This window comes from Acipenser ruthenus, chromosome 1 (genome assembly GCF_902713425.1).
Source record: "Acipenser ruthenus chromosome 1, fAciRut3.2 maternal haplotype, whole genome shotgun sequence".
NCBI classification, from domain to species: domain Eukaryota; kingdom Metazoa; phylum Chordata; class Actinopteri; order Acipenseriformes; family Acipenseridae; genus Acipenser; species Acipenser ruthenus.
Window position 1 is genome coordinate 89996901 of NC_081189.1, and position 72089 is coordinate 90068989.

The 72089-nt window shown below is 37.7% G+C and overlaps 1 protein-coding gene across 2 annotated transcripts; it reads left to right on the forward strand.

Annotated features, from left to right (window-relative positions):
• The first annotated feature begins 19837 nt into the window (after window positions 1-19837).
• Window positions 19838-47313, forward strand: LOC117421460 (choline transporter-like protein 1). 2 transcript variants are annotated; one of them, XM_059031963.1, is made up of 17 exons: window positions 19838-20134; window positions 21638-21727; window positions 23228-23370; window positions 25211-25347; window positions 25748-25841; window positions 26423-26592; window positions 26966-27055; window positions 28885-29024; window positions 29537-29723; window positions 30089-30254; window positions 30488-30641; window positions 30928-31011; window positions 32930-33067; window positions 33669-33905; window positions 34097-34186; window positions 42906-42942; window positions 45393-47313. In XM_059031963.1, exons 1-16 carry the CDS (start codon window positions 20111-20113, stop codon window positions 42939-42941), a joined length of 1980 nt encoding a protein of 659 aa, XP_058887946.1. In that variant the 5' UTR covers window positions 19838-20110; the 3' UTR covers window position 42942; window positions 45393-47313. The 2 variants fall into 2 exon arrangements, with proteins under 2 accessions (XP_058887946.1, XP_058887950.1); XM_059031967.1 differs by lacking the exons at window positions 42906-42942; window positions 45393-47313 and adding an exon at window positions 39867-40095 and having other exon boundaries at window positions 19839-20134.
• The last annotated feature ends 24776 nt before the right edge of the window (window positions 47314-72089 follow it).

Below are 72089 nucleotides of genomic sequence, written 5' to 3' on the forward strand. Positions count from 1 at the left end.
ACCCACCCTCCTTTTCAAGTAAGACTATTTTCAAAGCAGAGGTTCAGCATTGGTTTGTGAACGTTATTCTTGTGACTTTTTCCAGGTTAGTAGTATTTGCTTTGTTCTTCAGTTACATGTGTAGTGCAATTTTCACTCAATTTCTAACGTTTAGTTCACATTTATTTATTTGCTTCACATGATTTTAGAAAACACTTCCTTCAGTTTCAGCGCCATCTAGTGATCAGCTACTTTGGATCAAGTTTACTTCTGTATTTCTGGCAGTACATAGATGTGCACAAAACCTGCCTCATGACTGTTTTAAAAGCCCATTTCTATTAATTAAACCAAGCTTTCAGTTCTTAGAGAAGGTTAAAAGCTACTCTCACTTTTCAATCTAATCCCATTTTGAAAACACTTCAAAAAATGTCTTGAACGTTTTCGGGACCATTAAAAACTGTGAATTAGTGAAGGGCCATTTCAAAGTATAGTACATGTACAATTTACTGTCAATTTGTGAACTATCAAATCATAATTATTGAGGTACTAGTGTATATTTGAACCGCTGCTAATGAAAATTGGTCATTCACTATTATAAACGTCCGTAATTGAAATACTCAACTGTGGAAAGCTCTGCAGGAGTGGTGTGGAAGTACAAACTGACACACAGTCCAAGGATGAATTAGAAAATAAAATATGTTGTTTATTTGTTGGACGTTAGCCCAGCACGTATTTACAAAATGTTCACTTGGTCACCAGTGAACCACACAAAATAATAGCCAAAAAAAAAACGTGTTTATAACACAAAAGAAAGAAAAGGGTGAGTGTCCCTTTAAAGCCAGGGTGGTCTTCCAACCAGCAGGCTAACAAGGAGTCCACTTGAACACAGCATCCAAGGATGCATTGAGACAGGGTTGAATCCTTGTACTGCAAGAATAACAAACCAGGTTATAGTCCGTGGTAAAATGATTCAAAACAACAGGGTACTTTGTACTCCAGCTGGCTCCTCTCTCCTTCCTTCCACAGGCTTAGCTAATCCTGTTACCTGCAAATTCCCATTGTATGCGCTGAGCTCCACCCCTAAAATCAGTGACACACCTATCACTAATTGTATCACTCTATGAGGGCAAGCTCAGAGCACACATGTGTAGTTTCCCACCACCAAGATGGTCGCTATAAGCTGACCATAGACTTAAGCTCTGTTCCATCTTGGTGAGGTCACAGCGTTAGTGAACACAGCGCCACCACCGGTTGGAAGGTCGGACTTCACCAGCAGGGATTACCTTACCCTGTCATATCAACCATAAACTAAAGAAACATCTAGAAGTGTCTTTTTAATGTCATATGTCCTCTCCTTCCTACCAAGTTTTTTTAGTTTAACTCAAAATTTTGTAAACAACTAAGAAATTAAAGGAGACAAAACACAGAAGCACAGTTTGAGAAAATATCAAGGAATACAGTACTACTTTACACTCTTACTATAGTTCTGAATGTGATCTTCTTAGTGTTCTTTTTAAATCCCCTTTTTATTGAACCCTCCGTGTCTATTAAAAAACACATTTGTTCATGGAGAGAATGCTCTAATGTTGGAACCATATGGTTCTATACAGCACTCCCAGTCTGGAAGCCTCGTTGTAGAAGTTACACTTCTACTAATGTTGCCTATTTTTTCCAGCTGTTTTACAGCACTCCCCTCCCCCATAGCACTTTAACCAACATTTAGGTAAGCTACTGTAGTCACAGGAAATGGTTTGTCACTGCTTCAAATCTCCTAGAACGAGAACAGTGCATTTAGTTTGCGCAACCTCTAGTGCCATCCAATGTAAGAAAACAATAAGCCGCTACTTAAAAAGAGGTTAAGATTTTATGTTTTCCAAAAGGTAAAAGAGCTGAAGCGTTTGAAGAACTCTTAATTGGCTTCTGTTTGTTTACAATGGGTCCTGCTTTTATATTTCACATTGTAAATGAGACAAAAGCTCTTGTTAGTTCAAAGTATGTTTTTTATAAACACAAAAATAAACCCCTTATCCTCCTAATCCTATGAACATCAAAACGTATTTTAATAATCATAACTAGGCAGCAGTGTGGAGTAGTGGTTAGGGCTCTGGACTCTTGACTGGAGGGTTGTGGGTTCAATCCCCAGTGGGGGACACTGCTGCTGTACCCTTGAGCAAGGTACTTTACCTAGATTGCTCATGTAAAAACCCAACTGTATAAATGGGTAATTGTATGTAAAAAAATAATAATGTAATTGTATCTAAAAATAATGTGATATCTTGTAACAATTGTAAGTCGCCCTGGATAAGGGCGTCTGCTAAGAAATAAATAATAATAATAGTAACTGTGCCTCCCTCTGTAAACAAATAAAAATGAGAAATTACCTTTAACCGTTTTAAATCTGTTAAACTACTTTGTAGACTTTATTTAATTAACTTTTAAAAACAAAATACGAAAACAAGGTAAAACTATTTAGTAGATACATCAAGTAGACACATTTTTTCTTCCAATATCTTTACAACGATTGCCACTGTTTAGATAATTAGGCTAATAGGGTCATTTTTGTACAATGGAAAAAAATTCCAGTCTGCAAATGTATGTAAGATGCCACAGAGTTTACTTTTTCAATGATTTAAAAAATAATGGCAATATATCCATCTCCATTTAGATCGGATGAATAGATCTAAACTAAACCATTTGTCTACCATTATCTTACCAGCATGTGTTGTAAAAATGTTTAACAGTTTTTCCATAACCTTTTTTGTAGCAGGTTGAATTTAAGCATATATAGCAAATACAACTTTTAACATTACATATTTTCTGCTTGATAAAACTGCAACAGTCTTTTCTTTGGAAATCCTGTATGGCTTAAAGGTAAAACAGCAAATGGTAGCTGAGGTAATGGATTAGATAAAATCCAGTGACAGTTGGTCAAATGTGGGTGAAAGGTCACTTTGTTTTGCTGAGAAGGGTGATTTACAATAAAACAGGAATCGTTCTGTTTTACAGGACTAGCTGCGGCCAGTCTATCTGCAGTGTCAGCAGGCACAAAAAAAAAAAAGCATGACAGGACTAACAGGTGGCGGAGTAACAAAGGTTTTAAAACAGAACTAATCTGCCTGCCACATGCCCCCAAAAGAGAAGAAACTGGACAATGCTAAGAAACTAAATGGGACTTTGTAATAAAAATAGAATAACACAGACCAAATATATATATATATATATATATATATATATGATTAATGTTTTCACAGATGAAATCACAAGGACTAATAAATTCCTGTACATATTTCTATTTAGCATAATTTTTTTTTTTTTTTTAAAGTGAATAAACATGAATATATTATTGTTGGTACAATATCGTACAAAATGTTTTGAAACCTATGAGAAAAAAAAAACCTTAAATGCACATGGCTCGTTCATTCTGCATCAAATGGACCAATGGTCCTCACCGCACCATCTCAGATTATTTTCATATCACATGTGGAAGTACCTGGAGTTGGGAAGAACCCCAAAATATTCGCTCTCAACTTCATTATTTTTGAAGTTATGGACCTGTAATGGAGGAGTGCCTGTGATGGATGAAAACAAGCAATAAAAAGGGGCCATGTTTGAGAGGTCAGGTCCTTCAAAGTATTCAAGATATCTTGCACATACAGGCTGTTCTTCTAGTTTAACAATGTGTAACATAATGTGTCAAAAATAACATTTTACCTATTGGTGACCATGGATTTTAATGTAATGGAGGCAAATGTAAAAAAAGGGCAAAGATGCCAATAAAACTGCCATATTGAACTCCTGAAACACTATAGTTATCACCTTCCCCGCAGATTCTCCAGGTTGTCTAACAACAACAAAGACTATATATGCAATGTCAGTGTCACAGGTAATTGGTAACTGAGTTACAGTATGAGCCCCGAAAGTGGATGTCAGGCCAGAAATGGCATCCCTTCAGCACCCCAGAACTAAAAAGGGATAGAAGAAACACACTTGAGCTTTTGATTCATAAAGTCTGGAAAAAAATGAGAATGACCAAATGTATGCTTCTTCTTAAAAATGGTACATCTACATACCTAGTAATTCAGCTATGTAGTTTATCTACATTTGGCAAATTTGTATTTCTATCCATCACTTGAGGAGACTGATCCCTATGGCAACAGAATGGTATTTCTAGGTCAGCTATTTTAGTTTATTAATATAATCATGTGCCAGCAATGTGAGCATCAAGCCCATGCTAAATATGTTGTGAACCGGTTAAGGTAAACTGCTTTCCATTTACGGTTGCCTGGGTGTTTCAACAGACAAATCAATTAAAGACTTAGATTGATTTCTGGTTGGAACCTATACAAGTAATATCAGTTAAGAGAAGATTTAGCAGGAGCCTGGATGCTCACATTGCTAGCACATGATTTTTTTATTATATTATTTCAATAGACTAAAATGACTGACTCTAACTGTCCTAGAAAGACCTTTCTGTACATACTGTACTAAATACTGTAGTATACTGTATAATACTATTCATATTTGAACTATTTTACATAGAAATCACAGTTTGCTTTTCCATCAGTTATCAATAGCATGTAAACCTTGTTACGCTAAGGACAAAGCATGTCATATTTAAGTAGAGTAATACATTTTTCAATTCTCAGAAACATAGTTGTATGACATATTAAAAGCACAAGTCTGGATCTGCTATCCCTTTTGAGTTCTGGGATGCTGAAGGGAAGACATTTCTGGCCTGATGTCCCCTTTGGGGGATCATAACTCAGTAACTATTTACCCTGTTATACTGCCCTGGGACACTATGATTTGTCAGCCCCATCTAACCCAATAGTGTTTGACTTTAAAAGGGCCCCTTTTGCCAATGACTAATAGTGTACTGATAGACTTCTCTGTTGACTAGCATATTCTTACATCCACCAGCCAGGCAGGGAAACTGGCCACAACCAAACTGTCCTGTGCATTGATGTAAAAAAACATCTTAAAGTAGATTCACAGTTTGTGTCGTGGATATGTATCAGTTACCTGTACTTGCCTGTTCTAACAAGGTTGAAAACCCCAGAACAGTTCATTTTTCAATTAGAGAGGGAACTTGAATAGCCTATTTACTCAGATTTCAAAGTTTTAAAAATACATGATATCTCCTTCAAATATGTACTGGTAATTTGATCGCATGCCCCCTACCTCCCTAAACCTTATTTTTCAATCTTATATTTAAAAAATACAGTTCCTACTTTTACTTTAGTATATCTGAGGTATACTAAAGGTTGTGAGGTATACATTATTTTCTGAGCAACAATTCTAAAAAGTATACACATAAATCTGACAGATACTTTATTGGGAAAACATTGCATTCCACTGTATACATTTTATTCTGCAAGTATGCACTGTGCAAACTCCTTTCTCTCTGCTAAGTGCTCCCTCTGTGCCTGCATGTTCTACCTCTCTTAACATGCTAACACAATGTGATAAATATGTTTAAGCCCCACCCACAGGCATGCCCGAAAGAGATTACAAAGCTTCAGATAGGAGAACCAAATACTTTCCAAGAATCCTTTATCTTTGGACAGGCGAGTCACCACTCACTAACCTGAAGAATATATTTACCAATATAGTTTGAGTTTAAACAATTACCTATGCATGTCCTTTCCCCTTACTCTCAAGATTGTATGTCCAGCGGTAGTTTATTATGCAGACATTGCTTCCTTTTCCATTTACCTCATCTCACATTGGGATTGTGATCGATTCAAATTGTGTATGGCCCAGAATTCATTATCCATTATGCTACAAAAATAGCTCCACACCAATTCCCATAATATAATAGCAAGTCAAAGGACATTTATTATTTGAGTGCTTAATGTATTTGCATGTTCAGGGCTTGGACAATGGAAATACCTGCCTTAACACTGTCAATGGGGTCTGCAAGCTGTTTAAATTGTTTTGGAGGGGACTATTCTTTAATGACTACAGCCTCCTTTATGGAAAGCATCAGTCATTTTGACAGTCCTGGCTACACAAGTACCTGCCAACCAAGCACCAGAGATAAGCCCTCTCTCAAAGCAACCGAGAGATGCAGCTCGTATAACACATGAGGCACAATACAACTGGGACCAGTAACAATGTTAATAAAGTTATCAGGCATTTGAAAGCATTGTTAAGCACTTCAAGCCAGTTAATACATTGACTCCAGTAAGCTGGTATAAGGTATATATGTACGGAGAAAGTATGGTAAACTGAACACAATTTCTGTTTTATTTTGCAGACACTATTTTCAGGTTAATTTTGTTAAATATTTCCGACTTGCAACAGGAGATGCAGCTTGTATTACACACATGAGGCACAGCCTATTTACGCACAAGTGTGTGCTACTGAAATGCATATTTTACAGTTGGTTATGTTCACAACTATCATTCTTTCTGATTTAAATACCCTGAAACAATTGTGTTTTTAATGCACTTGCAATTTGATGCTCCTAGGCAACCCTATATTAAGGCTCTTTATATCTGCCTTTCCCTAAATAAATGTACATTTATCCCTAATGTTGTTTATTTTTGTCCTCTGTGGCACGCTTCGACCAGTTGAGAAGAAAAGAAAATCAATCCAAGGTGAAGCTGAGCATTGCCAAAGTAAATGGATAAAATGTATTGTACCTGTCAGAGCACCAGGCCCGCCATCCAGGCAGACTACTCAGCACTATTAGTTTTCATATGCACCTCAGTTTGACTCCTTACAGACATATTTCCACCCTATGTAGCATGCCTTAAAATGAGTGCCAACCGAGGTTTTAAAATGTGTTATCTCTTATTAGCACAAGAAATACTATCACTTGCACCCCTTTCTTCTTTTGAAGACTATATTATACTTCAATTTTGAATACAGTGCTTCCTCACTAAGGCTCTCAATTATAACGTGCCTCAGATGTAACGCTCCTACAGCATGTCCCCCAATTCCATATACGAGTGATTCATGCAATATTTCTACAGTAAATACAGTACCGGTGTTGTTCAAACTGTAAATAACTTCTCAGTCTAACTTCCATTTCTGTCTCTCTCTTTTGATGCAGTATCTGAACTGAAGAAAAGCTGCGCTGGCACTTTATAACACAGACATCTTAGTCGGCATTTGTTTTATAACTAAATAAATATTAGGCCTATTACGTGGTTATCTTTCCTAATGTGTTTACTTTTTTGCTGCGAGAGGAGCTACAGCTTTCTTCGGGAGATGAGACGCTTCAGCTTCTCTTCAGCCCCGCTGCGGCACCTGAACCTGGGGCGAGCCCATTCCCTCTTCCCGACCCGCTCTCCTTCTCGCACTTGGTTTGCTTGTCTGTCACTTCGAACTGAACTCTCAACCGCCGTTTAGCCTAGCTAGTCGTAGTTTAAAAACTGGGGGTTTTTTTTTGTAAAAAAATATAACGTTGATTACGTGGTGCTTTATGCTTTGTTAATTCCCGGTAAGTTACATTTTGCTTCACTATATGTGCATTATAGAGGGAGTTATTTTATTTTATTATTTTAGTCAGATGTGTGTTGTTATGTACCCCCCACGACCTCCCCTGTTTATAACGCTCTTCGGTTACAACGCTCATATTGACACATTATGATCGAGGGAGCACTGTATCTAGATAAAAACAAAACCACAAGTGAAAAGTTGCTCCTACTTCCTTAATTACACAGATAGTCATAATAGTAATTACAGAGATAGTCATAGATACCAGGAAGGGAGCAGAAGTTTACCTGTAGCATTGTAAATATCCTTACGTAATGTAAAACAACTGCGACCAGTAATAATGTTAATAAAGCAAATAGACATTTAAAAGCATTGTGAAGCACTCCAAGAGAGTTAAGAAATGGACTCCAGTAAGCTGGTACTGTAAGTGTGAAGAAAGTACTTTTATTTCCCCCACACTATTTTTAGATGATATTTTGATGAATAGTTCTGAACATGTGTGAATTGTATGTGTGTGTGAAAGGGTAGCATCACTGGCAAGGCTGGTTACCAGCAGGAGGGAGGCAGACAGAAAGCTGCAGTTAAATCGCTGAAGCACTTATTTATTTAAAGAAAAAAATAACAAGAACAAAGAAACAAGGCACAGGGGCTAAAATAAACAGTTTAAACAAAAACACTACTGCTTAGGCTGGGCATTGGCCCGCCCTCCCTCCCTCCCTCCATCCATCCATCCATCCATCCACAAAAACTCCTTTCAACTCCCACTACCAAACAAAGTATTGCTCCCCTTTTTATACCATGTGGCTTGGTCTTAATTGATTATCAATTATTCAATTAAGACCCAGCCACATTCCACATGTGTATTCAGCAGTAAACATATGGAATATATGCATATATATTAAAGCAGTGGTACATATATTTGAAATATATAATTTCAATGCTAATATATTTTATGTATTTTTAAACAAAAATGTACCATATATAACACAATATATATGTGTATTATTTAATATAAAATATATGAAACAATGCATGTGATAGATTTTAAATCATAGTTACATTCTTTTGATATTGCTTATTTACATGTAAGATGCTAAATAATGTAATATTGTGTATGCTATATTGTATAATATTGGTTTAAAAAAGGAGACATTGTTAAGTTTGTGTTAAATTGAATGTGTGAAAATAATGTGTTAATTTTGGTGTAGATCAGTATTTTGCTTGTAGTATAAGAACTACTGTTTTACTGAAATTGGGGAGAACGGTGGTAGGCTCCCCCAGGGACAGTATGCTAATAAGGGAGCGAGGGAACACTGTTTTTGTGTGTTTTGTGAGGCTCAGGGTGTGGCAGAAGGGGGTCGGGAGATGGTGACTCACGAGTTATACAGGTCTCATATCGGATAGGGGCCTTGGCATCGGATGGCGGGTGTTCATTATTTTTGTGTTTAGTCCCCCCGAGAAATGGGGGAAATTCCCTGGGTGACTCCTTGTTGTGAGTAGCCTTGAATATATTTGTCATATTCTGGTGACATCAATAATATATATATATATATATATATATATATATATATATATATATATATATATATATATATATATATATATATATATAAGAACATAAGAAGAACATAAGAACATAAGAACGTTTACAAAGGAGAGGAGGCCATTCAGCCCATCTTGCTTGTTTGGTTGTTAGTAGCTTATTGATACCAGAATCTCATCAAGCAGCTTCTTGAAGGATCCCAGGGTGTCAGCTTCAACAACCAACAACAAATATATATATACAACCATATTTCTTATAAGAAAAAAGTTAATTTTGTGATTTAAAAAATGTATTTATATAGTTTACCATATATTTAAAACACAGATCATTTAATATATATATATATATATATATATATATATATATATATATATATATATATATATTGTAATATAGCGGGTTGTGAGAGACGGCAGGGAGGGGGTTAAAACCTCCCTGCAAAAGAAAAACATGTGAGAATGCACTGTTTTGTATTGCTTTATTGTTTTATTTAATTTTCTAATTGATTTGTTAATTGGTGTATTATTAATGATCATCCGCACCTGGGCTTTATTGAGGGATTTAAAAGGAGAGCAAGCAGTCTGCTCGAGGCTGCTGAGTAGAAGGAGGCAGAAGAGGTGCTCTGTCTCCGAGTAGCCAGAGAAAAAGTAAGTGCGGTGTCAAACCAGTGTGTTTAAGTTTTAGGTTTTTTGAAAAGTCGGGAAAACAGCTTAGCTGTCCCGTGTTAGGAAGGGTGTTCCTGTGTGTTAGTTAGTGCTTGTACAGAGCTAGGTGTTTATTTTGTGTATTTGTTTTATTTTTGTGTTTATTAAAAAACTAGCGCAACCGCGCAAGAAAATCCATTTCTGTGTGCTGGGTCGTATTTTTTAATGGGGCACGAACCCGTGTGAGTGGCAATCGTGTTACATATGGTGGCAGAGTGTGTGGGCGCCCCTACGACCCGAGAAATGGAGAGCATCGAGGAGTTATTTGCGCGAATCAATCGCAATACTGCTGCTCAAAGAGAGCAGACTGCGAGAATGGAGAGACAGATGAGAGAGTGGGGGTTGGCACCACTGAAGAAAAGGGAGCCAACAGAGTTGGAGCTGTTGCTCCAGAGATGGGAGCAGGCTAGCGCAGCTCCGCAATCTCCCGAGCCAGAGGGGGAGGAGCCGCCGCTTCCGAAGCCCAGAGGGGAGGAGCCGCCGCTTCCGAAGCCCAGAGGGGAGGAGCCGCCGCTTCCGGAGCCCAGAGGGGAGGAGCCGCCGCTTCCGGAGCCCAGAGGGGAGGAGCTGCCGCTTCCGGAGCCCAGAGGGGAGGAGCTGCCGCTGCCAGAGCCCAGAGGGGAGGAGCTGCCGCTGCCAGAGCCCAGAGGGGAGGAGCTGCCGCTGCCAGAGCCCAGAGGGGAGGAGCTGCCGCTGCCAGAGCCCAGAGGGGAGGAGCTGCCGCTGCCAGAGCCCAGAGGGGAGGAGCTGCCGCTTCCGGAGCCCAGAGGGGAGGAGCTGCCGCTTCCGGAGCCCAGAGGGGAGGAGCTGCCGCTGCCAGAGCCCAGAGGGGAGGAGCTGCCGCTGCCAGAGCCCAGAGGGGAGGAGCTGCCGCTGCCAGAGCCCAGAGGGGAGGAGCTGCCGCTTCCGGAGCCTAGGGAGGAGGTGACAAGCGTACATCCACCACAGCCCCGACCACCACCCCTACGGTCCAGTCCGCGTCGCTGCGTTCAGTCCCTCACCCCTTGCTCCTGGACACCCTGTCGGTTGGCCTGGACCTCCCTTCACTTGACCTGGAGCCCAGGAGTCGGCAGGATCGGGCACAGTTCTCCACCTGGTCCCCTGCTCCGCTCCTCCCGGACATTAAGACGTCTCTGTGCTGCTCCCAGATGTCGCATACGCTCCCCCTGGTCACTACTTCGCTCCCCCTTGCTGACCGGACGTCGCTGCACTGGGTCCCAGCTGCAGACCTCTGCCCGCTACTGCAGCCTCCAGTGCTCCGGTTGTCGTTCCGGTCGCCCCTGACAAACCGGTGGGGTCCCTCGTCGCCGGTGTGCGGTCCCTACCTGGCTGAGCCGGGATGTGGACCGATCCACCCTCGAGTTCGCCCGTGGAAGAGGGCGAAAATTGACTTTTGTGGACTCGAGGGTGGGTGGTTGTGTTTTAGGGGAGGAGGTGGCCGTCTCGTGGCCTGTGTCTTGTAAAGACAAGGGGGGGGGATATGTAATATAGCGGGTTGTGAGAGACGGCAGGGAGGGGGTTAAAACCTCCCTGCAAAAGAAAAACATGTGAGAATGCACTGTTTTGTATTGCTTTATTGTTTTATTTAATTTTCTAATTGATTTGTTAATTGGTGTATTATTAATGATCATCCGCACCTGGGCTTTATTGAGGGATTTAAAAGGAGAGCAAGCAGTCTGCTCGAGGCTGCTGAGTAGAAGGAGGCAGAAGAGGTGCTCTGTCTCCGAGTAGCCAGAGAAAAAGTAAGTGCGGTGTCAAACCAGTGTGTTTAAGTTTTAGGTTTTTTGAAAAGTCGGGAAAACAGCTTAGCTGTCCCGTGTTAGGAAGGGTGTTCCTGTGTGTTAGTTAGTGCTCGTACAGAGCTAGGTGTTTATTTTGTGTATTTGTTTTATTTTTGTGTTTATTAAAAAACTAGCGCAACCGCGCAAGAAAATCCATTTCTGTGTGCTGGGTCGTATTTTTTAAAGGGGCACGAACCCGTGTGAGTGGCAATCGTGTTACAATATATATATATATATATATATATATATATATATATATATATATATATATACACATACAGTATAATATGTGTTTTTTCATTTTTTTGAAATATACGGTTCTTCCTTATGGGGTAGTACAAATTGTTTTATTTTTCCAGTCATCAGTTACAGGGACAGGGAGCTGATTCACAGGTTTTGATGTTAGGTTGCACTACTTCTTTTTACCCCAAAACTATCCACAGCAGTTGGAAAAATAAGAAACACAACTGTATGCACTCAGCATTCATTTATTTTCTGAGCTGCTAAAAAATAAACACAGTAGTTTTGGGAAACAAGAAAACTATTTTGATGAAGGAGGCTGTGTGGTCCAGTGGTTAAAGAAACGGGCTTGTAACCAGAAGGTCCCCGGTTCAAATCCCACCTCAGCCACTGACTCATTGTGTGACCCTGAGCAAGTCACTTAACCTCCTAGCGCTCCGTCTTTCAGGTGAGACGTAATTGTAAGTGACTCTGCAGCTGATGCATAGTTCACACACCGTAGTCTCTGTAAGTCGCCTTGGATAAAGGCGTCTGCTAAATAAACAAATAATAATAATGAAATTGACAAGTGTCTTAGAAAATACTGGAAGTAGTAATGCAATCATCCATATTGTGCAACAGTTCTGCATCATACTAAAATATGTACTGGCAGAAATGGTGGGTGGTTTTCTGGAAATTCATGAATTTTATGTTGAAAGTTTGTAAATGATTTACCCACTAGCTGTTCAGTCTGTGAGCAAACTACAGAGCAACTAGCACTAGTATGAACCTCGTAACACATGTCACTTCATTTAAAGGACAATTATTAGTGGTAAACATCTACTTTTGCTACTTACACTTTAACAGTTTAATTACAGTGGCTCTTTATGCCAATTGCTGACAGAATTGTGGACGCTTCATGTTCAAACAGAGAAATCCTTCCACAAGAACCTTGGGTGTGTTCTAAAAATGAAGCCTGCAAAAGACTGCCCTCTATGGGAAAAGAGTCAAACATGTTAGCTAATGCCTCCGATTATTCCACAGTACTTTGTGGAAAGGAAAGAATGCTCGATTATGATGTTTGTTGTAATATTTCACAGAAGGTATCTCCTCCTGATCTACTTGTGTCATTGTCACCCAGATCCTACCTCAAACTGCTCTGGCTCACTTCTCCAGGTGCCTCTAGGTCTAATAACCATACAGTTGGTTATGTAATTCAGGGATGGCTTTCAAATGGGCTTTCTTAGGATAATACTGTAGAGAACTGTATATCCTCATTTTATACAGCACTTTGTGTTGTAATGCATTCTTTACGACATAAGAACATAAGAAATTCAAGAACGAGAAAAGGCCATTTGGCCCATCTATGCTCGCACGCTTTTGGTGCCAGCGTGATCCGTTAGCACTCAGGAGAGGAAAAACAAAGAAAACCCAAACCAGGTTAGTAGTGGAAATGAAACCTCTGGGAATCCGTGGCTAGATGGACTGTCCTTCCTCCAGACGGCTAGAATATATTTATGAATAAAATACAGTTCTAGGCTGTTGTGGTCTTCTTTAACAACAGTCTAAGGGAGTTTGATGAATAATAAAGTTTGATATTCATGAAACTGTTTAAGCCTTATTAGGTTATTGGTTTAAACTGAACAGTCACATTTTTAATCAGACAGTAAACTCCAGTACTGTCACAGTATATTGTTTCTTTCAACACATGCCAGAGGCACCTTGAAAAAGTATGCAGCTAATACAGGCTTTTATTGTGTAATGTAAACGAGGTACACTTTCAGTTTAGTGTAGAAAAGGCTAAATATAGTAAACAAACACCAAAGAGTAATTTTAGTACGCAATAACATTGAAAGTGATTGTGGGTGCAGTAAAACTATGTGGCAGTTCTAGGAAGTTAAATATTTTAACTCTAAAAGTTTAAAATGTATTTTAAACGTTTATATATGCTCATATACTGTAGTTCATGCTGCTTAAATATCTTTATTTTCTGTATACCTTTATTTGCAAACTTAATTTCCAAATGTATCTATATGTTAATGCTTTTACAAAGCTTTTACATTGAACAATTTTAAATACAGTAGAATTTTGATTGGTCCAGTTCTTGTGTTCCAGGACATAGATTATAAAGAATGTATTTCAAAGGGTTGACAACAAGCCAGGAGCTCTTTACTGTGTTAGGATTGCAATGATAGGACACCCATTGCACAACAGGTCCTGTTTCCTGTCCTGGAAGGTGGTGACATAATACATCATATGGAATTATAGACAGCATTGGCACGTGACAACAGAATGAGTATTCGTGCTGGCTGCTCATATGATGACCCACCACTGGTGACCTTTCAAAAAGCCTGAGATGACTATCACCTGATCTAATGTGCAAAGCCCATTGGTTAAATCTACTGTATCGACAGAAAATAATTAACAGTGGAGGGGCCTGGTTATTTTGGAAAGCACATTGTTCAAGGTAACAACCCCAATGACTTGCAAGTACACAGAGGATTGTATAACCCACCTTATAGTAAAAAGATTAAAAAAACAACCATTTGCTCATGGAACAAACCAACACAGAGAATAATGAAAAACTGATTACTGACTTTAATAGTTCTATGTTCTCTTAAAATGTGATACTGTCTTAAATAGTTATATATGGAATTATATCTGGACAAGTGTAATATCTCTGTCTATTCACATTAATTGGGATTCCAAATCACATTATCCTGCAATAACATGACACAGCACAATTTCAATAAACAAACTATTCAAACACTCCTTGCCAGTCTGCCATATAATTACTTATTCTGTTGATATCATACTCAGAGCAGTAGTAGCACTATCTTTTAAAAAATAAAAAATAAAACCAAGGACCTTCAAAAAGTCCATAGCACATCCAGCATCACACAGTAAAGATATTGGCTGAACAATTGTATGCAAATCCATTAGAATCTCTCTGAGATTTCATCACCACAAGCTGCAAGTATTATTTTAAGAAGTGTGACAGGCTGTGGTGTCCTCTATGTCATTCGTAGTTTAAATATATCAATTTTATTTGGACTTTAGTATATTACAGTAGAGGGGTTGTCAAACTGTTCACTCAGGATGACACTCCTGCAGAGTTTAAGCACACAGTTGGTTAGTTAATAGCTTATCTATTGCCATGTTTCCCAGAATTTTTGTTTGAGAGGTTGCTAGATAAATCTAGTCGTTAGTCAACTAAACTTGGCTCACCACCACCATTAATTTAGGTTCAAAGTTACAATCACACATTTAGGACATATGGTATAGTAAAAATAAGCACACAGTAAACATACTGTTAACCATATAGCAAAGCAAAACAGCACAACACAGTCTCTTAAAAGAAACACTTTCAACAGTTATACCGCTGAAAATATGTCAGATGCAGACTTCTTACACTGTTCTATAAACTCCTGGGGCAAAATGTAAGGGTGACCTTGGCCTTAACATCTAATCTAAAATGTCTGCCATTTTTAGGTCATGTGACTTTTTGCTTGACTTAGGATATTGCTTCAGAGTTTTTCCACAGCTATGTTCTATGCTTCTCTCAGTCAAATTGAATTTGGAGTATGGAACAATACAAATGAACCCTGCATCTGAAATGAATATAAGCACCCCCTTTAATTATGAAAGGCATGTTGGTCCATCTAATCTAAAGCTTTTTACAGAATTCATTTGACCTTTGACCTTCAAATAGCTACTAGAAGTTACTGTAATCATCTTTATGTCAAAATCCATACAAATTATTTATTTATTTATTTATTTATTTATTAGCAGACACCCTTATCCAGGGCGACTTACAATTGTTACAAGATACCACATTATTTTTACATACAATTACATGTATTTATTTATTTATTTATTTATTTATTTTTAAAAAGATTTATGTTAACAAAACACAGACGACCCCATATGTTGAGCTTTGACCTTCTGGCTGACCCCCACACTCCTAATTGATTTTATTCATACTTTCAGAAACTGACATTGAGAGATCAAAGATATTTTTGGAACAGTATGGTTTTCTCATTCTGAAATTTTGTTCTTTTGCAAGCTGCTGATAAAACCTATTTTGATTAATAAAATCTATTTTACACAATCAGGCTGCATTGTGGAAAGAAGAAAGTAAATACATTGAACTATGAGATTTTTAGGACCAACTGACTAATATTTAGAATCCTTGTAGACAGACCCCTCATACCCTGAACCTGGCTCAAGTAAAGTGGTTACACAAAGGCACTAAAGACACAATATCCTATTGTTACAGCACTGCGTACAAATGAATGAAAACATGGTAACATACTGTATGTATGAATACATTTATTTTCAAGCTAGCATCAATTTATATGAATTCCTTTCGGGGCCAATCTCCATGGCTTATTGCCAGTCCTCCTTTTGAACTGGAGCAAGCTTCTTGTTTTTTTTTTTTTAGTTTCCTGTATTCCTGTTACACCACCCACCCAAGATGTTACTGGCAGGGAGAGAGACTCAGAGACAAGAAAGCTGCAGTGAAGCTCTATCGCGCATTTTTATTAACAAGTACAGTACAGACCAGACAAAATCACATGAACAAAAAAAAAGGCACAAGGGCCAAAAAAAAGGTCTACACAAAAACTCATGGACATAAACAGGACAGCAACACCGCAACACGTACCTTCACCAGCACCGACATTAACCCCCTAACGCCCATTATTCCCCTTCTATGGCTGGAGCCTCATTAACCATTAATCATTCAATTATGGCCCCAGTCACATTCCACACACACACACACACACACACCTTGTACTGACAAGACTTCCGCCCTGCCACAACCTCCCTCACTTAAAGAATATAGAAATACCCAAATAATACTATTATTAATATAAACAGCGTTGGTGTGTATTATTCAGCAACAATTGAAAAGGACTGGAGAGAATGTAAAGCCCAATGGAGAAAACTGCATGATAGATTTGTGAAGAGCAAGAAAACCCTGAAGTAAAGAGTGGAGTTGGAAGCTTGTGGTCACACTTTGCTGGGAATTGCCAGTTGCTATGTGCAGTGTGACTGCAAGTCGTTCTGCAGGCGCCATTGGCATTGCATGTGTATTTTTGGCATTGAGCAATGGTCCCAATCTGTTTAACAAACCTTTCACCTGTCATTCTAAAAATGTCTTACCCGCTCTAATTAATGTATAAAATTCTCCCTTTCAGTTTCTTTGTTGGTTGAGAGGATGGATGTACCATCAATGTCGCTTTTGATTTTTTTTTTAAAACCTCTTGTATAAGAGTTACAAACTCAGCTCCTAAAATGTCAATTTTTCCAATTAAGTGAATGCAGTCTGTATTTAAAGTATGAAGGACAGCTACCCCAGACAGCACAACGACGTTGGGCCGATGTTGGCATAAGGTTGGCTTGGTTGGCTAATCGTCACGGTCGGTGAAAGGTGTTTGACCAATGCTGAGCCAACCAACCTATCTTAGCACATCTTCAATTGAGATGATACATTTGGTTTTTCAGTCTTTACAATTGAATTTATGTGTACATGTGTATAAAGAAAGAACACATGTTCTGATACAATAAAACCATTTAGTTTCAATTTTAAATCATCTTGTTATTGCAGTGTACATATAATAATAGATGTATCCCCTCAACTCAACACCGCACGACCAGCATGACAGTTTCCTTCAGTTAAATTCTGACAAATCTGAAATTTTGCTACTGGGATCTGTGAATCATTTCGGCAGAGTTACTTTCTCCTCACTGTCATTAGATGATTCTGATATTAAAGTCAGTTCTACTATTAGGAACTTGGGTGTTATTATGGATTCCTCCTTACCCTTTCAACCTCGCGTACGCAGTGTTGTTAGGACAGCCTTTTTTCACTTCCGCAATATTGCCCGTTTACATCCTTTTTTATCATCAGTAGGTGCAGAAAGGTTAGTTCATGCACTCATCAGCTCGAGATTGGATTACTGCAACACTTTGTTCTGTGGCCTTCCTGTTAATACTCTTAGAAGGCTCCAATATGTCCAGAATGCTGCTGCTCGTATCCTAACAAGATCAAAAGCTTGTGATCATATTTCACCTGTACTATGTCAACTCCATTGGTTGCCTGTTAACTTTAGGATTGATTTTAAAATTGCAATGCTAACCTATAAAGCTCTAAATGGCACTGCTCCTTCATATATTGCTGACCTGCTTACTCCCTATGTCCCTGCTCGCAGCCTGCGTTCCTGAGGCTGGTCTGTTGCTTGTCCCCAACTCCAGGCTGCACACTCAGGGTGACGGGTTTTTTTCTGTTTATGCACCCAGACTTTGGAACTCCTTGCCAAATTATATAAAAAGTTCAGACTCCCTGGAGTTTTTTAAAACTTCTTTAAAGACTTATTATTTGAAATTGGCTTTTAATTGTATCTAACTGTACTTTTAACTGGCTTTTAACTGTACTTAATTGTACTTTTTCTTTTTGTTTGTTTAAATCTTGTAAAGTGCCTTGGGATACTTGCTATGAACAGTTGCTATTTTATGAACTGTTATCGTCACAGGTTTTCTTGTGCTGTTTAAAAGTTTTGTCATATCATCATATTAACATAGGACAATATTTTATTGCAAATGTACTTAGGCTACTGCAGTCGCTAGTTTTAATAGTACTGTAATTAAATATAATGTGGAATAAATTACATAATCAGCTTAACTGATATATAATTCACACACACACACACACACACACACAAATACATATATAACGTTTCCAATACAGTTTAATTAAATAAACATATTGCAACACGGAGACCATTGACGGAAGTCCATAGAGAATCCGCGGGGTTAAGTCAAAGATTGAGTATCTTCTTGATATAATAACATTTATTTGACTGATTTTTACTGGACTGCCTTGTACAGCCAGTATCCCAGCATTCATGCTCATTTTTCGCTGAGTGGACAGCATCTTTTTCCGGCTACACCCGAAACAACCAATGATAGTAAAAAAGGATAGGACAATGATACCATAGATGGGCAGAGCTAAGACAGGGGCGAGTGCCTGGAGCCCAGAAAGCATATTCTTGTTCAGATTCGCATATGGGAATAGAGTGGAAATGACTACTAAGTCCAGCCAAGTTAGAAGAAAGGCTGATAACACTGCTGTGACTCGACAGTCACTGCAAAGTACCTGCAAAATTCATTCTTATACGGTCTTAAATAATCGTTGTAAAATAGGTGTAAGTTAATGCAAAATCATTATATCACATATTCGCCACCGCCAAACAGTGTCTCTACTGAGTTAATACTGTATGTAGGTTAAACGTTATTGTTACACCATGTGTTCAAATCTCATCTCTGCTGTTTGTTGCAATTATTTAACACTAAAAAAAAAAAGATTGTTAGAGATTAAAGCGAAATATGCAGGCAATAAGTGATAAAGAAATCTACTTTTTTCCCCAGAATTTTTTTATTAGTTATTTCTCCCCACAGCCATTATGCTCATTAATTAAATCAGAATTGAAATATTCACTGTTTAGAGGAGCAGGAACATTTAAACACTGTTTCATTAAACGTTTCAAAACAAAGAACATGTGGTCAAGTAAAATCACACTCAAATATTTCACATGCAGAAACATCAGCAACTCCATATGGATGAAACCAACTCAGTTGTTATATATAAAAGCCAAAAACAGAATTAAAAATTTCAGTGCATTCACACCTTCACCGGGGCAACAAATATATACAATTATAGAAATAACAACTGCGCCCCAGTTATACAAAAACACAAAAGCATACACAATTAACTTAAAAAAAAATACAAATACCTGTAAATTGAAAAAAAGGAAAACAAAAATTGTATGCACATTGCATAAAAATAAAGTTGTAATTCTTCATAAATACTTAAGTCATAAAGTGCATACCGTACATAATCTGTCTAGGAATCACAGACAGCAGGACTTACAAACATAACTTTTGAGGTCTAGATATATAATGATGTAAACAACGTAAAAAAATACAAAAACAATTTCAACTGTCACATAATCCTAGATTGGTTCTTAAATTTTGTTTTTTTGGGAAACGAAAAGTCCATTTCTTCTGCCTTCAGTCCCCCCTTGTGGAGCATTCTGACGCTGCACAACACACCATTTCCAATGTTCTGGGCTCCAATAATGGCGCCTGTAGTGATTACACCTATTGAATCATGGGCTACTACGATTGAACCATGGGATTGATTGTCCTATCTCCTTCTTTTATTATCCTGGGAAACAACCAGGAAGTGTGGTGCGATTAACCCTAAAGAAGTATATAATCCTTTTACCTGAGGAGGGAAAATGGGGATTAAAATGTGTTTAAAGTAGGGCTCGTGGTTATTGCGGAAGATTTTGTTTACTACATTGAAGTTAAAAGGAACGACATAGAACTCTTTCTCTCAAGTTTTGTTTAGTGTAGTCAGTAGTTAACGTGCAATGGGATGCTGTGGCAGCAAAGAGGTGAGTTAAGAAACCCAGAAACACTGACCAAGGTCCCAAAGGTTTATTAATTAATTAATTAATTAATTTATTATTAACAGGTAAAAGCAACGTCCCGTCCACCCCACCCCCTTAGTTTTTGATCAGTAGTCGCTTTTATGAATAATTTAAATAACATCTTTACAAAATAACGAGGCTGGTTAATAATTATTAGTGATTAGTGTGTAATATTACGTGTGAACTTATTTTCATAACATTTTAATCCTATTTGTTACGGATTCGTACGAGTATTACATCGCATAACTTCAGACAAAACTACACGTCATTTCATGTTCAAGTATAATAACGTTTTATGTAAACCACCTGTGTTGGATCTTGTGTTATTATTTGAAAAAATAAATTTGGAATCACAAAATGTAAACAAATATGGCTCCATTTTCCAGTGATGGGTGAAACGACCGAAGTTATGTGTCCCATACGTTCAGCATTTTTTAGACCTTGTTTATAGTAAATAATTAATGTGCGGTACTGTTTTATTTATGATGAAGTATCCACCATCCAACAATCCAGCTATTAATTATTAGATTTGCAATATTGTGCTCTTATTGTTTTAGAATAAGTCTTTTTTTGTGGTGAGAATGTAATGTGATTGAGGGTCCTGACAATCCACTGTACAATAAACAACCAAGACAAAAATGTTTATCATGATTTAAGGACTGATGACCAGAAAATAAATGTACATTCCTGAGAAAGCAAACAAAGACCAATTAATAATGTTGCTGGTAGTAATAAGGAAATTAAAGTCAGTTGTTCAGATTCATTCATTATTATTTATTTGTTAGCAGATGCCCTTATCCAGGGCAACTTACAGTTGTTACAAGATAAGACATTATACATTATTTCACATTATACAGATCACATTATTTTTACATACAATTACCCATTTATACAGTTGGGTTTTTACTGGAGCAATCTAGGTAAAGTACCTTGCTCAAGGGTACAACAGCAGCATCCCCCACCGGGGATTGAACCCACGACCCACCGGTCAAGCGTCCAGAGCCCTAACCACTACTCCACACTGCTGCCATGGTTCAGATGTTGTTGATACTAAAAATAAGTTAGTGTTACATTTAATAACATTCTTCATAATTTGTGCTACATGTACTACCACATTTGCATAATTTAAGGTGTGGTTGTGTGTTCCCTCATGCAGGTTGCCCATCTGAATCTTGCTTAGCTATTCAATTATGGGCTGTTCACTGTGAAGTTGACTAAAGCCTCAACTTGACAAAAAAAAAAAAAAAACATTAAAAAAAAAATAAAATAGTAAGTGTTGGGCTTTATGAGAACTTTATATTTTGCCTCTTGACCCGAAATGCTTTGAGATTTAGTGTGGTAAAATGCTTTTAAACGATACATGTGCTTGTATCGTATTAAACATGATAATACATTTGTTATCTTACTGTATACTGTGCTTATAGTGTTTAATTCCACATTATTTTAACTTCTGGTGCTTTATTACAGGGATCAAAACGAAAGTGGAAACCTTTAGAAGATAGGAGTTGTACAGACATTCCATGGCTACTGATATTTGTTCTTTTCTGTGTTGGAATGGTATGTTTTTTTTCTTCTTTTTTTGGAGTGGTGTAAACCATAAGCATTTTTCTTCTATTGGCAATGATCATGCTAAAGTGATTAAAAACAGAAATAAAAAGGGTCTAATTTACTTAAAAATGGAATAATCCAATACCTGCCCCCAATGTATTACCATAGTACAGTAAGTTGTTAAAGCTGTCACAAAGACGGCCGGAGTGGGTGGCGTCAGACCAGAAGCAGGAAATAAACAGACAGTGAGGTGTGGTTTGGTGAAGCTGAGCGAATGCTTTCGCTCAGCATTTAATAAACAGAACAGAAAATAAAAGGTTTTAACACAAAACAGGACACGGCACTCGAGCCAAAACAAAAAGACAAACGAAACGTACTACACTTAAAAACAGACAGACGAACAAACACGGTGAGTGAAAACAACTACTAATTCTTACTCTTTTCATTAACATTTACCTCCGCTCCAATCCCGTTCTCCACTCACCGAACACCCAACCCCGACTGAATGAAATGTGCATCTATATATACTGTTGTGCTGGGATTCAATTACTAATTAATTATTCACTTGAATACCAGCACGTGAATTAATTCTGTGCAACCCCGTGCTCACATATTACATTTAACCAGCACGTGAAGTGATTTGTGCCCTCCTCGTGCCTAAATATAAATCTACCTTTTTAAATCACACATGAAACACAGACCCGTTTATATCCCGTGTACCAATCTATACACCAACATTAACACACGCACGCAACATACAATACATAATATGCACACAGGGGCGGGGCACATTGCCACAAGCACATGTAAACAACACATAGAGGAATGCTTAGGAATAGCACAAAGAGAGGGCATTATTACTACAGCTACTACAGCTGCTCCTACCTTTGCAGTTGTTAATCTGTTAGATGGCATTTTAACATCATCACGTTGTAGACAAAATGACTCTTTATTCATGTTAACTGTGCTGGCAATATCAATGATACTGACCACACGGTTTGACATTGTCTTTATAATTGGTACACACCCATATTCTACTGTTCTGGCACTAAATTTCCATTACAGTTGATAATGGAACGATTTTGCTGCCACATTGTTTCAGCCTCTGGACATGAGATTTAACTTTCCATTTTGCTTCAGTTTTAAATAGCACTCGATCAGATGTTACACTCCCCTTTGATTACTTCCCTGGGGATGCTTTGTTTTTGTTCACAAAACTCCCCTTTTAAGTTTAGATGTAACACTGCAAATTGTAACTTATCTATAAAAGAGCCAGCAAAAATAAATATGTTGGACATCGCCAAAGTATATTAAGGGAATAGTGTTATAGTGTTAGAGTGGTTCACTGCCAGTGAACCACTTTGACTACTTGACCAAACTTTAGCAAATCGCCACAGTTTTTCCAAATGCTGGAATGCCATTATTCTTGTTTCTCAATATCTATACACTAATGCACTTGTATCCTTCCAACGTAATCTTCAAGAAAGAAAACGTGTTTTTTTTCTTTAGGGATTAATCTGTGGATTTGCAGTCGCAACTGGAGCAGCAGCAAGGCTAGTGTCTGGTTATGACAGTTATGGAAACATCTGTGGTCAGAAGAATACACAAGTAGAAGGAATAGAGTACAGTGGGCTCGATCAGACGAAAAATAAGTGAGTTTTGAACATAATTTCTTTTTTGCAGTCTGATTCTGAAATTACAAATACTGCCTGTCAATATATCTTCCAAGGTGCTTATGTAGTTTCTAAAGTCTTTACTGTCACTTTAAATAAAGAGTTACTTTGTAAGTATCGACAGGGATGCAAATTACAATCGTGAAAGAAACAGATGTTGTTATACTACAAGCACTGCTACAGAGACCTGTGAAACCGGATAGGCAAAATACACGTTAGTATTCTTTCATGCCTGTTTGTATTTCCCTTCTTACTGGGGGTACTTTGGATACAGATAATACGTCCTGCCCTTCTGGTGCTTGCAAACCTAACATTAAGATGTTTTTGGGAGACATTCATGCTTTTTCTTCATTTTACTTGCTGTTAAGGGATTTAATCCACTTTGTGAGTTTGTTATGAGAAGATACTAGGTTATTAACTTTTTATTGTTGGCTAAGCTGTGACAAATGTACTTACTTAGTTTTATATTTTATAAAAAGTGGAGAAGATAATAACACTAGGAAACTTGTAATACAAAACAAACCTGACATTTTACACATCATTAGCTTAAAAAAATGTTATTTTCCATTCACATTTTATGACTACATGAACCAGTTTTGGATCGCTTAAACCTTTTGATGGTCCAGTTTGCTTTTGGAGTTGAATAGTTTTGCTCTAATTGCTCTGGTAGGAAATTCAACTTGTGTACTTACTGAACTCAAAGTAGTAGTTCAACCAAATGATGTAAAGAACATGAGTGAAACTGAATAGCAATCGATGACCTTCAGTCAGATAACATTTGATCTAGAACTTGTTTGATCCTGGTCAATCTTTAGCAACTATTAGCTGGCACTGTTATTCCTAAAAATGTGTTTCAGAAAATTGGGAGTTTTAACGTGATTTGTTCATTGTTCGGTTTAATGATGATAGTTTAGCCCAAAGTAGTTACCAAGAAATGTATTAGAACTGGACAGTTGCTCATCAGTTTTACACAGTTTCCTAAAATATTATGTTTTATTTAAAAAAAAAAAAAAAAAAAAAAAGGAAACATTACTTGCTTTGCTGCCTCTTTTTATGTTTTATTTGTATTTTTCCCGGAAATAGTTTTACAGCGTCCTGTTCATTGGTGACATAAACTTTAGAGTGCTTCAAATTTTAGTTATTAACATCACCACTTGAGCAGCAGAGAGTAAGGGTACAGAACATCAACATTATAGCAGAATAATTTTTACTTAGGAAAGAGTTATGTTTTATTTCATCCACTGTAAAGTGTGCACCACGAGGCAGTACAAATAAATGTCTTTAAAAATAATGTGGTATTCTTGTAGCATTTTAATCTGATTTAAAATGTTAAGACTTTTATTTACAGCATGTATAGGTATATGTTGATCGCCTTGGACTTTTAATGAAACCGTTCCAGGCCTATTTTAAGTTATATATTTCATTACAAATCTTTTCTAGTAAATTCTTGATAGTTTTTCTGTATGTGCTAATTAAGGGGTACCAGTGGTTGAGAATGGAATATTCGACCAGTACCAGGCACAGCCAAGGCTAGGGGCTGTAAACATTTTTCAGGTAAATATTTAATAAGCTATACTTTCCATAAACATTTCCATTTAACATCACATTTCACCAGGATCATATTGGAAAGTTTAAGGAAGATGTGACAGAATGACTAAGCTTTTGTTTCACCGCTACAAAGTTAATAACACATTCAGAGAAATTGGGCATGCATAAAAAAAAGCTGAAGCTTAGTAAATCTGTCCTTTCAGTTTTACTAGAACATAAATCTTTTCTTCTTGTGTGTTCTGTAACATGTGCATAACCCTTTTTATTTTAGGTATGTCTTCTTCTTAGATCCATGCAACCTTGACATTGTTAATAGAAGAATCAAATCAGTTGCTTTGTGTGTGTCAGAATGCCCTAGTACAGAGTTAAAAACTTTAAAGGAAGTGCAGGAATTTGGAAAAAACAACGGTAAGCCTTTCAAATTGCATTTTGTGGCTCAAAAAGATAATCTTATGAAAATATGTGACTAGCAGTTTGGTTCAATTTTTTGATTTGGCAACAAAAATATTTAAACAGTTCTCCTTCATTGTAACACGAGAAGTTTTGTATTATAATGAATATGATTTGTTTAAAGTTTCCTCTGCATTTGAGTGTTCCTGCCTCCTATAGCATGTTAATGGACACATTATTGAAGGTCAAATCCACTGTGCAGTGATTTTTGTTTATTTGTGTATTTTATTAACCTAATCGAATCAGTAGATTGTTATACACAAGGAAAGATGACATTTAAAATGCACAGTTCTGATTTCAAATACAATGAAACACTGTTTGAGTCTGACTGGAAAATGTCTTTGTTTTAATTCATTAGGGTCAAAACTCTGCTCCTATCAACTAGAGGTTTCTAAATATACCACTGACCCAGAGTCATCCAAGTTATGCCCCAAAATTCCTGTGCCACCAAGGTAATTCATGGATTTTTTTGTTATTCTCATTTAGTTTAGTCATTCACTACATGTTTAATCTTAATTCAGAGACATCTGCCACAAAATTCTTTCTGATTGTCAGCTTGATTGTTACTTGAAAAATTAGTTTTGGTATTTTTTTTATTACCTGCTGAATGTGGATGTAAGTTGTACTGTCTCAGTTTGTGTCAGTGTACAGTTTAGTTTGATGCAGTTAGTGTACAAATGTACTAATTATCTAAATACGATTCAAATTGTAAATATGTTATTACCTGGTATCTGTTAAAGGAATGATATCGTCATCAAAATTAAAAAGCATAATTTAGGGAATAGCCTACCGGAAGACAGATTCAAGAATACAGAAATGCATTTGACAAATAACATCAATATATTCGTATTAAGACAAATTAATAAACATTTCGACATATTTATGGACCATGGTTATGTATGAGATGACTTAGAATGCCTAATTTTGCATATGACATGACGTTTATCTACTTTATTATGATTGCTCATTATTTTAGATTTTTTTTCATCAATTAACTTTTTTTTGTTGTTTTTTTCTTTTACTTTCTGAGCAGCAAGTCAATCCCACTGTTCCATCGCTGCACCCCGGTTGACATCTCTTGCTATGCCAACTTTGCTGAGGCTTTGATCACCTTCGTTAGTGACAACAGTGTTCTGCACAGGCTTATCAGCGGAGTCATGACGAGCAAAGAAATAATAATAGGACTCTGCTTTTTATCATTAGGTAAGTCGTAGCGTGGTTTTTAAAAGTACAGCTCGTCATTATCATCTTGCATATCTTGCCACATATTTCAAGTTTATTCCGTACATTTAGTTGTCCTTCAGATTTTAATTTGTTGTTCTTTTAAAGTAGTGCTCAATGGAATGTAAGGTACAATGGCAGTAGCAGCAGTATCGTCAGGCATGGTGCCATCAGATGTCATTTGACCTATTTTGCCAAGTAGAAATGGCTACGTCTGGTGGCAACAATTGCAGCAAAGGGCAATCCAATGTAAAAATCACCATCAAATGTATGTTTGTTTACAGTTAAATGTGGGTATTACTGAGTGCATTATGTAGAGTTTAATTAATGTAAACTTTTTTTTTCTTTTTTAAAGTTCTGTCCATGATTCTAATGGTCATCATTCGATATATCTCTACAGTACTTGTTTGGATATTAACTGCTTTAGTGGTTCTTGGATCAATTGGTAAGTTTACACCCCTCTCTTTTTGTATTTTAAACATATACTCTTCAAATAAAGAAACACATAGATGTTTTGAATTTACTTTTTATAGCATTAGTATGGCAGTTTGCATAGTAAAATAGACAGTTCCAAAGAACCTTAACCTGTACAGAAATCATTAAGGCGTTCAATAAAGTCACTTTCAAAGGTCAAACAAAGTTCAAGGTCAACAGAAATCAGTAATGGTTATGCCCACCATTGGTATCGATGATGGCCTGACATCTCCTGCCCATGGATCGAATCAGAGCCTAGATAACATACCGGGGAAGGGCAACCCACTTTTGCTCAAGTGCCTGGAAAAGTCCTTGTAACGTCTGTGGCTCGGAGTGACGTTGTCGCACACGTCAATCAAGCTCGTCCCACAAATGCTCAATGGGGTTCAGATCTGGTGATCGAGACGGCCAGGGAAGCACTTGAACATTGTTCCGAGTGCGGAAAGATGTGGTGGCCCGGGCTGTGTGCGGTTGTGCATTGTCATGCTGGAAAGTGACGTTACAGTAGTTCATGAATGGGATCACATGAGGCCGTATGATCTCATGACAATAGTGCTGAGCTGTCGGGTTGTCAACATGAACAAGGTTGGTTCTGCCGCTGTCTGAGATTGCCGCCCACACCATGACACTCCCACCACCAAACCTGTCGCACACAGTTGGCCGTAAAACGTTCACGACGTTGCCTGTATACCCGGGCTCTTCCATCTGCACGTTGAAGCAGAAATCTGCATTCATCACTGAACACCACGTTTGTCCATCTTTGTATGGGCCATACTCTGTGATTATGACACCACTGGAGTTGTAGTCGACGATGTTGCGGTGTAAGAATCACTCCTCTAACTAGCCTTCTTGCTCGGATACCTGCCTCCCGTAGGTGGTTTCTGACAGTCTAGTCGGATATTCTAAGCATTCCTGGTACTGCAGATGTTGTAGAGGTTGCAGTGGTGAACCTGTCACGTAAATGACGTAGCCATATAAATCTGTCCTGGGCTGCCGTCGTCACACATGGTCTACTGGATCTTGGGCAGTCAAGTGTTGTTCCACGTTGCTGGGATCAATGCCAAAGTCATCCTATAGTGCTCTGGGGAACATTCAGACCATGCCACGGCGGACTGAGATTCGCCGGCTTCCAAATGTCCAATAGCATTATTCCGTTGAGCCTCGGTAAGTCTAGGCATAACTTCAAATGTGTCTACAGCGAACACCAGTAAGACATGCAAGCTGAGAACTCTCCACTTTTATAGCCACATCTCAGCACGTTGCACTTAAGCAAATGGTGTTAATTTTGGGAATAGTCACGTGTTTGGGCGTTTTGGCATAATTCATGCGTTTTCGATCCTGACAATGTGACACTCAGAAAAATGTGTTTAAAATACAATTCTTTTGATCAAGTTTTGTTGCAATTAAGAGATTGAAGAAAAAATATGCTATGCTATGCTTTTCTTTTTTGAAAGGTATATGTATTGAATAAGGAGGTAATCCATTCCTCTCCAGGAGGATTGGAGGGTTGGTGTTGGCCTAAGATGCAATACTTTGATATTTGCATTGCCATTTTTGAGTTCTGAAATATTTAGCAGTGCCGTCAGAACCTAAAATTATATAGAAATTTTTTCAGGTTAGTGTTATCATTTACCTTTTGATTCTGGAGTAATTTGGAAATACTAAATATAAAAAGGCAACTGAATCTGTTACATTGTCTTACAGTAAGTACATACATTACAGTTACAGTTCCTAATAAACACAGCTGGTTTCTGTACATCTATATCTATCTTCATAACCCACCTTATTAATGTCTTAAAGGAGCCACAGGTGTTCTTTGGTGGTTATATGTGGATCACAGGAAGTCCTTGACTGACGAACTTCCAGCAGATCAACTTAAACTATCCGGAGATAATGTTCAGGCTCTCCTGGTTTATGCAATTGCTGCTACAGTTTTCACGGTTGGTTTATGCTGCTTCTACTAGCAACAGTGAATGATTATAGCTGACAGCTGAGCCCAGGAAACACAACAGAAATCTTAAATTGTGCAATTATTATATAATTTGCTATACTGCTTATAGACATTTGTGATTTAAATTTACTTTTTATTAAAACTTTTGGGTAAGAATTGAATATGTTTATATTGCGTATGTTTTTTTTTTGTGTTATTGTTACGGGGTGGTACTCAATTGTGTGCATGAGTAGCCTACAAATGAGTCAGCAGTTGTATAGATGAGTACAAAAGCATTGTTTCTTGCTTTGTAATTAAGATTTGTTCAGTTTTATTTCAGTTTTAATTTGCACTTGCCAAGAAACACATTAAAGGGAATTACTCAGAAAACAGAATTTGGTAAAGTAGATTCCCCTTGTTGACAATATCTGATGCATTTTAACGTATCCTTGTAATGTGAAACAAGTTGATCCTTTTTCACATTACAAAATATTTTTTTTCTTGTGATATGTTTTTCGTTAGGTGATCCTGTTGCTGTTGATGTTAATAATGCGCAAAAGAGTGGCTCTTACAATTGCGCTGTTTCATGTGGCCGGAAAAGTTTTTATCCACCTTCCGCTGCTTGTCTTCCAGCCATTTTGGACATTTTTGGCTTTAATATTTTTCTGGAGTTACTGGGTTATGGTTTTACTCTTCCTGGGAACTACAGGTGAGGAATTTATACTCACAGTAGTTGATATGCTAGTGTGCTGCTTGTGTGCTGCATCTCTGTAATTTAAAGGTTTTGGGTTATCTATCAATCTGAGAGGACAGATGTGTAAATAATGCTTTTTTTCAAGCATCTTTGTATGGGAAATGTCATGCATACATTCGGAGTTGATGTTCAGCATTTATGAACCAGCCTGTATTTCTTTAGTGCCGCTACAATGCAGATTTAGCTTAAAGCACATTTTTACGACTGTACCTACAAGTTATACATGTTTATTTCAAATAAAAATACAATGATTAATGTGTTCTTATTCTTCGCTTTTGATTGAAACTAAATGCTCTGATATTCATTTTTTATATTAACAGGAGATCCTGTTAAGAACGAACAAGGCTTTGTAGAATTCAAAATGTCTGGCCCTTTGCAGTACATGTCTTGGTATCATTTTGTTGGTTTGATCTGGATAAGCGAGTTCATTCTAGCTTGTCAGCAGATGACTGTGGCTTGTGCGGTTGTAACATATTATTTTACAAGGTAAGGAATCGTTTTAAATCTTGTTAGATAAATAGGTGTAAAGGTATTTATGATTTTGATTTAATCTGCAGAATACTGTAGTAAAAGTAAATGAAACAAGAGAATTACATCACATTACCAGTAAGCTATTTCCAAAATGATTAATTTGTTAATGCTTGTTTTTTCTATTTCTCTCTCTCTTTTATATATATATATATATATATATATATATACATATACATACATACATACAGGGATAAAGCAAATCTTACCCTTCCTATACTCGCATCTGTGTTTCGACTCCTTCGTTACCATATTGGTACAGTTGCTAAAGGCTCCTTCATCATCACATTAGTGAAGATTCCTCGATTGATACTCATGTACATTCACAGCCAGCTGAAGGGAAAAGTAAGAAAACTATGATTGTATTAATATGTTGTGTTATGTTAATGTGCATCAATAGTTAATTAATTGAACACATACCATCATTACTAAAATGTTGGAATTGACATGGTTAATAATTGAGGTTTATTGCTTGGGGACTGCGGGGAGCCACGAGCCACAGAAGAGCTAGTTTAGAATTTTGTGTTAAACCAGTAAAATAATGGAAAGATTATCTCATGAAATAAAGTGGGGAAATTGAGGACTTTTCTTAGTGGCTTTTCAATATTTGCTCTCTGTTTTTGATCTGCAGGAAAATGCTTGTGCCCGTTGCATTTTGAAGACTTGTATCTGCTGCTTGTGGTGCCTAGAGAAGTGCCTAAATTGTTTAAACCAGGTAACTGTTATATTGATTCTTTAGTAACTATTGCATTATTTTTTATATACTTTAAATGATGGAAAATATTAAACTTTGGACATGCAACTGTACCAGTAAAATGTCTGGGGCCCAAGACCAGATTTCATCTTTTTTATTTTTTGTTTTGCCACGGGAAATACAATTTCAATGGATACTTTCATTGTTGTGGAGAAACTTGTAACTAGAATGTATGGTGGAAAGGCTAATGATGGTGGGGATCTTCTATGCTACATAATGTGTAAGTGGCAAAACCTGAAGTACCTGCACCCACTGGTGATGGTTGGCTGCGGGATGAAGCCACTGGTGCCATGATGCACTCATTAATGACACAGCAAGCAGACCCTGATATGCTGCTACAGTTATTCACATGTGGACGCAGGAAATCAGAGAGAGAAAGAATGTATTCCTCACAGGGGCAAGAAAACCCTAAATAAGTCTTGTTTGGGACCTGGACTATTATTACAAAATGAAATTCAGCATACAACATTTTGACTTCTGTAGCCTTTTTTATGATTAGCTTTCTATTTGCAGCCTGCACGCTTACATAGCACCCCCTCATACAATAACATGATAATACCTTAATAGATAGTATTAATATGAGATTCACTTTCTTGAGACCCTTTCAGTAGCAGTTAAAAAAAAATATATATATATATAATTTTTCATAATTACTGTCTGATGGAACCCAATTCATTGCCATCATATCTGTGTGGGTTAGTTTAATTGAATGAATATATATATATATATATATATATATATATGTATATATATATATATGTATATATATATATATATATATATATATATATATATATATATATTCTTAAAGTGTATTTAAATTCTTAAAGTATATTTAAATTCTTAAAGTATATGATACAAATCCTGAAACAGATATTCTCCACAATAAGGTAGTCTGCTCAGGGTCTTAGTCATGACCATAACTAGCTATGAGGACACAGAGTAGAGTCCTGCATCGGGTCGGGTTCGGGTCAGAATGTGAATAATTTTCAGGTCAGAATTTGAATCACCAAAAACGTTTTTTGTGTACTTGTCTGTAACCCTTTCCCAAATAAGGCAAGATCTTTTTATCACGTCTGCTTCTTGGTGATGTTAAAGTTTGTGAACGAGGTGAAACAAAAGATAACGCAGGGTTTATATCATGTAGGTCGAGAGGTAAATTAGAAGTGTGGAATCATAGCCAATGAAAATAATAAACATGTGACTGGATCCGTTGCTTGTAAAACCTGTCATTATGTTTTTGTGAACATAACAGCGACAAAACTGGTACATCATCTCTGTGAAAGCACAGGTGTAGCTCCCTTTTAACTGGTGGCATGAAAGAAATAGACAGGTATTTGATAGTAAAGTAAGTAGAGATAGTGAATACGTTACAATGTTAAAAGATTTCCAGACCACTAGAGAAAGCTACCACGCTGTATAGCCTATTGTGTAAACTCAATCTGTGGAGAATGGTAGAGATATCTGTGTGTGAATGAGAGCGTGAGAGAGTCAGTTGACGCAGGCAGTAGGTAAAGGACAAACACTTGTGGGTTTGGGTCGGGTTGCGGTCTTATTAAAGCGGGTCGGGTTGCGGGTAAGAAGATGGTGTTGCAGCGGGTTGCGGGTCTGGGTCGGAAGCGGGTCGGAAGCGGGTCGTAAAAATCGGACCTGCACAGGAGGTTGTGTAACATAGATTTGGAGGCTGAATAGTAAATACCAAGCAGTTAAATAAATACTGCCAGCTATTGCTTGAAACCTAAGTTTGACCTCGGTAGGATGTCAGCTCTGGTATGTCATGTCATCAGATATGTAATGTAACTTCTTTTATATTTATAATGATGAGGTATTCCTTCCCACACAAACAAACCAAACCTGCTGTCTTATGTTTTGTTTACAGAATGCATATGCAGCCACAGCTATCAACAGTACACATTTCTGTACCTCTGCCCGAGACGCATTGGTAATTCTGGTGGAGAATGCATTGAGAGTCGCTGCTATCAATACTGTTGGAGATTTTGTACTGTTTCTAGGAAAGGTATGGGTAGCTTAAAGTCTGTCAGGAAATGCCATTCATATATGCGATTTTTGGCAAGTAATTACAAATAAGTCATGACAAATTAGAGATTACAAATAGTAATAGTTTTCATCTAAAATAAGTTGTGATCGGCTTCCCGCTTCGATTTAGTGTCATGAAGGTAATGTTTGAGAAGGTACCTTCCCATCCTTTTCCAAATCCTACAAGCATATACTTTTTGGGGTCACTGGCAACCTGACTGCTAACAAAAGATGGGGCAAGATGGGTGGAGGGGGGGTCGAGGGTAAACAGAACAATGATGTGAATCATTGTAGTTATACCGGTGGTATTTTAAGATTTCTTTAATCTGCAGAACAAAGGATTTGACATTGTAATACTTACTAAGCATAACAACAAAGACTTATACCCGTAAATAACTAAACTCATACCTAGAGTAATGTTTTGAATGTAGAGTGTTCGCTGCTTGGAAGGTTTGTGGAAATCATGACCGTGTTGAAATTGTTGTTTAAGTAATTGCAATGTTCATCTCTAAATGAGAAGCTATTGCAAAGTGGACAGTGACTCCACTTGTGACACATTTAAACTTTTTTTTTTTTTTTAGGTTTTAATAGTGTGCACCACAGGCTTTGCAGGTGTATTGGCTTTGAACTACCAGCGGGATTATACAGTCTGGGTGTTCCCTCTTATTATCGTGTGCCTCTTTGCTTTCCTGGTTGCCCACTGCTTCCTGTCCATATTTGAAATGGTGGTGGATGTTCTTTTCCTCTGTTTTGCTGTTGATACAAAATACAATGATGGGACTCCTGGAAAAGAGTACTACATGGATAAGGCTCTTATGGTAAGTTGTTTTTATTTAACAAAATGTTACCAGGATTTTTTTTTTTTTTTTGAAAAGCCCAGGTATTACCTTTCAGTAATCGGGGAAACTATATTGTTTAAAATAAACCAAAAATAAATTATTGCATTTTGTCTTGTGATTATGCAAAATAAATATTGCTCAGGGATCTTGGTATGCGTTTGCTTTTGCAGGAATTTGTGGAAAATAGCAAAAGAGCAATGAAAGACAGAAGCCGAGGGGGCAGACCAGACTCCGCTGATGGCAGAGAACTTAAGCCAATGGTGAGTTCCTGTAAGGATTCTAAAACCCTCCAGGAATTTCACTTTTATTTCCTGTTTCTTTCTGTCTTTGTAGATTGGTCTTTTTCTGAGCATTCTTTTGTTCTGTGTGTCACGTAAGACATGCTACTCTCTTGGTTTTTGTACTTGCCTATTACTTGGGTGTTTGAGTTCTTGACACAATCATGTGCTGTTCTAGCAAGCTAGTGTCCCTTTAAATACATACCAGATTTCCTAATGTAGCTTCCTTCACAAGGTCAGTTTAGTCTAGTGATGTCACAGTATGATGGTATACCGCAATATTAACTCACCACAGTATTAACCCACCACGGTATTAACCCTTTTGGGTCCTATGTCGGACCAGGTACGACATTATAATTCTCTTTGTGGTCCGATGTCGGACCCTGTTCGACACCATCAAAAAGAAGTAAAGCACAGGTGTCTAGTCGTTTTTTCTCCGGAAAAAGCAGAGAAAACCATTCAATGGCTGAGTGAGACCGATAGGAATCAAGAGAAGCCGAAAAAAAAAAAAGGGGGCCGATCTGAGCAATACACATAGCCTCAGTACCACAGAGATAACACGGACATAAACAAACAAGATAGCTGCTTCTGCATCCAGCGCTCAAAGAATATCACAGACATTTGCAGAGCTTTCTTTAGATGTTATAGTAATAAAATAATGACTTGGATCGCATTATTGAGGAGTTTGGTGATAAAACGAGTGATCAGGAGATGATTTATCGGTATGCACGACTATGAAGAGGTATGTGAAAAATACAGTGAACAAGGGGTGGGGCGGGGCTGGAGATGCAGTACTGAGTGTCCTGTTGATACGCAGTGCCTTTTAAACCTGTTTTACTGTGAAAAAAAAATACTTTTAAACAGCGCGTCTAAAATAAACTGCGCGTGTGAAAATAAATTGGACCTGACACGCCTGAGACGCACTGAATAAATGAACCGCAAAGGGTTAATACCGTAGCGAAAAATATTATCGCGATAACTGTGAGATCACGGTATGGTAAATGTCAGACTCTGGAAGGTAGACTTGAACACATAATTCACCGGTATTGCATTGCTAGATGGTTTGACTAGTAATAAGGGACTAGTAAACTATGGTTTTAATGTAATTTACACACATTATTCGAAAAAATACAACTTTTTAAATAAATGAAACTAAAAAAATTATTATTTTTAAATTATACATGTTTGCTTTGTGGCTTTGGCTGGCATCAGTAATGATTTAAAGTAGTCTGCAGCGTCTTCACTCCACCAGATACAGTATGTTTTATGCTCTGTTGAATTTTATAATTCACGCAGTGTTCTAACTTGTATTCTGGATTTACACTGCCATAAAACCACTGCTTCATTGCACAGGTTTGGTTAAAATGTGTCATTTAAGCAAGAATAATATCCACAGAATAGTCTAAACTGGGTCTCTTCATAGTCGTGCATCTCCTGATCACTCGTTTTATCACCAAACTCCTCAATAATGCGCTCCAAGTCATTATTTTATTACTATAACATCTAAAAAAAGCTTTGCAAATGTCTGTGATATTCTTTGAGTGCTGGATGCTGAGGATCATGTCAAGAAATTTCCCAAAGAAACTTTACATGCAGATGGACATATTTAGCTTCAGAATTACACATTAAACGAAAGGCTACTACAGAGGCTGCTAAACAGAACATAAAACAAATAACAGCTTTCAGAAAACAAACTTGAAAGTTGGCGCAGACAAAAAGTATTCCTGTCAGTTGTAGCCAAGTTAAATCAGTACTACAGGTACGATGTAGCACAGCCACCTCACTTCAAACAACCTGCTGCCTACTTTTTAAATGCAGTTAGAATTTTAGACGCAAATAGGCACTTGTTCTTTCTTTTGACTCAGTACTAATAAAAAGAATTCCTGGATGGGACAAACAATATGACAATGAACGTATATAGCCTTTATTAAAGAATGCCAGATGCCCTTGAGGGTAACAGAGTTTGGAGACTGTTTCTAATCGATTTCCACATCTGTCTAACTTGGCAAAGCATTGCCTTACACTTACAGTCAATTCAGTGAATGCAGAACGTGCAGTCGCCACAACACAGAGATTGTCGGCAGCAACTGCTGGGGGATGTTGCCTGCTTTCCTTTAACAAATGACAGCACTCCACTTTAGTAAGGAAGCAAGTACCACTATTTATAGGTTTTTATAGTGCTCTGAAATATTATCCACTTTAGTTTATTTAATGTTTAAACAGGTCTGCAAAAGGTGTGCGAAATGCTAATTTTATTCTATAACCTACCCAGGAGAAATATGTAAATTCTCTGAGATTTAAGTAGACCCCTAATAATCGTGGATGATTTGCTTGCTATTACTATAATTTCATCCATTGAGAGGAAGGATGTATCAGGTATGTAATATTATTTTTATTAATGCATTACAAAAGAAACACCATAGTTAAGGCTAAATTGGTTTATTGAAACAAAAAGTACATAAAGAAAATATACAGCGTGTGGACCTAGTCAGCACATACAAGGACTGGCCATTGGGAGAGAATACATAAAAACCACACATTGACACAGAACCAAAAAAAAAAAAAAAGTGTGAAGCACACATAAAACAGTAATGTAGGGCACAGCTAATAGCCAGGACCAGAAGTAGTGGACAAATGAATGTTAACAGATATTAATATAGCAATCTCCTGTGTCGTGAAGCATGGTTTACACATTCTCTCGGCGAGACCTACTACTTGCTGTTCTGACTTGCTCTGTTTTTTCTTGCTCTGTGCTACTGCCGCTCGACATGATTGCCACTTCAACATTCAAAATCGGAGCCTTGCAGTGACGCAAGTGCATTCTGTCTCTTAAAGGGATTGTTGCCTGGCCCCGATTGGATAGCAGATTTCCCAACCTACTCAGCATTGATTGGCTGGGCGCTGTCACTGCGCCACTAAACGCACTTGCACTGGGTTTTTAATTTCATCAGAATCACACTTTTCCAGCGGGGCAGACACTATTAACTTTAACCACTGCATTTACAATTTGCACTCATTTCATCAGAATAGTGCCCTAAAAGTTTGAAATTGAATGAAATATACATTTTTGGACTTAACAGGTAATATTTTACTTTTCCTCGCTAAACTCATCAATGCATATTTCTTGGCCGTGATTTGAACATTGTGGAAGCATGCACGCCTGTGTAGTGTAGATATGAAACGCGATGCACATGAAAAAGCAACGTCATAGAAGTGCTGCAAAATAAATAAAATCAATTTGGCCAGCAAATTGAGCCTGTTTTTAGCACTAGTGAACACTTTATAAAACCTTTTCGTTTACGCCGAAGCACGGAACATCTGAATAATATGCTTTTTTTTTTTTTTTTTTTTTTAAACAAACCTAAAATCGACTTCCTGGGCATACTGATTTTTGGTCAATGGACTGCTCTTTAAGGAAATAGGAGCATAACTCTTTTTTTCAAGGGTATGAAGCCCTACGTAGCTTACAGTTCACCCTCGCTATAACAGCCTTCATTATAACGAACCTGGCCTACAATATTGTAACTTATGTGAGGTCTGTGAAGTGCAGGAATACTTGGAGGAGGGGCTGTGTTTCACATCGGTTGAACAGCCTATGGGCAGCAGTCACAGACCACAGGAGCTGCTGGTAATTGGCCATGGTGGGACGAGGCGGGACTAACTGGTACTAAAGACCAGTGACAGGGGGAGTGTTTATTGTTGTTGTTGTTGTTGTTGTTGTTGTGAAGCAGACAGGGAAGTGAATAAACAGACAGAATAGTTCCACCCTGAGATTCCTTTTAAAAATGTATTAGTTTTAGCAGCGTAGGTCGTGGCCCACAGCGACCTGTTAATTGTTAGTTAACAATTGGCAGATTGTCTTTGATCATTTATTAGTGTAATGAATATCGAGTTTGGCCCTGAATCGACTGAAGGCTTATTCTTATAGCGTCAAGGAATGTTGTTACAATATACATACACTGTCAACATCCCGGTCAACTCTTGTCTTAAGAAGTGGATGCTGTGTAACTGCCTCCGAAACAAAAATAATTTTATGTTGCAACAAAGCTGGAAACTATATTGATCGACAAAAAGGAGTAACGCAGGCATATCTCTGTCATGAATATAGGTTATTATTATTATTATTATTTATTTCTTAGCAGATGCCTTTATCCAGGGTGACTTAAAATTGTTACAAGATATCACATTATTTCATATTATACAGATGTCACATTATTTTTATTTTATTTATTTTTTACATACAATTACCCATTTAAACAGCTGGGTTTTTACTGGAGCAATCTTCGTAAAGTACCTTGCTCAAGGGTACAGCAGCAGTGTCCCCCACCTGGGATTGAACCCACAACCCTCTGGTCAAGAGTCCAGAGCCCTAACCACTACTCCACACTGCTGCCTGTCAAAATGCGGCAAAGCAAAATTGATTAAAGAAAAATAAACAACGAAAATAAACTTGAGGATCTGATTAACTTCATGTCAGGTTGATTTGGAATAAAAGCTCAGTTTGGGATTCTTGCATGTTGGATTAAGATTTGGTGCACTTTGAAACGATTCATGTCAGATTGATTTTGAATAAATGTTTTGCTTCAATTCGGGATTTTTGCTTTTTGTACTGCATTTTAATTCTTTAACGAATTGGATAAAGCAAAGGTAGAATACTGCATACATGAGACGAACAGGTACATGTAATTCTACTGTTATTCACAATATCATCTCATTAACTTTCTCCACAGTTATAATAATTTATTTTGATTGTCCTTTAGCTGTAACAAACCCCTTGATATAAAAATCAAAAGGCTTGGACCCCAACAGGTTCGTTATAGCGAGGGTGTACTGTATAATGCTTGAGTGTGAATAGCTGAATAAGACATTTAGTTTGGATATTTTAGTGGCATAAACAAAAATAAAATTGGGAATATTTTTTAAACAATTAAACATTTATAGAGATATTCATTTATTAAGAACACTAAGTGCCCCATTTTGAAGCAAGTACAAAGTTTGTTTCTTGATAGTCTCATAATATTGATGAGTTTTCCTTTCAGAAAAAAGATAGGGAAAACTTTGCAATTACTTCAAAATCAGACCTGTAACATCGCGATAATTAATATACCACAATCATTTCTGGACTAATATTGTGACATCCCTAGTTGAGGCCCTACATCTTCATTAAAGGTTGTGACTATCGGTAATGGATTTGAATGTTTAATCAGTTCTAATAATACAGAAGAGCATGCAGCATAAATACAGAAACTGCACTGCATTCCACTATTTGGCCTTTGGCCTGAACATTTCTAAAATCACGGCGATAGATAAATAGGGTGGTATAATGTGTGCATGACTGTACATTGGAATTGGCAAGCTTTGATTTCAAGATATGGCAGCCTTAACTCAGGTATACTGGACCTGTTATGTTTTTATGTATTGTTGTTTTTAGATCTGTAGTGCCTTGTCATGTCATGGTTTTTTGTTTTTACCATCTGCACATTAATTTATTTTCCTTCTTTCTTTTCCGAAGCTGTTTATATGTGTATTTATTATTAACATTTTCAATTCAAACGTTACATTTAAAAGCATTAAAAGGCTTGCTTTAGTAAACCCTTGCATGGAATATTTGCATACAGTTGATATTGTTTTTAGTAAGATTCGACCACTGTTTGTTTTCTAGGCCACTGGAGCAAGTTCAGCTTGACCAAAACCACCTTATGGAGCTTTTAGACATTCCAAATGATTGTTGTTGCTGTTTTTTATATGCTTTCATCCCAGGGAATACACATTTTTATAATAAGAATATTTACAATATTTAATAATACAGTAGCAGTTTATATATCAAAGGTTCTTCATAGTATCACTGCTGGTGGATTTTAGTGAGTTTTTTTTGTTGTTGTTGTATGACCTGAAGCAATATATATATATATATATATATATATATATATATATATATATATATATATATATATACTGTATATTCACCACCAGATTAATTACACTAATACAGGATAATCAAATAGGCATTACTTGCACTTAGATTAAAAAAAAAACTACCATAGTCTTTCATTGAATTTCAGTTTTTTTTTTTTTTTTTTTAAGATGCTAAATATCAAGGAATCTCCTTGTTTTTAACATTATGTATATACATAATCTTTGGCTAGAACACTCTACACATTCTTCCATTTACCTATATCAAATCAATAAAGTAATTTTACATTGTATACATTTTAATTGAATTATCATAAAAAAAACACTAAATATGAATTTCCATAATTACTGTCTGATGGAACCCAATTCGTTGCCATCATATCTGTGTGTGGATTACAGTTTGTTAATTGAATGAATATATAATATACACATGTATTTTTTCAGGGTAAGAATATATATATATATATATATATATATATATATATATATATATATATATTAATTTTTTTTTTCTTTTTAATTTCACAAATGTGGAGTCATGGTTCCTGAGAGATACAATGAGCAATAAGAGAATAATGATTAAAAAGGGAGCTCTTTATACATGCACTAGTTTATCAACCTAATTTTATATTAGTGAAGAAAACCATTGGAGATTTTTTAATGCAGTACTTGGATACAGAGTGAGATTCATAATTCAATTTGTGCAACACTGTCAGGACATAGTGAACACTGCAGGGTACGTAGAGAATGATATGCAAATGTGAAAGGTCTGGGACAGTCACTCTGTGGCCACTAGAGGATTGCTCAATAATGTCAACATTTAAGTAAAATTGAAAACAATGCAAAACAACAATGTTGTGCAAATTATGAATCCCCCTGTATTAACATAAGTGGTTAGTTGTATTGAGTATAGCAGGTTGGATAAATGGAGGGATGATTCATCATCTTTGGAAACCTGCCTTAACTAGTTAGGAAGGCTTTACCTCCTGTTGGGTGTCTTGATGATTATGTATCGCTAAGACGAGTTCTAAAATAGCAGTAAAAAGAGAGAAAGGTGGTTATGAAGTTTGCCTTAAGAAAACACACAATGTAGGTTTAGATAGTGTTACATTTATGCATCTTTAAAATCAGGGTTTAAAAATTGTTATGATTGGGCCAAAAATGTATGTGTGTGTATTTTTTTTTTTTTTAATATTTTGGGACAGAACCTTAAGCTAACCCCATGTGACCCTACAATTTTTTGTTTACTTCTGTCCGATTCAGCTCTAGTGATAATGGGTTGGTTTTCAAACAGGTCTGTACTGAGAAGAAAAAGTGGTTGAATGTTAATACTTGCAGTTATTAGTCAATAAGCGGGTATGTCGCTTTGGACAACTAACCCATTGGCTTTCTCACTTGAGCTGATATTAATTATTAGTCACACAGGCAGTATTGTTTTTTGTACCCATATTACTATTGGTTTATGAGCATAGACAACTGTTTATATCACAGAGACATGAGTATATTTTCACAGATCAAAATAATAATAAAAAAACAGTAAATTAAACACTAAACACTGTATTTTTGGCCTTTAATCTGATGTCTGTATGGTTATCTGTATGGTTATCTCAGAAAATCTAACATGATCTCTGAGCTAGAGAGCAGTTGTCTAAAATACTGTAATTTTTTTTTCTCTGTTAATCACAATAGAACTCTCTTTTATGGTAAATAAATTGGATTTCAATCTATGTACATTTAATAATATTTATGGGAAATAATTATGGGTTCTAAAGTACATAAACCATTTTTTGCAAGGGACTAATGTTTGTTTTTTATATGAATTCTTATGGATCTCCTTTTTTTAAATAAAGATGTAACATTTTAATTAATTGCGAACAATGTCATTTTTTACAAGAATTGCTTTGTGTTGCACCAAGTACAATGAGCGAAGCAAGAAAGACAAGCAAAGTTCCTTCACTCAAGTAGTCACACCAAACACAGCAATAATGAACTCCTACAGTAGTCCTTTGCTCTTTCACATGGAAGACATGCACTCCTGATTCCTGACTAGTTAGTTCCATAGATTGTGTGTGGGGGTTTGGAATAAAAAAAGGGAGGTACAGAAACTTTCTGCTGTTGACTTCCTTGGTATTCAATCAATGAAGTACCAAATATGGCTATTTGATCAGGTCTGAGAGTGGAGGAATGTTCAGAGCCATGGCTAGCCACCTGACGTGCTCTACTGGGACTAGCACAGAATACAATGTGTTATCTTGACCAGCATCATTCCAGTGATTTTTTTTTTTTTTTTTTTTTCAAACCACGTGGTTGTGTGTGCTGGTTTTTCCATTAATATGTGTGTATGTTTCAGCAATATACATTCTCTACCTCTGTCATTTTGTAAGATCATTTTAAGAGCAGAAGTGAGACCAACAGTATCACAGATCTGCCTTTTAACCTTTGCATTATCCTTGAATATTTTTGCACACACACTGTAAAACCCCACTTACATCCCTGGCCAGTCAATCATTTATAAAACCACTGTGGTCTATTGCAACTTTGTAAGATTAAAAAAAAATACCATGTATCAGCATGTGGTTGATAAGTTCATTTGAATGAGCTGTTAATACTTTATTGAGCTGGAAGCACTGCACTTTCAGGCTAATAAAAGGTTTGCATAAAGTGGAACCAATTAATATTTGTCTCGTCCCTGTGTGTGTACTAATTCATTTTGTTCCAAATATGTTTTTAATATGAATGGCATAGAAAAACAGATTTTCTTACATGCATTATGTTTGTTTTGTGCAAGCTTTCCAAACATCCAGGATACAATATCACAAGTTAAGGTATGTTTTCACTTGTAGAATTGTAGGTTTTAATACTGAGCTTGGTATACTGCATGTGAAGGGTCACATGCAGATTGTTGTAAGCATTCTTTAAGCGGCTTTGCTAGAATGATTAACATTCCCAGCTATTATATGTTACCAGCAGAAGTAGTTCTGGTATACACCTTTCTGACTGATGCCTGACTTGTTATACTGGACTCAAGCACCAGATCATAATAAAAGCATGATATTGCTTTATACAATACATTACAATTTCATCCTTACTGGATTGTGAAAGCCTCTTGTTTCTTAATTGAAATGTTTAGGTTTGTCACCAGTATTGCTAACTTTCTGGCAGATCACATTTTATGGTTCATTTGCTTCCGCTGTGCTTTTTAATTTTGAGTGTGAATGATTGAGTCACAAGCTGTAGCTGGTCTGATGACTATTTTGGAGCCCCAGTGATGTCAGTACATTGATAAAGAGGCTGTGTTGGGTTGGTGGGGAGTTTTGCGCAAGATTTCTCTTCTCCCATGAGTGTCGCTGATTGGTTCGTTTACTTGGAACAAAACCTGTTAAGTTAACAAAACTAGAATAAACCAGCGCAACTAAATGTTACATTTTCTCCTATCTTTAATTAAACACAGCTGGAATTACTTGGCCCTTGCCTAAACAGTAGTGCATTAAATGACATTTTATAACTGTTTTAAAAGACAATAAACATTAGGAATCAGATTCTCCATTTTATTTTAGTTAACAAAAACAGTCACAGAAAAATAATTGGTATGCTTTTGTTTAATGATAAAATTAGCAACTATAGGGTGATTCATAATTCGCACAACACTTGGCACATCACAAAAACTGGTGGATGACACCGTGTAACATTTTTTTTTTTTTTGTTCCTGGGTAGTAAGTGTTATTTCCTAATTGCTTATGCCTCAAAAGTATAGAAAATGGCTATTATTCCCCACAAACTTTGCTTTTGTGACCAGGACAGTGATATTTTGAAATGTACCTATTTTCCAGAACATTCCAGATAGATTCAGTGCTGAGTTAACTTGGAGTAACTTCTAGAACTTTCCAGTAAAATAAATAGTAGTATAAATACAGGGGCCTTAAGCCCACCAGTTCAGTTTAGTTCCAGCTACCTAAGTGGATACATATCTGCATTTTTCTGAGATGGCATCAAGGTCATAGGAGACTTCAAAATGGTGGCATTCCTGATGGGTCTCCAAGGCGGTTTTACCAAGTTTCCCTGCTATCTTTGTCTTTGGGACAGCAGGGACACCAAGGCGCACTACCACAGGCGGGACTGGCCACAGTGGACCGAGTTCTCTGTGGGGAGGAACAACGTCAAGTGGGAGCTACTGGTGGACCCCCAGAAGGTGCTGATGCCACCACTGCACATCAAATTGGGCCTTATGAAACAATTTGTCAGAGCTCTAGATAAGGAGTCGGCAGCCTTCAAGTACCTTCAAGACTTCTTCCCTAAGCTGTCTGAGGCAAAGGTCAAAGCCGGTGTCTTCATAGGACCACAGATAAAGAAGATCCTGGAGTGCAATGAATTCCCCAAGAAGCTCACTAGTAAGGAAAAAGCGGCTTGGAACAGTCCATATCCTTGATGCTCATCTTGATAAATTCAAGGAGAACATGGGAGCGTACTCGGAGGAGCAAGGCGAGCGCTTCCACCAGGATATACTGGACTTTGAACGCCGCTACCAAGGACAGTATAACGAGAACATGCTGGGAGACTACATTTGGGGGCTGATTCGTGAAAGTGATTTACAGTATAATCGTTAATCTTGAAAAACTACTCATTTCTAAATCTTTTGTAGTCATTTTTGTATTACTTTAGTATAAATACATGTTAATTTGGATTCATATGTTGTTTTTTTCTGACTTTAAGTGAACGAAAAGACACAAATTCGCCTGTTTTCTCATTGGAAATAGGTAAATTTCAAAATATCACTGTCCTGGTCACAAAAGCAAAGTTTGTGGGGAATAATAGCCATTTTCTATACTTTTGAGGCATAACCAATTAGGAAATAACACTTACTACCCAGGAACAAAAATTGTGTTACATAGTGTATGCAAAGCAGAAATGTCTGACAGAGAGACTGCGATGCACTGTTTGGCCACCAGGGGGTTGTTCAATATTATCAACATTTAAGTTGCATTGTTTTCCATTCAACAATGTTGCATGACTTATGAATCTACATAAATGCATACTTACAAGTAACCATATATGCATATTATGTCCACTTTAAGACACACATAAGTTGTGGAGATTATTTATGCCTTTCGAGCAGCCTCTTTTTAAGTACTGACACCTTAACATCTGATTGATGTATCTCACATGCTAACAGATGATTTAAGTGCAGAAGTCCATATACTGTATGTTAAAATGTGTAAGAATATATACATTTTTATGAAAGTGTGCTGTGTCAGTTGAAATAATTATTTCCACTCAGAAAGCAAGATTTTAACATGGAGAAGAGGCCTGTGAAGGACAGCGTTTAGAGAGGGGCTTCACACCAGAAAATTACTCAGGAAGAGGAGCCGTACAATAAGGGCGAACAAAACTACGAACTGCAATGGAATCACGCAAATCACCTAGTGTATTGAAATACTGTGTTTTGGATGTCCAAGACTGGTAAACAATTGGGTACAAAGTCATGCAAGCGTGGTTCGAATCCCATTCACACTGAGTTGCCCGTCTTCAGGCAATGCTACACTGGCCTTTGCATTAACTGGGTAGTGGAAGAAAACAGGTTAACTGCTGAGTCAACAATGAGACTACACATTTTCTAGCCATTTTTCAAATTGGATAGAAAAATGGGGGAAGAATATCATATTATTATTATTATTTATTTCTTAGCAGACACCCTTACCCAGGGCAACTTCCAAAAAATACATATCAAGAATTACAGTACAATTAAGAGCAAGATACAAAATACAATGACTTCAGTCCTAATAAGAGCAAATACAAAACACAGTACGATTTGATATCAGGGCAGTTCGGGAGCAGGTAACAGTGCTGATAGTTACACCAGGGTTAGATACGAGTGCAGGTGAAATACAAAATACTACAGATTGGGTTAAGTGCAGGATTAAATACAGTAAAATGCTCTTTGCTTTTCATTAGCATTACATGGTTTCATTTTCACATGATGTTGTCAAAGCTAGAAATCAGGTCTGTAATAGCAACATTACTCTTCATTCACAAACACATACTGTATATGAAACAAGACCTCTGATGAATTTGAATTGAACTGTAACTGCTCTTTACTGAGTTCTACTGTAATATAATCCATATGTGTAACTGCTAAACTGTACAGTGCCATCAGCAGTTAAATCATTGATTGTGATTGTATGGCTCTACTTACAGTACAAGGAAGAACTGCTATAATGTGATGGCATTTGCTTAGCAGGTCATGTTGACCTGTGTGTGTGTCAGAACAACACCACATGGAAACAGCGGTTCAGATTTCAGGCGGATTACAGTAATTCCAGTACATAGTCCACCGGCTATTCGTCTTTTTTAATTTGTGTGAAAACGTGGCTCACGAATGCCTCTTGCTAGCATGGCAGGCCATTATTCCACAATCAACACTTAAATAGCTTGTCTATAACATTTCTATTCAGTATCACAAGAATACATTATGCTGGGTACAAGGCTGTCTGGCTGAGGAAGGTGTTGGGATGACAATATGATGATAGTTTTCAGTGGGGCAGCCCGAACTAGAAAGTGGATCTGTTTCATACAGAAGAATAAATATAATTACTTGATGAACTTGCAGCCAGGGTAAACTGACAGAGTTATGTGGATTGAGATTTATTGCAAAACAGGACACTTTTAAAAACATTTTATAACAATTTACATCTTTAAAAAATAATTGAAAGTACTTTTTAGCCCCATAGTCAGATTTTGGAAACCAACAATAAATTACTCAATAATAATAATAATAATAATAATAATAATATTAATATTTTTTTGAAAACGTGGGCCCTTATAATATTGCGTTGGTCTTTCGACATCACTCACTCAAACTGGCTACACTGATTTTTGCCAACAACCACTTTTTCTGTTTGCATGTCCAAATGTTTTGCCAAGGGTGGACAAGGGTAACATCCTTTCTGATTACAAAAAATGATTGTAATAAAAACACAAACATTGTTTATGCCATTGGGTTCACTTGCTGGCCCGGTGTTAATGCCACTTATCACAACTGTACTCTTCATGTGTGGTTAACTGATAAGGATATGTCCTCTAAGTGGTCCAGGAGATCAGGAGATCTTGCCACTGTCATTTAAATGGTGCAGGAAGTCCTGACCGCTGCAATCCTTATCTCTTTTCAAATAAACAATGTGACATGACAGTGTGTCTATGTGCTTAATAACACTCATCTTTGGGATTTGCATACATTGGGATAACTACTCATTTATTTCTTGTTTTTTATTTCTGGACATGCCATATTCTTTTAATAGAAGGCTGCAGTTGATACAGCCTGTCTAATATCTTATTTTGGTGATTTTGATCATCATTTTCTTTAAAAGGTGAGACAAAACTGAAGAGTCACATGTTTAGAATAATACAATCATTACACATTCAAAGACAAAACGTCAGTATTTATTACACTGTACTGGAATAGATACAGTACATTTGTCTTCAGAACAAGTATACATTGTAATCTAGTGTTTTTATAGAGACTAACACAATAAAGTTTTTCAGTAAGAAAGAAGGATGCTGAATGCCACCTAGTGGTTAGTAGGAAGAACAACAACCCAACGCTTAAAACTATTGAATTCACAATAGGGACACCCTTAATGTTTCCTGCATTTCTTTTCAGATTATTTTTATTATTATTATTATTATTATTATTATATGTTAAACATGTAAAATATAGGCAACTATTTCTGCCAAGCGTAAAAATTATATATATAATTATTTATTTTTTAGCTGATGCCCTTATCCAGGGCGACTTACAATTGTTACAAGATATCACATTATTTTTACATACAATTACCCATTCATACAGTTGGGTTTTTACTGGAGCAATCTAGGTAAAGTACCTTGCTCAAGGATACAGCAGCAGTGTCGCCTACCTGGGATTGAACCCACAACCCTCCAGTCAAGAGTCCAGAGCCCTAACCACTACTCCACACTGCTGCCCTAAATGTATTATTTATCATATATATATATATATATATATATATACATACATACATACATACATACACATTATATATATATATATATATATATATATATATATATATATATATATATATATATATATATATATTATATATATATATAGATAGATAGATAGATAGATAGATAGATAGATGAAGTCTATATTTGCATCTTGAGCCACTCGAAAAAAGTCGAAAAAAGTCATAATACCACAGTAGTGACGGAAAAATTGCACATTTGTCTAGGAGATTATACTTGACCTTTGACACATATTTATTTACCTTTACCCATATTTATTTATCCATATACCTTTGATCCATGTTTGACTCCGGTGTACCCCGAGACCACTTTCAAACATAAAATGTCTCGTTTTCAATCACAAGACAACACCCACAATGTGTGGTTTTTAGGCACTTTTAACAAATCTGTGAAGATTTACAATCCTACTCCACCTACCCAGTTTAATTCACTGTTCCTGAATTATCAAAAATAAAATTATATTTAAGATTCTTTAATATTGACTTAAGTTACATTATTTTTATTCATTAAATTAATTTGCAATTTGAACCTTAACACCCATTTGTTGTCTTTTTTATTACAGATACTAATATCCATTGAACAATTCCATCTCTGGTTTTTGTGACTCGACCTGACGGTCTTGTAGTTTATGACGTCACATAAACCCAAGATGGAATTATTTTCCTATAACTCAATGAAGCCAATGATCTATTATTTTATGGGCTTCTACATAACTTCAGACAGATCTAACAGTTTCAGGTTTGAATCTTCTTCTTGGAACACGTTGTACAGTAGATATTTCTTCAACATATTGGAAAAAAAACCCAAAAAACATTGAACAAATTGCTGATATTCTACCAATGCTCCTGGCAACGTTTTAATTCTGTATAGACAGAGCAATGGGAATTAAGATTATAAATGTACAATAGAGATGAAGTCTAGTTAGTAGACACACTGACTGTACTGACCCCCTGTTGGAGAAAGACTGCTGTAATGCAAAAGATAAGTACTCTGCATTTTGCTTGATCCATATCTCTTCAGCCCCCTGCTCCAACTCCCTTTTATATATCTTAGTGGCGATATAAAGACCCTCTGCTGTTTAAATCTATTACATATTTAGCAAAATAAAAAAAAATGTGAACACACCTCAGTCCTGAACACACTCTGCCTGCCATTCACTCCTAGCTTAGCCCTCTCTCTCTCGAGGAGGGACCGTCAATTGTGCCAAATGCTGCACCAAAGAAGGATTGGCTCTGTGACAGTGCCATTAACAGAAACAGAAGCTGAAAATTATTTATTTTATAATTTAATTACAGATGTTACAGGGCAGTACAGGGTTACAATGCAGGCTTAATATTAAAATACAGAGTAGTTTAGAGTCAGTACAGATAATACTAATATACAATAGCGCTGCGAGCAGGCCAGCAGTCGATGATTCAGATCGCTCTTGTAAGTAAATAAATAAGTATTGGTTTGTCTTAATTGTAAAGTGAGTTATTGCCAGTTTGATGCTGTAATGTGAGTTTTGTTGAATTAACTCCTTGCCAACTTACAACGATTTAGGGTAATTTGTAAGCAATTGTTTGCAGCACACAGCTCTCGACCTCCAGGGCATTACATAAGCACTGACACAAAGCTGGTGCGCCAGCACTCAGTGCCTGCTCACCGAAGGGCCTCATCACCAAAGGGTTGGTAGTCTACACTGTGGTAGTCCACACGAGGACAGGCCAGCTTGGACCGGCTGCAAAATCTTCTATCCAAGCATCGAACGTGAAGGCTCTAACTCCAGACCAGGTTTGCATACATTTCTTTCTTTTCTTTTTATTAATTAATGCTCTCGCTCCACCTGTCTGTTTTTGGCTCCCTCTTGGCACCACCCTCTCCCATAGCCATTTCTACTTCCTCTCCTCTACTGCTCCCTACCATGACTAACTTTAATATCCCAGTAATCCTCTCATCTCATTCCCATCCTCTGGCTTCTCCCTGCCGCTGCAAATCCAACTCCTCTAACCTGATCTCCCTGCCTCTCCCCCTATCCCCCTCTGCTCACCTCCCCGTGCTTTTTCTGGTACCCTCTGGAATTGTTGCTTGGCTTCTAACAAAACAAAAGCTGCCTTTATCTCTGCCTTCACCTCTCACCTCTCTCTTGACTTCCTAGCTCTCACTGAAACCTGGATCTCCCCTGATAACACGACCACTCTGGCTGCCCTATCCTCTCTCTATGTCCTCTCCCACTCTCCTCACTGGACCCCTTATTCACTTTTTTTTTTTTTTGAACAATTATTTTAATACATTTTCCAATTTTGGAATGTCCAATTGTTATTCAACCTGGAGCACTCATGTCCTCCAAAATGAGTGCTGTACGCTTTTTTTAACTCTGCAAGCCCGCCGTGCAGCCATATTCAGAACTTACAGCAGCGGAGGACCACGCAGTTCTGAACTTCGTACGGGCTGGACTGCAGGTGCCCAGCCAGCCACAGGGGTCGCTGGTGATTGGTAAGCCAAGGATTCCCCAGAGACCTAACTCCTACCCCGCCCGGGCAGTGCTTGGCCAATTGTGTGCCACCCCCTGGGAACTCCTCCTCCCCTCTCCCTCCACCCCTGTTGTTCTATTAGGTGACTTCAACATCCAACTCTCCAACCCTAACCACTCTGCTGGATTTCTTCCCCTTCTTCACTCCTTCACCTTCTCCTCACACAGCAGGCCGTCAGCTGGACCTTGCCTTCACCAGGGACTATACCCTCCTCCTCGCGAGATCTCTGATGACTACTTTATCTCCTTGTAAAATACGTTAAATGTAATTGTATTTTATTTGACATTACAATTTTTAAGCGGTCGGGTCTGACCAATGACATGCACAATGTATTTAGTTGACAGATCTTCTGCCAGTACAGTGTGCTTTGTAAGAACAGAGAAGGCTTCTATAGAGAAAATGTTGTATAATTTAGAGCTCTTCGGTGTACCTGAAAAATAAATAATCTTTCATAAAGTTGACTGCAGGCATGAAAAACACCATGACAAAAATTGGTTTAGACTATATTTTGACATGATGCCAAATACATTTCACAGAAGAAGCCAACTGTGGAGTAACACAAAGCAGATGTGAAGTGGTGCATTCACGCTCCAGTATCTCACAGATGAGGGCAGTAGCACGTGTTGCTGAATTACACACGCTATTTATGTGCTGCTGATGTCTGTGGCAAGTAAACAACATTCTCTTCAATTAAAGCACACACATACTAAAACGTTTTAAAGCTGCAGTACCCAACATCATCAATGTTTACCTTTCAACATAAAATATTTTCCTGAGTGACTTTTTAGTATATCCATACACACTTTACACTTCTGTGCAGTTTGCTGTATCAAAAACATACCTTTTTGACTTACCAGTTTGTTTATAGTTCCTAATGGTATTTTCAGATGCAGATATACAAACTCTACACCTCCCCTTTGTTGCCTCTCACTCTGTAAACTAAACCTATATGATCCCACTATCACCTGCAACAGCAGGAGGTTATGAATAAGGGATTTACAGAGAATTTAAATGACAGCTGCTCCTCTGTAATGCAGTCCTACAGCCAGTGGATGGCAGTTTAGACTTAGATTTCAGGCTGTGCAATTAGACATGATTGACTCACGTGCAGAACATTTTAAAGGGCACTGCTTTAAGCGTCTCATGAAAAGCTATGTTATTTTTTTTTTCTTAATCATGAATCATTTTTAAGTAAACCTTTAGGGTTTTAATTATCTTTTCACCCAAATACATTTGTGAAAATGTTATTTTGGTGCAACAGCCAGCAGGTTACTGTAAGCCAACTTTTACAGTTTAGACACTAGCCTAAAATGCTAATAAATAACTACTACTGATAATAATAATAGGTACACTAGCCAAAGGTTTCTTGGACTGCTTAACATTAGGTCAGGTAGTGTGTGAATATGGCTCTCTGAAACCAACCCTTTATCTTCTTAAGTTATAAAATAACAAAATAACCCATTAGTTCATGTAATGCAAGCCCCTTTTGAAGGACCTCTAACAAAAAATAAACAAATGCAAAAAGGGATTTTTTTTTTGTTATACCGATGACAACCACAGATTTTTAGAACCATATAGGCGCACCACACCTTTAAGATGCTTTTTTTTCATGCAATTTACTTGTCATCAGCGTAACTTAAAAAATGATTGCATATTATATATATATATATATATATATATATATATATATATATATATATATATATATATATATATATATATATATACATACATACACACACACACATATATATATATACTGCATATCTATCTATCTATCTATCTATATATCTATATATATATAGATATCTATATATCTATATCTCTATCTATATCTATATTGTAAAAGAATCACACCTCTGCGCGGTTCGTTTCCCCTTTAAAAACACCGACCCAACATACACAAATGGATTTTTAAAAGCTCGGTTGCGCTATTTTTAATAAACAACACAAAAACAAAAATACACAAAACAAACACCTAGCCCTCTTTGAGCACTAACTAAACAAAAACAGGAACCTAAACTAAAAGACAGGACAGCTAAGCTGTTTACCTATATCAAAATAAACAAAACAGCACACACAAAAAGGCTTCACACTACCTTTTTTTTTCTTTGTTTTACGGCTGTACCCACTCCAGCACAGTCAGGCTTCCACACACATCAGCAGCCCTGAGCAGACTGACTGCACTCTTTAAATACCCTGCACCTGGCTCTAATTTTCAATAATAGCTAGGTGCAGGTGATAATTAACAATAAAAAAAATTAACAAAACAAACACAAAATGTGCCTACGCACATGTTTTTCTGCATATATATATATATATATATATATATATATATATATATATATATATATATATATATATATATATATATATACAGTACTGTGCAAAAGTTTTAGGCAGGTGTGAAAAAATGCTGTAAAGTAAGAATGCTTTCAAAAATAGACATGTTAATAGATTATATTTATCAATTAACTAAATGCAAAGTGAGTGAACAGAAGAAAAATCTAAATCAAATCCATATTTGGTGTGACCACCCTTTGCCTTCAAAACAGCATCAATTCTTCTAGGTACACTTGCACAAAGTCAGGGATTTTGTAGGCATATAGTCAGGTGTATGATTAAACAATTATACCAAACAGGTGCTAATGATCATCAATTCAATATGTAGGCTGAAACACAATCATTAACTGAGACAGAAACAGCTGTGTAGGAGGAATAAAACTGGGTGAGGAACAGCCAAACTCAGCTAACAAGGTGAGGTTGCTGAAGAGAGTTTACTGTCAAAAGTCATACACCATGGCAAGACTGAGCACAGCAACAAGACACAAGGTAGTTATACTGCATCAGCAAGGTCTCTCCCAGGCAGAGATTTCAAGGCAGACAGGGGTTTCCAGATATACTGTCCAAGCTCTTTTGAAGAAGCACAAAGAAACTGGCAACGTTGAGGACCGTAGACGCAGTGGTCGGCCAAGGAAACTTACTGCAGCAGATGAAAGACACATCATGCTTACTTCCCTTCGCAATCGGAAGATGTCCAGCAGTGCCATCAGCTCAGAATTGGCAGAAAACAGTGGGACCCTGGTACACCCATCTACTGTCCGGAGAAGACTGGTCAGAAGTGGCCTTCATGGAAGACTTGCGGCCAAAAAGCCATACCTCCGACGTGGAAACAAGGCCAAGCGACTCAACTATGCACGAAAACACAGGAACTGGGGTGCAGAAAAATGGCAGCAGGTGCTCTGGACTGATGAGTCAAAATTTGGTACACGGTACACGAATGAGTGTCTACAGGCAACAGTGAAGCATGGTGGAGGTTCCTTGCAAGTTTGGGGCTGCATTTCTGCAAATGGAGTTGGGGATTTGGTCAGAATTAATGGTCTCCTCAATGCTGAGAAGTACAGGCAGATACTTATCCACCATGCAATACCATCAGGGAGGCATCTGATTGGCCCCAAATTTATTCTGCAGCATGACAACGACCCCAAACATACAGCGAAAGTCATTAAGAACTATCTTCAGCGTAAAGAAGAACAAGGAGTCCTGGAAGTGATGGTATGGCCCCCACAGAGCCCTGATCTCAACATCATCGAGTCTGTCTGGGATTACATGAAGAGAGAGAAGCAACTGAGGCTGCCTAAATCCACAGAAGAACTGTGGTTAGTTCTCCAAGATGTTTGGGCCAACCTACCTGCCGAGATCCTTCAAAAACTGTGTGCAAGTGTACCTAGAAGAATTGATGCTGTTTTGAAGGCAAAGGGTGGTCAACTAAAAATTTTGATTTGATGTAGATTTTTCTTCTGTTCACTCACTTTGCATTTTGTTAATTGATAAATATAAACTATTAACATGTCTATTTTTGAAAGCATTCTTACTTTACAGCATTTTTTCTCACCTGCCTAAAACTTTTGCACAGTACTGTGTATATATATATATATATATATATATATATATATATATATATATATATATATATATATATATAATACATTGCTATACAAGCCCATTACATGTGAACCATGGTAAAAATACCCAGTAATGCATTTTTAGTTTTTGCTAAATTATATACATCTGCTGTACTATAAAACAAGTCTGGAACTTTTCAATCAGAACACCAATAATGCAATGTGAGTCATACTGGAATGTTCTACATCTAATAAAGAAAACTAATACATAACCAACTACAATACTGTCTGCAGTCTACTGTTTGCAGTTTTCACATGCTTCTGCAGTACTATGCATTTACTGTCGTTTACAATGATTTTCCATGTTTAAAATGCTTTCCCACACTTCCATGGGCTTTACCATGTTTACACTATGCTTTACTTCACTTTGCTTTGCTTTTACTATGGAAAACTTTTTAACCCTCTGATTATGTTTCAGGGCTATTTGACCTGACACTGGTTTCCATTGACCTTAAATGACCTTCGAGTTTTCCCCTATAATATCTGATGACTTAAAACATTAACTTGTAGATATTTTTTTTTAAGAACTGATCTTGTATACAAACATAATGTCAAGGTATTTATCTATGTAGCTTTGTATGGACAAAAAAAAAATGCTTTCACTTGGACTTTTATAACATAGACAGCATCTCCTCGTATGAATCAAGGTAGGCTGTCAAATTCCACTGTCAGCAAAACAGTTCCTGGGCATACTAGATATAATGCTACTCACATTTATGATATAGCCTCAGAATTTGAACTTTTCATACCACCAACAATCGTCAATATAAAACTAGAAATGACCAGCTTGGAAGGCAGGCGTGTGCCTGGTGCAAAGTGGAAAGAGCTTGATCCTGCTGTGGGTAACTTTCGTTAGGTAGAGTGTACAGATCCAAAGGAGACAGAGACTGCTAGTTTGTGGAAGACAGAGACTGGTAGGGCTGTATTTCACGCCACTGTGTCACGGGAAGCATTCACATCATTGCAGGAGTGATTCTCTTTGATAATAAGGATACGATTTACAATATGTAAAAATCACAGCCCAGCCGCCGCTAAAACTAGACAATTTTATGGAATGCTCACGGCTACAAAGATTTGAATTTAAGTAATATTTAACTATTTGTGCTAAATAAGCATTTATTTAATGTATTTAACATGTATTTAATGGGGCTCCTAGTCAAAAGTAAATTGAGATTATTATTATTATTATTATTATTAAAACATTTTTAACAGTACCTTTTCAAACAATTATAATTTTAACATTTACTCCTTGTCCGATGTAAAAAATAATCTGAACACTGACATTTCATTTTTAAAATCAATGCTCTGGTTGAGAATTTTACGACAATATCCTTGTCACTAATGTCTATTTAAACACAGCAGTGGTTTTGGTATTAAAGATGTACATTACAAGTCCACTTTTGATGGGATGTCTGTCACCCCTAAGTACATTGTTAAAAGATTAGAAAGATCACTCATTTTGAACAGTATCTACAATACAAACATATTTTTGTATATAACCACATTTATTGGAACATAAAGAAATGTTATTGAAAATAAATGTACCATTGTTATAATTAGTACTTCATGAAAAGTTTATTTTAATTATTATTATTATTATTATTATTTAACATATATGAAATTCTACACTATGGTCAAGCTTCATTCATCTTTAAGAAGTACAATACAGTTTTGGCTTCTGTGTAATAAAATGGTCATATAATGCTATGATGCAATTAAATATATCTTTGATTTTATTATAATGAAAGTTCATGTTCATATTCTATGTAAAGAAAAACAATTGAATCAATTAAAGGCTGTTTCAATGTGTTTGAAATTGCACTGGGTCATGCCTAACATGCTTACCTAAGTTCTGAACATAATAGGAGGGTTAAATGATATAAAGCTACAGTAGGACATTTGATACATTTTGCAGACCGGTATTGTGCTTTCATGTAGTAAAGGTGAACCTTATGTCACACACCTTGTACATTACTGATTGGCACTGTAAGGAAAAATATAGATTCACTTTGAAGTACAAAGTGCAGTTATAAGACAAATTACAGAAATGTATCTAAAACAAACCAAGAATGTCATTCTTCCTCATACTATCAATGTACAAACAATTGTCATTTTAAGGTTTAGGAACACATAAGAATGAATCAATTAAACCACTCAGGATGTTATGATTTTTTATATTATATTTTTTGTGACCTTGAAAGCAATAACAGTACATTCACAGAGTTAACACTTAATTATAGACATAGCTCATGGGAATGGGAAAATAAATGACTTCATAAATAAGTAATTTATTCCAGCATTGTAAAGTCAGTTCGGCTCAAAGGGCCTTGTCCCTTAGTAATTGGTTCAGAAATATAAGAATATTTTAACTGCAATTGCACCTAAGCAGTTGCAATAGGGATTTAAAGAATAATTATTCAGAAATGATTTAATGTGACGTAAAGTAAAACAGTCATCAGATTTTGTGTGTGCTTCCTTTTATTCTATATTAATGTTCCTTTCACTAACACTGTGCAGTTTAAAAGCAATAGATTCCAATGTGTATGTGTTAAACAATACAGCAGAATGGTGTGTGTGTGTGTGTGTGTGTGTGTGTGTGTCTATATATATATATATATATGTATATATGAAGCAGTGAGAAATTTGACACATGTTTTAAAGAAATTGCAGAACAAAACAAAGATATCCATCAGCCATCTACACATATGAACAAATTAGGACATGAGATAAAACTTCAGCGTGAATTTTGATTAATGAACACAACTCAATGAACATTTCACATGGCTGTATCCAATAATAACACTGTAGAGTATTTTTTTATGAACAGTGAATGTAAAATTACTTTGTAATAAGAATTGTTTGATCACAATACAACCCCATGCATGCTATTATATATATATATATATATATATATATATATATATATATATATATATATATATATATATATATATATACAGTGCATTGCAAAAGTATTCAGACCCCTGACCAATTCTCTCATATTACTGAATTACAAATGGTATATTGAAATTTCGTTCTGTTTGATATTTTATTTAAAAACACTGAAACTCAAAATCAATAATTGTAAAGTGACATTGGTTTTATGTTGGGAAATATTTTTAAGAAAAATAAAAAACTGAAATATCTTGCTTGCATAAGTATTCAACCCCTGTGCTGTGGAAGGTCCCAGTTTACACCGATGAAAGAAATTGACCTAACGAGGACACAATTACCTTACCATTGGCTTCCACCTGTGAACCATGAAAGTTGCTGTCACGTTTTCTGGATAAAAACCCCACTGTTGAAGGATCATTGGTCAGGCTGTGAATCTGAAGGAAAATGAAGACCAAAGAGCATTCTACAGAAGTTAGAGATAAAGTAATACAAATGCATAGATTAGGGAAAGGGTACAAAATAATATCCAAGTGTTTGGATATCCCAGTGAGCACAGTTGGATCAATAATCAGGAAGTGGAAGCTGCATCACCACCCAGACACTGCCAAGAAAAGGCTGTCCCTCAAAACTCAGCGCTCAAACAAGAAGGAGACTTGTGAGAGAAGCCACAGAGAGGCCAACAATCACTTTGAAGGAGCTACAGAGTTCAGTGGCTGGGAGTGGAGTAATGGTGCACCAGTCAACCATATCAAGAGCTCTGCATAACACTGGCCTGTATGGGAGGGTGGCAAGAAAGAAGCCGTTACTCAAAAAGTACCATCTGAAAACATGTCTGGAGTTTGCCAGAAAGCATGAGAGTGACCCAGCTGCGATGTGGGAAAAGGTTTTGTGGTCAGATGAGACCAAGATAGAGCTTTTTGGCCGAAACTCAAAGCGCTATGTGTGGCGCAAACCTAACACTGCCCATGCCTCAAGACACACCATCCGTACAGTGAAGTATGGTGGTGGCAGCATCATGCTGTGGGGATGCTTCTCATTAGCAGGGACTGGGCATTTTGTTAAAATTGAAGGAAGAATGGATGGAGCAAAATACAGGGAAATACTGCAAGAGAACCTGCTTCAGTCCACTAAAAAACTGAAGCTTGGGAGGAAATTCACCTTTCAGCAGGACAATGATCCCAAGCACAAGGCCAAAGCAACATTGGAGTGGCTCAAGAACAAAAAGGTGAGTGTCCTACAGTGGCCCAGTCAAAGTCCTGATCTCAATCCCATTGAGAATCTGTGGCACTATTTGAAAATTGCGGTCCACAAGTGTCATCCAACCAACCTGAACAACCTGGAGCAAATCTGCCAAGAAGAATGGGCCAAAATCACTCCGACACTGTGTGCAAAGCTGGTACATACTTACCCCAAAAGACTTAAAGCTGTTATTGCAGCGAAAGGTGGCTCTACCAAATATTAATGTGTGGGGGTTGAATACTTATGCAAGCAAGATATTTCAGTTTTTTATTTTTCTTAAAAATATTTCCCAACATAAAACCAATGTCACCTTACAATAATTGATTTTGAGTTTCAGTGTTTTAAAATAAAATATCAAACAGAACGAAATTTCAATGTACCATTTGTAATTCAGTAATATGAGAGAATTGGTCAGGGGTCTGAATACTTTTGCAAGGCACTGTATATATATATATATATATATATATATATATATATATATATATATATATTATTGTGACAGTGACTATATTGTACAAGTAAAAACACGTAACCTTTGTTTCCATATTCAAAGTCATACATGTCTTACATATCTGCTTTAAATTATCCCTTGGTTTTATATGGAAATTGTTTAAATTCAGGTTGGCATATGTCAAGGATGCACGAGGTCTGGAGACCATAAATTATCTGAACAAATTGAATCCTCCATTCAGGTCTCAATCATTATGAAGTTGCACTATGGCATCCCTGTAACATTGTTTGTTGAACATTAAGGGAACAATCTCTGTCTCTTTCTAAAAGGATCTCAACCCTCTTTTACAGGTACCAGACCTCGAGGACCGGATTTGTACACCCCTGGTACCTGTAATAATATTTTGGATAATAAACCTATTGGGGGGGGGGGGGGGGGGTGCAAAAAAAGAAATAAATGAAAGCAAGGAATCTGCATTATGTGCGAAGCACCGCTCCCGTGAAGTTTCAAGAAGCAAGCCACTAGACAGGCATGGATTCTAGCCATCAGAACAAGAATTTAGTAAGTTAATAATTTAAACTTATGGGAAATTACGGTATTTTGACAGTAAATACCAATGTTAATAATAAAATAATACTAATAATATATTCATTTTTATATAGCGCCTTTCATAGTGGACCACCATTACAAAGCGCTTTACAGAGGACATTGATTTAACATCTCATCCGCAGGATGGAGCACAAGAAGGTTAAGCGACTTGCTCAGGGTCACACAATGGCAGAGGTGGGATTTGAAAATGTGTTCAATTCTGATCTCTGAAGTTCCGAATCAATCGATAAGAAAGGCAAAATTCTGCTTTTTATTTTTCACAAGACACTGGCAATATTACTGTAAATAGACATGTAATACTTATTTAAATGGGACCTGGACATGAGCTGAATTCTGTAATAAAAACAAAACAAACAAAAAAAAAAACTTTTCTTTTTTAAACTGATTACCTAAGCTGCTGTCATCACATTCAAATCTTCCTACTTACCCATTATAAGTCGTTATTATTAGGATGACCAGACGGCACTTTTCTTCCGAAGACACTATTTTGGCATAACACCGGGACATGCTGGGACAGTTCAGGTTTAGACTCCCATCATCACCAATGCATTTAACAGACAGGTGTGTAGGGTTATTCAATTGATCCAGGAGAAGCCATTCAAAAACATACATTTTCAACCAGTACATTTCGTTTCATATTACAGTTTCAAATGATGATGTTATTGAAGTTATGAAACAGTCATTTCAAGTCATTACCGTGGGAAACCCAATTTAAAATCTGTACATGGTCCGTACAATTTTTCAGAAAAGAAGCCAGGTTACATACGAGCACACAGAGTGATTGCACAATACAAGCTGAATCAAAAACCTGTTGATTAAAAAAATAAAATAAAATAATCAGTAAATGACTGATATAAGGGTGCCATGCTAGGCTTTGCCTAGGACAACAAGTTGCAGAACACCGGCCGGCTCTGAAGCTCACACACAGCACAATGGCAGGGTGGATGAGAAAAAGGTTGGGATTTCGTCCTTTAAATGTTTATACATGAAGTTCTTTACAAACTATTAAGTGGTTAAAATAATTCTGGAAACTAAAAACTTTGGGTTTGCAGGATTGAATTAACCAGAAGTGGTATGGCCTGTTTTTTGTCTTGCAAGTGGCAATATAGATGCACATGCAGTATATCCTTAACTTGTCTCAGTGCTTCATTAGGCAGAGAGGAGAGGAGAGGCAGATGCAATTGGACAGACAAGGGGAATGGCCGAGCAGAAGGCAGGGAGGACCCTGTGGAACTTTTTGAACTGGTGCACTTATTCCAGGAAGTACTAGGAGGCTGTGAAACCATATCAGCAGCGATTAACCCGACCTGGAGGGCGAATAAAAGAGACGGCGGATTCGAGAGGCCAGGATCAAAGTACAAACCGGAGGGACCCGCATTATATGGGGAAGCACTTGTCTTTGTTTGGAATGTGATAGAAATGATTATCCCGAGAGCTACCTGTATTTGTCGGGACTTAAATGCATAGTTAATGCGCTGGTGGCTGTTGGAACGCACAGCTAGTTATTGGGAGCGGTAATGTTATTATATCACCCGGATTTGTAAGGGGTGACTGCTGGTATTTGCACATAGTAATATAATTAGTAAATTAAAGCCCTTGATGTTAAGACGGGAGAACTGTGATAACATTTAGATCTTTTTATATGGACCAGTGCAATATTAATCACAGGTTACTGTGCCTATCAGTTATAGGATTTTGTGCTTAGAGCTACTTTTAAAACAGATCTTTCTGCCATTTCGTGGCAACTGTATCCGCAGGTACCTGGGCCGAGGGTTTTGTGGAACACTTAGAAGGATTTGGAAGCTTTGCCCATGGAGACAGCAGCCCGCCCCTTGGTTCTAATTGGTGCCTACAAGTGTTGGGGGACTGTGCAGGAAAAGAGGACCAGGCCTGCCTCAAGATCTGAGCATTACACTTGACTGAGTCTGCAGATAACAAGTCTTTTTGATATATTCTGGACGCTGCTACTGTTTAACATGCTGCTAATCAGTTATTGATATTTACCTTGGATGCTGCTATTGTTCAACATGCTGCTAACGAGCCACGTGATATTTACTTGAAATGCTGTTATTGCTTAACACGCTGTTGATGAGTTTGGTTTACACCTCTTATGCCTATTAATCGATCAGTGCATTTAACAAGTCATTTCTGTATTATTGAAGTGTAAATAAGACGTTTAGTAGTCTATACTATGCACTTTATAATTTAATACTTGCTGCTATTAGTTTAACTGTATTATATATTGGTTTCACCCGAGTTTTATAATAGATATTTTTAGTTTACAGAGCTATTGGTACTATATTAATAGCATAGCTCAGTTACTAATGTGAGCTTGAATGTATTGGTGCTTATGTGATTTGTATGGTGTAGGTTCTAAATAGTGATAAACTGTTATATTATTATCTTAGGTGTGTTAAGTGCAATAATAAAGAACATTGCGATTTCACTTACCTGGTTGTGGTCCTTGGTTGTCCTCCTGGGGGGTCGGGGTCAACAGCGCGGAAAACCAAAGTACCTGTAGAGGGGCGAGGACAACATAAACTTATTATAGATTAGCATTACTCCTGACATCTTTCCTTGCTTGAATCTTATAAAACAAAGTAAAATTCTCTTTCAAAATTCAAATGATCTAATTAATAGTAAAGAGTATATTAAATGTTCCTGTCAGTGTTCCAATTTGGCCTTCTCCCAATTTGGACTGCTGATATCGTTCACCTTTCTTTAACTGGGTTTATAAGAAGATTTCAGATTATGTTGAAGAACTGTACTGCAAGTGTAGTCTGCCTAATTTGGCTGTAAAAAGTTGTGTTTGTGTCACAAACAAGATCTTCACTGCTGAAGTCTCATGAGTAAATGATATGTCTCTTGAACTTGCCATGAAACAACATTTTTTGTCAATTTCCGCAGCTTTTAAATACAAGAAGGTGATTTACCCACCTTTTTTAGCTGTACCAGGCTTTGGCCGTGCATTTCCTATAGCGTGAGGAGTGTATGCATGCTACATCATATGCTCATAACAATGGAGAGAGTTAGGAAACTGCATGTAAACCAACCCAATTTGATAGCTGCGTGAATTTATCAGACACAATAATTAACAGACAACTGAATACAGCCATTATATAATAGAATATGTATTTGTATCCTATCTTATAGTTTCAATATGACCTAATTTAGTCAGCAAGCATCAGTGCCGGGTCTAAGGCTGATGTGAAGCATACACGCCTAATCAAGAGGATTCAAGATCAAGCAAGAAAACAGTGTTTGCTCTAAAGAACAGCCTGGAGTTAGCTTTTAATAAGTCAAAATGGCTTATATTTGGTGGTACAACTCAGTTCAAGAATTCAGGGCAAACAGCAAACACATTTGCATAGCCTAAATAGAAATTACATTTAAAGTAGTAAGTCAGGTTTCTGAGGACATAATTACAAATAATAATAACATGGATTGTCAGGGGGGGAGGGGTGTTGAGGCAAAAAGACACATATGAGAGTCGGTTCAAGATTTTCCACGAGCTGGAGTTGAAGCTATGGGCTTCCCAGCAGCAAATCATCAAGCTTGAAGTGGCTATCCAGCAGTTTAGCTGAGTCATGGCACTAATGACCAAAGAGAAGATGGCAACCTCCTAACCTAAGAGATAGTTAACAGCGGAGGCTGGTGGGAAATACAAGCCCTTAAGTTGCCCTTGAGTGCCAGTAGAACAGCAGTGGATGGGATATCGGAAGCTATAATTCAGTGAGGTTCTGATGGCCAGGAAGTGTAGCGGAAGAAAATGAAGAGACCTACAGACAGAGTGAGGGGCCTGATGGTATAAGCAGCTTAATGAGATACAGGTCAGAGGGAGAACCACATTATAGGTAAACTCCCGACTTCCATCTGGTGAATAGGACATCAGTGGAGTGTGAGTTCATTTCTTCTATACGTTCCTTGATGAAAAAGTGTTCCTTGATGAAAAAGTGGCATTACTTAAGCGATAGTGCCCATCCCAACTGGAGTTATGTGTCCTGAGCCAAATGCGAGGACGCCAACGAAAGTCAAGGTCACCTACCACATGGTAGAGCCTTCATCGAGAGGGCACTATTGCTATCAAAAAATTGTTCTCATTATTTTCTTAAAAAAAACCAAAAAACACTTTGAAACCTAGATTTGCCTCGAACTTGTAGTGATTCTATGGATAATACAATTAATTTGGATCAATTGCACTTAATTTGGATCAACGGCACTTGCACGGATTGATTTTAAGTTTGACTCATAGTTGATGCTGTGAAGTTCTATCAGGCATCTACCATCTGATAGAAGCCCGCTGGAGCTCAAAACTGATTGGCTGATGGTACTGAATCGTTTTCTAATGTTGAATAAACTGAACAGTAGTCAACCCACCTCATAGATACAAGTAGTATCTATTTAAGCGTTTTGTTGCGAATTAACTTTAAGTTTAGTCTTCCAAAATTAGTTCCAGCTGGAAAAAGGAGCAATCCAGGATTTCCCTGAAGTGCGTATAATTTAGTGTACAATGATAGTCTCATACAATATTGGCCTACATAACAGAAATAGAAAACAAGCCAACTCTCTGGAAAAGCCTTTTGGTTTTATCCTAGTATGTTGTTATACAAGGTGTTTAACAGAATATGTAATACTCTAGCTAAATATGAACTGATATGAACTATAATCAGACCCAGTACTATCATAATGATATATAGTAGCTGCTGATAGCAGCTAAATTTCACTTACATTTTTTAGTCAAAATGTTTTTGATAAAACATAAGCAACAAAACACACAAAAAAGACAACTTACTATCATTACTCACTATCACAGCAAACAAAGCACTTATCTGAACTGGTCCCAACTTGTTTGGATTAGTGAGTCTACTGTACTGTACATTGAAATAGTTCAACAATGTTGATACTGCATTTGTAGTTTGATACAACATCCAAAATTCACTATAATTAAAATATATTAAGGGCTGTGGTTTACTTTAAATGTGAGACCCGTCCTCGATTGCACCCCCTCATATCGAAGCTGCAACAGCTGACTGTGAGACCCGTCCTCGATTGCATCCCCTCATATTGAAGATACACCAGCCTACGGTGAGACCCGTCCTCGATTGCACCCCCTCATATTGAAGCTACACCAGCTGACTGTGAGACCCCTCCTCGACTGCACCGCCTCATATCGAAGCTGCAACAGCTGACTGTGAGACCTGTCCTCGATTGCACCCCCTCATATCGAAGCTGCAACAGCTGACTGTGAGACCCGTCCTCGATTGCATCCCCTCATATTGAAGATACACCAGCCTACGGTGAGACCCGTCCTCGATTGCACCCCCTCATATTGAAGCTACACCAGCTGACTGTGAGACCCCTCCTCGACTGCACCGCCTCATATTGAAGCTGCAACAGCTGACTGTGAGACCTGTCCTCGATTGCACCCCCTCATATTGAAGCTGCAACAGCTTACTGTGAGACCCGTCCTCGATTACACCCCCTCATATCGAAGCTACACCAGCTGACTGTGAGACCCGTCCTCGACTGCAACCCATCATATCGAAGCTACACCAGCTGTGAGACCCCTCCTCGATTGCACCCCCTCATATCAAAGCTAACTGTGAGGCATTTCTGAATTATTTTGAAAGTAAAAGTACTAATAACAGGGATCATATTTTCCAGGGTGGTTCTGATCTTAATGGCCGATTAGACTTCTTTCATGGAATCCTTTTACCTTATTACACTAGAAGATCTGAATAAGTCAGTGATGCAGATGAACTCTTCCACTTGTTTTTTAGATCCAATTCCAACGAAAATCCTCAAAGGCATATTAGTGATCTATATGACTTTGTTTTAAAAATTATTAACAGATCTTTGTCAACTGGAACAGTACAAACTGCTTTTAAAACTGCCGTGGTTAAGCCATTAATCAAAACAATCAAATTCAGATCCTGCAATTTTGAGCAATTTTAGACCTATCTCATATTTACCTTTTATAGAATTGTTTTAATTCATTTTATTGTCATTTTAGTTTTTATTGACTGGTAAAGTGCTTTGAGATACTGTTGTATGAAAGGCGCTGTATAAATAAATAAACTTACTTACTTACTAGTATGGTTCTCATGATGTGTGACATCCCAAATATTAACATTGCCCTTCATTCATGAAACAACACTCACTGGCACAGCAATCAGGAGTTTGTTGTAAACCTAGTTCATAATAAAAAAGACAGTTTGAAGCGGATTTATTTCAGGAAAAAAAACAGAACTGCTGTCATAGTGTGGTACCTCTATTTTTGTTGTACACATAGCCATTGAGTAGCAGCAGTGTATCAAAAACAGAAAAGCATTATTCCTAGCACGCTGTCTCTGTGGCGCTCCCACTTGCAATCACCCTAAGAGACAACATTTCAACATGTGCTTATCCCATTGAATTTTTAAGTTTTTTTTATGGCTTTTCAATGTTGCATTTCCTAATATGGAGGTATAAGGAAACTAATTTGATATCTGCAAATGAGTGCATGCAATACTAATTGCTATTGTAGTAAGTTTCCATTTATTGGTTCTGCTATTCACATATTACATATAGCTTAACATTTATCGACAGACACAACAAATGTAGCAGCTAGTTATGAACAGAAATCAAATAATGATTAGTTACCTAATTTCCTAGGAGAAAGCTCAGGTATAGAGGTGGTCTATCGTCAGGAGAGGACTCAGGTGGCTTTTTCTCACTCGCACTCTCAAGTGCCTGTCTTATACAACCTACTTAAATGTGCATGTGAAGTTAAACCTTGTTTTTGCAAGCTTAGTTTCTGTTTGTGTCAGCAGTGTTCCAACAAAGGTCAGTCAAGTTCCCACATCCCACTCAATTGCTTGTCTTGAGGAGAAAAACATCTCTCTGTTGACAACAGCATATCTTCCAGCTGTGCTCAGCACAGTGTGCTGCAAGTTACATGTTCACAATATTTGTTTAAACCTTTGTTGAACCCTACAGATGCTAAAAACTAAAGTTTGAAAGATATGCTGGGATGATCACATTTTTTCATGCCTAATTAATGGCCTCATACCTAACCTATTGCAGATAATGATAGAAATGGTGCGTGGCTCTCCGGCAGTGACAGCACAGGTTGCAGGATGGGACACTCCGGCCAAGGTAGCGCCGGTCACAGTACGGGGCACTCCAGAAGGCCTGCCGTAGGTCGCAGGACGGGGCACTCTGGATAGACAGTCACTCCGGATGAGCAGGCTCTGGACCCTCTGGATGTGCAGGCTCTGGACCCTCCGGACGAGCAGGCTCTGTACCCTCCGGACTAGCAGGCTCTGGACACTCCGGACGAGCAGTCTCTGGACCCTCCGGACGTGTAGGCTCTGGACCCTCCGGACGAGCAGGCTCTGTACCCTCCGGACGAGCAGGCTCTGGACCCTCCGGACGTGTGGATGCTGGACCCTCCGGACGAGCAGGCTCTGGACCCTCCGGATGAGCAGGCTCTGGACACTCCGGACGAGCAGGCTCTGGACCCTCCGGACGTGTGGATGCTGGAACCTCCAGACGAGCAGGCTCTGGACCCTCCGGACGAGCAGGCTCTGGACCCTCCGGACAAGCAGGCTCTGGACCCTCCGGACGAGCAGACTCTGGACCCTCAGGACGAGCAGGCTCTGTACCCTCCGGATGAGCAGGCTCTGGACACTCCAGATGAGCAGGCTCTGGACCCTCCGGACGAGCAGGCTCTGGACACTCCGGACGAGCAGGCTCTGGACACTCCGGACGAGCAGTCTCTGGACCCTCCGGACATGCAGGCTCTAGACCCTCCGGACGTGCAGGCTCTGGACACTCCGGACGTGCAGGCTCTGGACCCTCCGGACAAGCAGGCTCTGGACACTCCGGACGAGCAGGCTCTGGACCCTCCGGACAAGCAGGCTCTGGACCCTCCGGACGAGCAGGCTCTGGACCCTCTGGACGTGCAGGCCCTGGACCCTCCGGACGTGCAGGCTCTAGACCCTCCGGACGAGCAGACTCTGGACCCTCAGGACGAGCACACTCTGGACCCTCCGGATGAGCAGGCTCTGGACCCTCCAGATGTGCAGGCTCTGAATACTCCAGAGGGCAGCTGGTCTTGGGTCTTTAGGCGGAGCCAGTCATCAGAGGACTCAACCTCATCCCTGTGGTATGCCTTCATGAAGCAGGGGTCTTCGTAGGGGCACTCTTCCTTGAGGTTCCCAAACTTCCCACAGGCTTCGCACCACAGAGCCCCTTGAGCTTCCCGCCTCCGTTACTCATCATGCCCATCTTGATTTAGGTCCATGATCATTTGTTTTTTTTAACTGCAGTCCTGCTCTAAGTTTTCAGGGGCACTATCCCACTCTGACACCAAATGTAACGGGATAGCATCAGGAATGAGCGTCAGAGACCAGAAAGTTGCAGTTTAAAGTGCTGGTTCGCACGTTTATTAACAAAATAAACAAAGCAAACACAGGAACAAAGCAACTTGAACAAGGGCCAAAATAAAAGGTTCACACAAAACAAAACAATTCGGCTTCACTGACCATTTTCTCCATAACACAGTATATACACAGCTTACCAGCACACCCCTCAAACACCAACCCTCAAACAGGATTTTCTCCCCTTATATCCCATGCGTCTGGAGCCTAATTAATCTTCAATTATTCTATTAAGGCTTCAGCCACATCCCCACATGTATTCTGGCAGGGAGGGTTTTAACACACCCCCCCTGCCAACCCTGTATATATACATTTACATTTTGGGCTTTTGCACTGCCACATATATATATATTTATATATATATATACAAAAAGTTTCAGACCAATTACCTTAACAGCTTGGAATACACAATCCCTGGGAATATTTTATTTAAACAAAAATGAGCCACATATTACAGGTAGCAGTCTTCCCATGAGGAATTCGTAAACAGATGGCTGAACAGCTTCACAAGATTTTCACCTACAGCCACTACTAGACAGCTCTAAGTAGCAAACTTAATATCAGCTGTTAAATATCATGGACCATGGATAACTGAGTCAGACTTGTTAGCTGCTTAATGTTAGTTTATAGATTTCCTAAACAACTATTAATAGACTTGTGACAGGGTCTTGCTCGTGTCACGTGTGTGGGTAAACACTGCTTAAGCAACACAGAGAGACAACTGGGGGTGGAGTTGAAACGCTGGCACAGGCACACAGGATTTATTAACAAAACAGAAAGTAAATAAAGATGGTCATGTGACGTTACCAGCCATGGTAACGCACAGAAGACACATACAGCAAGCTGTACAAAAATACAAAATAAAACACAGTACAAAAACTACAAATAAAAGGTGCCCCAGAGGGCGAGCGCTAGCCTTATAAAACAAGACGTCCCGTTCCAGGAACCGGCTACACTACGTAACCCTCACTATACATGACATGGGATCACAATCCCCTAAACTAACCTACTGATGAGCCGGTATTCATACAACGACTCCTGCTGTTTCATACGGCCTTGGCTGGGCATTGCCTTCACAAGCACCGCTTGCAGTCTCAGGGTTGCGTAGCTGTTGCTCCTGCAGCGCGGACCCTCTCCTCCCGAGTATACGCTGCTCCCCTCTGGCATGGCGTTGCAATCGCCCCGAGCCATCTCCCGCGGATGTTTTTGAACTGACGGACACTCGGTCAAGACCCGCCCACCTGTTGTTCGAGGTCCAGCACAGCCAATCACTTGCTGCCCTTCCCCTCAACCAAGCCTAGCAGGCAGCAAGTCTTAATCGAGTGCCTGTCTGTAAACAATAATTCAATCAAACAAATCAACTCCAAAACTATATACAATAAACCCATTTCCCCAAACAAATTATACTAACACTAATTTACACACATGCAGGGCAATTGCCCTGCTACAAGACTAAACAGAGAAATGTACATATTTAGCGTCAGCCTTACTAAAGACATGAACTGTGCAGTGAACTAATGCAGTAAAGTGACTACCAGTACAGTGTTCTTATGTGTGGTGTGTAGTGCTGACAAACGGGGAAATACACTTCAATATCAATATACTGTTAAATTATGTGAATATTATGGGTTTCCAAGTGGCGCATCCAGTAAAAGCACTCGCTAGAGTGCAGGATGCGCTCTATAGCCTGGATGTCGCCGGTTCGAGTCCAGGCTATTCCACAGCCGACCGTGGACAGGAGCTCCCAGGGGGCGGCGCCCAATTGGCCGAGCATCGTCCGGGGGGAGGAAGGGTTAGGTCGGCCAGGCTTTTGAAATCCTTGTTTTGAAATCAACACATTAATAAATAGGTGTGTTTTGATTTATTTAATACCTGCTGAAAAATACTTCTTAACCCTAATTACTCGGAAAATACCAGTATCAGCACACCCCTAGTAAACAGTATTTTACACTGCTGAGAATTAAATGAAATTACAAATAACGACACACACGCACACACACACACACTATAAAAATATTTATATATATATATATATATATATATATATATATATATATATATATATAATATATATATATATATATATATATATATATATATATATATATATATATATATATATATATATATATATATATATATATACACACAAGATTCAAATGTGCAAGACTCAGTCCTGCCATAATAAACAAGACTGTTGTTAATGTGCATGAATGCACATATCATGCTTTGATGCTGCTAAGTCTAACCTGCACTATAAAGGTGAAAGATGAAATGTACAATACATTTTGAAGTGTTGACATCTGCTGACTAAAAGAATATATTAACATTGAAGTAAATGGAAAGCACTTCTTGTACTGCATAGATAATGGTTCCCGCAAATGTCAAATCAAGCCATGAAGCGTATAATCGACAAAAATAAAGCATTCATCCCATTCTTCAAATTCTAGGTGTTCTTAGAATGAATAATTTAAGGAATATAACATAATATGTCTCTTTTCTCTTGGGTATTATAAAATAATAATAATAACAAATAAATTAGTTCTATAGAATTCTGAGAACTTTAAAGAGGCTAGTGACCAGCACTGTCCAGGTAAACCAATCCATAATTGTGAGCTCCTTACACTTAGTATAGGAGAGGTTTTAGCTACACAATACATGCAAAATTCAAAAGTCATAATTTATACATAACATGAATACTGACATATGTATGGGGACATGTGAAGTCTAGTGATATTTTTGTCAAAGAAAGATAGTATTACCTTTATCTGATTATACTGTGACAGAAACGTCAACATGCTCACATTCTTTCTACAAGCATGCATTTTCAGATATCTTCAATGTAATGGACATATATCAAAACAGAGCAGTTATATATGGCATAATAATCGAGCAAAAGTGACCTATAAGCAGAGAAACTCAGGGAGGTCCCACTGCAGCAACCCACTACAACACATACTCCGTATACATTTTTGGGAATAAAAAATCCCCTAAACTATTTACTCTTGGGACACTTTCACACCTAGTTCACTTGCAAACAAACTGTTTTTCATTAATTCATGGATTCATGAATTATAAATCACATATCAGAAATCAACCACACAGGGAAGTATTTGCCAAAAATTCCAGTAAATCTTATCCTGTGTACAGACACACCTAACTCCAATGTTATAAAAAAACAAAACAAAACAAAAAAAAAACACATGCCTGATACCTTTTGTAAAATAGATCATCCCATTAACTTCACTCTTTCTTTAAATATAATGAACTTGACACTACCTTCTCTGAAGAAAATATTACCTTAATCACTACAAACTTTTAAAATCATGTTTCTCCGGCTGCACTTTTGTTTTTAATAAGTTGTTTTAGAAAAATAAGAATATTTTTAACGTTTTTAAAATACAACCTTCATTTGTGTGATTTATAATAAGTGAATACATCGAGTGTAGGTTGTCTCTCAGTGTATAAGAGCTTCGCTTCGAGGTCCTCTCACCCAAACTGCACGAGAAGAGACAACCTACACACGACATATTCATTCACCCCAAAATATCCTTCAGGAATCTGGACCTCCAGTTCAATATAAACCAAACATGATCCTCTCACCTGCAGTTCCCTGAAAGACGAAAGTGGTTACATAAATAGCACCAACAAGACACGGCCTGTCAGTTTGAAAGATTCTTATTGATTTTCTATGATCACTGTTAGAACTTGGGATGATTGATTGGCAACAGTAGTTGCAGATATTAATTGTCCAAAGCAACATTTGAAAAACCTTGGGAGGGGGTTCTACTGTTGTGGTTGAGGCACTGTTTGGTTGCAATCCCCAATCAGAAATAT

Bases quoted from the DNA above. Each gene is read 5' to 3' on its own strand.
- LOC117421460 (XM_059031963.1), top strand. From the start codon at position 20,111: ATGGGATGCTGTGGCAGCAAAGAG. The intron at 23,371-25,210 runs GTGAGTTTTGAA...TTTTTATTTTAG, and splicing joins CTCGATCAGACGAAAAATAA to GTATGTCTTCTTCTTAGATC. The intron at 33,068-33,668 runs GTATGGGTAGCT...TTTTTTTTTTAG, and splicing joins TTGTACTGTTTCTAGGAAAG to GTTTTAATAGTGTGCACCAC.